The 72,089-nt window shown below is 38.4% G+C and overlaps 1 protein-coding gene across 1 annotated transcript; it reads right to left on the bottom strand.

Moving 5' to 3' along the window:
• Positions 1-32,323: 32,323 nt before the first annotated feature.
• Positions 32,324-71,475, bottom strand: LOC117290197 (inner centromere protein A-like). The gene is made up of 7 exons (XM_033771455.1): positions 71,321-71,475; positions 67,297-68,903; positions 52,009-52,128; positions 47,868-48,068; positions 44,877-45,014; positions 34,158-34,379; positions 32,324-32,551 (listed from the first exon to the last, which is right to left on the bottom strand). The coding sequence occupies exons 2-7, from the start codon at positions 68,479-68,481 to the stop codon at positions 32,324-32,326; spliced, it is 2,094 nt and encodes a 697-aa protein (XP_033627346.1). The 5' UTR covers positions 68,482-68,903; positions 71,321-71,475.
• Positions 71,476-72,089: the final 614 nt, after the last annotated feature.

Raw genomic sequence — 72,089 nt, 5'->3', positions numbered from 1 at the left:
AGTTATTGCACAATTTGTGACTGGTATCCTGCTCATTTCTGCTAAGCAAAAAGTTGTTAAGCAATATTTTTAGCCTAAGCAGCAAGACAGAGATTCTTTTTTCCGGTAGCACAAAATGTCTGTGTTTACCCAAACTCGACTGAAAAACACATTCAGAGTGTTTAGTGACAGTCTGAGGTACAGAAAATACCCGGCCGGCCGGAATGTCTCATTACTATTAAACCGCATCCTTCTGTACGCTCGGCGAGAAGTGAACGCTAATCACTCCGGTAATTATCCATAGACTTATGACTTGCATACATTACGAGACCCTCATTAAGAACACTTGTTTAATTTAAAGCACTGATTGGGTCACCTCATTATAGTTGGAATGTACAGTTTCGACCATTCATTACGTATCTTGAGATCAAAGCAAGCAACAATATTTGTTTTTTTTTAATTTTCCACCAGGCTTGTACTCCGGGAAGCCGAACACCTTGTGTTTGCTACATACAAACACCATGTCTCGTTATGTTATCCGTACACTTATGACTTGAATACATTACAAGACCCTCATTAAGACCACTTGTTTAATTTGAGGCTCTGATTAGATGGAATGTACAGAATATAATTACTGAGTAGAACCGTCTTACAATTTACAATGTTCTGAACATTGAAAAAAAAAAAATCAGAACCCACTTTCATAGAACTGCTTCGAACTGCTTAATTAAGCACCAAAAAGAAGCTAAGCATAAAACAATAAAGCTTACCAGATTAAGACTACCAGCCCAGCATAATTTTCTACTGCTTTTATAAAGAGCTGCTTAGGTATAGAATAATGCTTAAAACAATATTCTGCTAAGCATTGTACATGTACATGTAATGTGGTATTTTAGTTGGTAACCTTATTCTAGTAAGCATAATTTTGTTGTGCTCAGAAACCGTGTAAACAGCTCTATGAAATTGGGCCTAGGGTCAGTAGCATATCCGAAAAAAGACACTACGCATCACATAAGTTACTGATGTGGATAAAACAACCAGCCATGCTATCAGCAACACACAGCAAGCAGTCTTGAATCCTAGTCTCACTCCTTACAAGCATGAAGCCAGACATGAGGGGAGATAAACAACATCGGCTTAAATGTGTACCGCAGGACCCGACGAACATAATCTTCAAGTCTCATGGCCGTTTAATTGCAAGATGAGATGAAGTAGTAACTGAAGTCTGTGGTGTATGTTTGGAGCATAGAGAGGACACGGAGGTAAAATCATACAACGACGACGATGGACAGAGCTAGGAGAGCTGGGCAAGCAATGACTGTCTATCCAACGTGAATAATTGACTACAGCATAGACTGGTGCCACCTGCCCATTAATGATTGCAGTACTTCAAAGATGCTTTTTATATCGTGCTGTATTTGTTTCATTACCGCTCGCGTATATGCGCAGAGAAATACTTGCGATGCAATGAGGCGAATGTTTTGATTCAATACAGATATGAAGTGAACTTGAAGAATTGTTACACTCTTATTTAACAGATTTTAAAGAGGGTAGATCTTTGAGTAGAGCGTTTATACACCTACAGTTATCGTATGAGCATTCGTGTTCACATAAATCCAGAGGTGAATATTCTTCACAAATCTTTTTTTTTACATTGTCCTGACCTTGAAGAAATTATTTGTGGAATTTGTTTTTATATTTAAACTTCAGTTGCCATTATTATTGTTATCACATTTATATGGAGCCCCTAAATGGACACGGTTCATTTTAAAGTTTGTTCCCTCAGTTTTATCATGTCGCCTTGAAATATTTGTTTTCTTCCCCTTAATTTATTCCCTCAAAATATTAACGTGCTCCTTCAACAAAGATTTGTCTTATGGGTTAGTATTTTGATACTCAACTGAACTGTATGAATACCAGACTCAAAGTCAATATTTGAACATCATTTGTTTCTGTAAGGATATTACACGGTGACTATTATTCAATATGTGGAAATTTGCATCTGGGATAAAAAATATTAATTTTGGTTTTACCCATATACACCAATGTGTGTTAACATTTAACAAACATTTAACATTTATTTCATCGTTGACCATTCATCTTACAATACATAGATTAACATTACATTCAGTTACACAATAACATGTTTATGATAAAGTAGGCTATTACAATGGATATGCAATATAAATAATAGATTAATAGGTGTTAACACCTTATACTCAGTACTTTCCCAGAACTCCCAAAAATCACAGGCATATTACTCTGGTTGGATTCGAACCAACGACCTTTGCCATTCTAGAGTAGTGTCTTACCAACTAGACCACTGAGGTTGCCCGATAGCTGAAGGCATTTAGAATCCTATGTTTGAACAGCAGGTACTGCAACGATTTCATACACTATAATTCAATTGAAAAACACAAGACCACTGGACTTGTCAGGTCCTGAGTTGACTGGCCTGAAGGCTACAACAATCACTGGACTTGGGCAGGAGGTCCAGTGTCAAAGTCCAGCCCTGTTAAAGGCACTGGACACATTTGGTAATTGTCAAAGACCAGTATTCTCACTTGATGTATCTCAACATGTACATAAATTAACAAACCTGTGAAAATTTGGGCTCATTTGGTCATTGAGTTTGCAAGAGAATGGTGAAAGAAAAAACACCCTTGTTGCATTACTTTGTGTGCTTTCAGATGCATAATAAAAGTCTTTGATTACTTTAGTGAGAATTTACCCCTTTCTCCAAATCTATGCTACTTCAGAGGGAGTCGTTTCTCACAGTGTTTTATACTATCAACAGCTCTCCATTGATCGTTAACAAACAAGTTTTGATGCTAACAATTATTTTGAGTAATTACCAATAGTGTCCAGTGCCTTTCATAACAAATCACACATGGATACATCATTAAAACCGATGATTAACATCCTATGTCTGCTAATATTATGTATAGCTTCAATGAAGAGATTTAAAAATAAAGAAACACTATCTAAATATAGCATTTTCAATGCAAAATCAAAATGTCATCCAACCAATTAAATCTAGGTAGACGAGTTTGGCCTTTTTTCTCAATGCCTAGTTAATCAGTAACCGTGTATGATTATCCTTGTACAGTAGAGTAAAATGCTATGCAAAATATGTCAGTTGTTTTTCAAAAATCATTTGCTTCTCAATATTACCAATCTGGGTGCACAAAACTTGTTCAGTCAAAATATTTTGCTATGCAGAAGTGCTTGATGAAATCGTTCCCTGTTTATAAAGAAAATGACTTGCTGTATTTTGATAAACGTCCGACACTACAGCAGTCTTGTTCCATGATCAAGCTCATTTCCAAAATACACCTGCTGCACTATGGACACATCCTCTTTGCATAATATCACCAGTAATATGTACACACGGTACATGTTCATCAGATTGTACAGTGAGCACACATAGCCTACGGGTAAAAATCCATATATGTCTGTAGATCTGAGGGAGACGGAAGAGCTTTCTGGACTGTCATACAAGACGCTGCTTCCATATTCACAGATTATGTTCACGCCAATATTCAAACCCTAACTCTATGCAAAAAACTCTGTTCAGCAGCCGCTTTCACAAAAAGCTAGGAATAATCCTACATGAACAAATGTATCTCAAGTTAGAATAACTTAGGATGGGTTCAATGCATCCTTTAAGATTAATCCTAAATATGGAAGAGTTTGGTGAAATCGAAGGCTTGATTTCTCAAGTCTCTTTAAGGTTTAGAGACAAGTTGAGAATTGAAAGCTCAAATCATGAACCATGGTGATCTTCGGGCCCTATATCATTCCTCAGCCTGGCAATCTTATTATGCTAAAACTTAACTCTATCCCAAAAATATAAGCTAACAAATTTTGATCCTGCCAATATTCAAACCTAACTCTATGCCAAAAATATAAGCTCAAGATTGTCTGTTTATGGCTTGAAGACAGGTGAGAATCATAAGCCCAAATCATGGACCGTGATGATCTTCAGGCCCTATCATCCCATTGCCAGCTTGGCATTCCCCCTTGTGTGAGTTTGCCGAGTTCCCTCGACAGGAAAATCTTCTTAAGTTAAAGGAACAATACAGAATTGTTTTGTTGTTAACAAAACAGTTGCCGAAAGTGTAAGCATGTTTGCAATCCACCATAAACATAAACTGACAAACCAGTAGAAGTTTGAGATCAATTGGCCATCTTGGGTCATGAGAAAAACGTGAAAAACTGATGGTATACATATTGCATGACATTGATTCAAAACAAAATGAATGAAACGCTCACTGAGCGATTAACTCAAAATAGGAAATTAGTTTTAGTTATTTTTCATCAAATATGACAATTCAGACAGAAATATTTCAAGGGATGTTTTCTACTATCATTATCATTAGACCGTGTAAGTTTTATGTAACAATTAAAAATAATAACAAATTCTTATATAGCGCATTTCACAATAACCGTCTCAATGCGCTTTACATTAGTCTCTGATTTTAGATTTAAAAAATTCTTACCAATTATGTATTGTACAAACAAACAAAACAAACAATGTTTTGTGACAAAACTCTCAACTACGAATTAGTTCACAAATGAAGATGTCAGCTTTTAATGGCCTTGGAGCTTGTCGAGCAAATTCAATTAATTTACAAAAAAAGTACTCTCTCATTGAGTTTTATTGAAGGCAATTCCTCTACTGTCTCAAAGGTTCAAGGCCTATATCCCGAAGGCTGCTTTCATCTACACACAGTATCAAATGTGGACAATAACAAGACCGTTCTGAGTGGGTAACAATTCTGTCTATAAATAACAACAGTACAGGAAGCAGAGAATAAGCTAGAAGTAGAAAGGAGATGCTGTAAACATTTGATTTTCTTCAAAATTTGCTGAGCACGAAACGTTTGCCTCGATAAAAACAGGAATACCAACCAAATTTTCACGTGATTTTCAGGATAAGCAAATGACAGCTGAATACCAGACTAACAAGCAATATGCAACAAATGAAAATTTGGTTGGTAGTCCTGTTTTTATCAAGGAAGAAATGTCATGCTAAGCAAATTTTTTGTGCTTAGCAGCTCTATGAAATTGGGCCCTGTTCTGCACAGTATATCATCTTAAAATTTGTGTATTTATTGAGTATACTAGACCACAAACAAAACCTCTTTGCACTTGAGTAATTTTTCAAAACCGTGTCTTACGATCCACAAGAAAAATGTGTTAAAACATTCACTTGTGAACACCTTTATTTTGTGGAGATTGGAACTGGTTCCGTGTAACTTGCGCCATGTGACTTGGGCCTAACACATAACCACCTTGCCATTTGGATTTGTAAACAACGAAATAGCACCCCTCTGCTTAACTGCTGAGTAATTTATTTTGCAGGGCCTGGTTCCTTTTAAATCCGTCAACCAATTAACTTCTTGGGCAAGATTTCAATTGAACCCCAGCTTTCAACAATTCTGAGCCGTGTGTATTAAGTTGTCAGTATCAATATACATTGACATTGCACAGCATAAAAACAACTAACAATGTTAACAAAAATGTACTACTGTTTATTATTACAATTAAAAATAGGCTGTGTTATTCTGACAGATAAAACAAGGAAGGTAGTAGCAGCACTTCAAGACTAACTAATTACATTAAAAAAACTGCATAAGCCTTCGTAGCAACAATTACTTCATCAGATGCAATATATATGTATATTGACTTGTCCCCTTCAGTACATCTGATCTGATGAAGCACTACGAATGCAGTTTTTTAAGTAATTAATCAATCTTCAAGTGCTTCTATAAAAAGTAATGTATTTCAAAGTGGCAAACAGGACCCTTTAAAGGGTGTTGATACCTTTTGTAGATCAAGTTTTTGGCCATGACATGAATTCCTACTCACTGTGAATGTTAATGTATATACACAATGTAGTATAATTTACCTGTAGAAGTTTCAGCTTCATAAGTCGTCAAGTTTTCGAGAGAGAAAAAGGTGAAAGTCACAGAGCAATTTTTTCAGGAGACTCGTGTCAATGTTCATGCTAAATCATTTTCGTCTCACTGAGACGAAATTATTTTTGTGAAATTGTTTTACTCATTTCTCAAAAGCTACAGCACCTTAGCACGTAACAATTAAAGTGAAGCTTTCTACTATCATTATCTTTAAAATTATTGTAAATCTGTGGATAATTGTGTTTTGTGTCGCACAAAAAGTACCCAAACCCTTTAAAAAAGTATATTAAAATTAAAACAAGGTCCCCATTGATCCGTGACCAACTCCGGAGAGGAGAACGTCAAGGCAATAAATTTATAATTACAAGACTGTAAGAGGATACAATTTATATTAAAATGTGCAGACACGATGACAACAACACATTGAGTACTTTACATGATCAAGGAACCTTCCTCCATGCTTACATGCAGGGTACAAAATCCAAACGTTGATCCAACATTTTTGTGTTGACATTAATTGAATGTTTTTAAAGTTCACTCTTGGCATTTAGACTTTTAAATTAAAGACGCTGGACACTATTGGTAATTGTCAAAGACTAGCCTTCACAGTTGGTGTATCTCAACATATGCATAAAAAAACAAACCTGTGAAAATTTGAGCTCAACCGTTTGTCGAAGTTGCAAGAAAATAATGAAAACAAAAAACACCCTTGTCACACGAAAATGTGGGCTTTCAGATGCTTGATTTCGCGACCTCAAATTCTAAATCTGAGGTTTCAAAACCAAATTCGTGGAAAATTACTCTTTCTCAAAAACTACAGTACTTCAGAGGGAGCCGTTTCTCACAATGTTTTATATTATAACACCCCTTACAAGTATTCTGCCTGCTCATTGGTTTAGAGCGCATCACATGACATGTCTTAGTTTTGCTAGACGACGGCCGTGTGATAGTGCGTCGGTTTGCCGTGTGCTAGTCCGAAGACTAGCACACGGCGTGCAGCACCCAGACGTCCTTTGCGTATACAAGGATGATAAATTAATAGTCTTTAACCATTTTGAATTGCACGACACTACATGCAGCACAGTAAAAGTTTTTTGCAATCTGTATTCGCGTCGTCCGTTGATTGTAGCATTCAGGTCTGTAACTTAATAATAGTAGTACAGTATTTAGAAATGTTTGTGGTGTTATAAAACAAATATTGACTGCTTTTACTCGTGCAATGGTTAGAACTATGACTCCCTCGGTGATCCCCATAGCATTCTATTTTCCCTCGGCTTCGCCTCGGGAAAATAGAACGCTCCGGAATCTACTCGGGAGTCATAGTTTTAACCATAGCACTCGAAGCAGTCAATATTTGTATACTATCAACCTCTCCCCATTACCGGTACTCCTTACCAAGAAAGGTTTTATGCTAGTAATTATTTTGAGTAATTACCAATAGCGTACACTGCCTTTAACAACAATTGAATAGACCTTTCCATAGTTGATAAACAATGTGCGCCTATTTGCATGGCAAGCTGAATGTTACCAAAACAAATCAATCGTGTTTAAAATTATTGTGACCAAATTCAACATTTTCACGATTCATGTGCTGAAATATCTCCTATGAAAATTCAACATATTTCTGAACATTTGTGTAATAATTCTTACAAACTATGGCTATATGTTTTTGATTTGCTTTATTGCTTTCCATAATATTCCAACTTTGGTTTGCAAAAACTTGTGCTGTGACGTTGCAATAGAAAGGTCTATAAAAGCTTGCCTCTATAAACGAACAAAAAAGTCAGGTTCCTTATAACCAGTGAGTGTGCACATGACAACAACACATCAAGTACTTACATGTACATGTTGTAGTACAGATTCCAAACTCTGATCCAGAATTTTTATGTTCATATTTATTGATGTAAACTGAATGTTTTAATTGTTCACTCTTGGCATCAGACTTGTGATTTAACAAAAATTGAATACAAGCTTGCCTCTAAAGACAGACAAAAAAAGTCAGGTTCCTTAAAACATGTACATCTGAGTGTCTGACCCCTTCTTCAAAAAACATGCACGGTATAGACTCGTTGCAAGCTGAAATGTCATTATAAATGACACATAATATTGAAAAGATGTTGCCAATTCAATGTCACTTTGCAGATAAAATCCCTCCTCTTCGGACTAAAGAGTACTTGACTGTGATTAACGAATGTTAAAAAATAAAACAATCCGCTTTATAAGCAGTACACCACGAACAGATTAAATGGCGCAGTGGTACACCACAGTGTAATAAACAGAGAGAGTATAGCGTATACCCGGTCATCATGCTCTGGGAGCTCGACATACATAGATAATAACGGGAGTGTAATGACTATGATAAAAACAAATTAGCTTAATTTATGAATGATAACATGGGGCTAGGAACACAGCATCGCCTCCAGGGATTTCACTCCGTTATGTGATAGCACCAGTGGACGACGCTGCTTCATTATGGCTGTTGAGAAGCTTCAAAAGGATTTCGTTCAGATTGTGGTCGTGCCAGCCGGGGCATAAATCCTTTTTTGAGGATAATTAAAATGTGACTTTTGATTCATGATAACAGTTTTGTTTTTGACTCTGTTAATTAATCGTACCGTGTAAAAAAAAAAAGCACATCTTGTGTATATTCAGAAAAGAAACGGGCAAATTCAGAATTTGCTTTTTATGTTTAAAATAATAAACCAAGCTTTTTTTTGCTTTCTTTTTTTTGTAATAATATTTTTAATGAGATACAGACTAACATCACAAGGCAAGATTGCCACTTCAAGTTGAGGGCTGTTTTTAAATACATAATGTTAAAACACTTAACTGAATTGGGCTATCGACCGAAATAAACTGTCACCAGGGGCACGTTGCCACCTACTCCTGGGGCTGAAACAGGGTTACCCCCTTCACAGTCCGTAAGGATGTAGGCATGGGTATCATCCACTAGGAGCCACCTACTCCTGGGGCTGAAACAGGGTTACCCCCTTCACAGTCCGTAAGGATGCAGGCATGGGTATCATCCACTAGGAGCCACCTACTCCTGGGGCTGAAACAGGGTTACCCCCTTCAACAGTTCGTAAGGATGTAGGGATGGGGGTATCATCCACTAGGAGACTGGCTGGTAGAGCAGAATGTACTACCTTCCCAAATGTTACGTGTATGAACCAATAATGGTGAAGTGCCTTGCTCAAGAGCACAAGTGTTTCAACCGGGATTCAAACCCACACTCTGCCGCTGGCCACGACATGCCTGAAACAGGGTTACCCCCTTCACAGTTCGTAAGGATGTAGGGATGGGGGTATCATCCACTAGGAGACTGGCTGGTAGAGCAGAATGTACTACCTTCCCAAATGTTACGTGTATGAACCAATAATGGTGAAGTGCCTTGCTCAAGAGCACAAGTGTTATAACCGGGATTCAAACCCACACTCTGCCGCTGGCCACGACATGCCTGAAACAGGGTTACCCCCTTCACAGTCCGTAAGGATGTAGGGATGGGTATCACCCACTAGGAGACTGGCTGGTAGAGCAGAATGTACTACCTTCCCAAATGTTACGTGTATGAACCAATAATGGTGAAGTGCCTTGCTCAAGAGCACAAGTGTTATAACCGGGATTCAAACCCACACTCTGCCGCTGGCCACGACATGCCGGAAACAGGGTTACCCCCTTCACAGTCCGTAAGGATGTAGGGATGGGTATCATCCACTAAGGAGACTGGCTGGTAGAGCAGAATGTACTACCTTCCCAAATGTTACGTGTATGAACCAATAATGGTGAAGTGCCTTGCTCAAGAGCACAAGTGTTATAACCGGGATTCAAACCCACACTCTGCCGCTGGCCACGACATGCCTGAAACAGGGTTACCCCCTTCACAGTCCGTAAGGATGTAGGGATGGGTATCACCCACTAGGAGACTGGCTGGTAGAGCAGAATGTACTACCTTCCAAAATGTTTTGTGTATGAACCAATAATGGTGAAGTGCCTTGCTCAAGAGCACAAGTGTTATAACCGGGATTCAAACCCACACTCTGCCGCTGGCCACGACATGCCTATTTTCTGTAAAATAATTCTGGTGCTTACATGTATCATCCTTAATAAAAAGGTCAATTGGAGGGGGGGAAATGCAATTGAATAACTGATTTTTTTTTTTCAAGAACGCCAGCAAGACAATTTGAAAATTGCATGTTGCATACATTTGTTAAGTTAATTTTGAATCAGCGAATCATTGTTGCATGAGTATGAAAGGATTGTACAATCATAATTTACAATCACTTCCAGGTAAATATCTTACTCTTCCTACACTTCAACGGTGCAAATTCATTCGCAGAATATTATAAAAATTAATTTTCACCAAACCACTAAACCCAAAACTCAACAAGTTTATTTACATCGTAGAACTCAAACTCTGCCTATTTATGTAGGCATTATTGATGGATTTTGGGAGAGTGGAGAGCCGGACGAAAGATCCAAGGAGAGTCTCTATGAATAATAGTGTGTATAAGATTGTAAAGGGATTATGTAAATGACTCGACTGCAATGAGCGCCTTGATTGGATTCACAAGGACCAGTCAAGTGTCTAAATCAATAGGAACTCAATGCCTGACTGACGTCACCGTTCATTAAAGCTATAACGTTCAGTAATAATCCAATTCCTTAACACAAACTACTATTTAAAGCCACTGGACACTATTTTCAGATGTTAGTTTTGTTGTGTACAATTACCTTTATATAGAATTCTTCTTATATATATTTGGTTTGCGGTAACACCATGTGTGTATCTACCTGCCAGGTAGAGTTTGTTCTTAGAGAGCTGTCTTTCTTTATTCTACTACCGTGGAGTAGATTGTTCGAGTGTTCGGAAGACTTCTCAGTTCTGAAAAGAACTGTCCTGCTTATTATTAACTATTACCCAGGTGGATGGAATCATGTCCACGATTTAAACAGTTTTTTTAACAGTGTTTGTTGTTGTTTTTTAATGCAAGTCACCAGACACACAAGGCCTGAAGCCAACTTCAAGGTGTGGGCTACAATCTATTTTTTTTCCAGGGGCCATTGACACCTACTCCTAGGGCTGGAACAGGGTTACCCCATTTACAGTCCATAGGCTTGTGTATCATGGATCAGAAGCCTGGCTGGTAGAAGAGAAAGCACTACCTCCCCAAACCAAACCAAACTTCCAAAAACCAAAGGTAATACTTTGACTCTATTTAGGATGTTTCTTTGGTGTTGGTGGCTGTCTACAATTTACATGATTCTCACAACAATGGCATTGTTGTTTACTTTTAATTTGAAGTCTGATAAATTCTTCCTCAAGAGGGTTAACATATTAACATATTCTTTTATCCATCGATCAATCAATCAATCAAAATAAATTTATAAAGCGCCAAAATCAAAAGTTTGCTATAAGGCGATGATGTATGGGCACAAACAGGAGAAACACTATTGATGGTGCACCTCCTGAAACAGGTGAGCCTAAAGGCGCTCTGAACACCTTTGGTATTGTCAAAATCCAGTATCCTCAACAGCTCTCCATTGCTCATTCCCAAGTAAGTTTTTTTATGCTAAATACTTGTTTTGAGTAACCACCAATGGTGTCCAGTGCCTAAAACAAGCATGGCTTAAATTATCAACTATGCTTTATTTTGAGTAACCACCAATAGTGTACAGTGCCTTTCACGTTTGGTAATTACTCAAAATATATTAGCATAAAACCTTACTTGGTTATGAGCAACGGAGAACAGTTGAGAAAGATGCAATTTCTCACTAAAATAATAAAAGACTTCTGGCCAGAAGCCTTTAACTCCTATCTGGAAGCACACTATTTTGTACAACAAGGGTGTTTTTTTCTTTCATTATTTTCTCGCAACTTCAATGACCAATTGAGTCCAAATTTTCACAGGCTTGTTATTTTATGCATATGTTGGGATACACCAAGTGAGAACACTGGTCTTTGACAATTACCAAACGTGTCCAGTGCCTAAAACAAGCAAGGCTTAAATTATCAACTGTGCATTTTGGTACTATAGATCAGATGCCTTGTACTTGTGACATCAAGGTTTGTTTACTGCCTACTTGTGACGTCAAGGTTTGTTTACTGCATTACGTTTAGTTAACTGGTCACAGCATTTTTAACAGTTGAGCAGAGAAGGCACAATGGTTTTCCTTTCAGTCGCAAAGTAGTAAACAAATGTGACGTCATCATTCCTTAGGTCTTATCAGGGTGTATTTTCACAACAGTGCAAAATGCTGTGGATGACAGAACATAATCCAGGAAATGCTATCAGTGTTTGTTTTTTTTCTTTTCTCAAAATGACGTTATATAAAATTTAAAAAATGACTGTTTGACAAAGTGCAATTATTTTTAATTCCTTGACAGATGGATACGTTATTCTTTGAAAGGAAATATTCTCGACAGAAAGTTTCATTATTTGTATCAGGTCTGGGGTCAATTTCACAAAACCCTTCCTAACTTAGGACTAGTCCTAGGCAATGCTGAGAGATAGAACTAAGTTAAGAACAGTTACCATTTCTAACTTCAGATATTATTAAGACTAGTCTTATCTCTTTGTGAAATCCACCCCTGATACTTCACCGAGGTCATTGCCTTAGTGCCCTTGAAATGCTCCAGTGGAAATTTACAATTTCCTCATAGGGTGGGTTCCCTTTACCAAGGAGAAAATGCCTTGGTGCCCTTGCCCCTTCACAAACGAAGCATACAGGCCTGTGAAGGGATTATTTTAATTCCTTGACAATTGGAATGTTCCATTCAACCCTGGCCTCGTCTCGTTGAATGAAAACATTCTCACCAATGCACTCATAAAGGTTCGATATTTTTTATCCTAACTGACATTGTCTAAAATAAAGATGGAACTTGTGATTTTTACATGTACATGTAGGTGCAAAGCAAGTGAACTATGAAATAAGCATAAAAGCATTAACAACTTGCACTTTAATTCACAAAGCAAGTATGAGTAAAAGAGGGTGTCGTCTCCCACCCCCCCCCCCCCCCAATGTTCCAAAATCCCTATGTTTCATCACCCCTACAGTCAAAACGGGAAAAAACAGTCCAAACTTTGTCTGACGAGTTGTTTATAGTGCAGCAGGAATTGATTGTGCACAAAAGCATCAGTAGCCCATCTGACTAGCAACCTTGACACACAAGAATTTTTTTATATCCAAACAGTGAAATACTGAACGTGTTAATTGTTGGTGTGAAGTGCTCACATAGGAGGAGAGCACTTAAAGCATAATCTCAGTTCAAGAAAGGTATTGTTGAGGCTAACGGGGCATTAATGTCAGTCTGTCAGCTTGATTTTAATGTAGCCATGATCACAGCACGACTCTAATACCCTGTATAATAACACCCCTTACAAATATTCTGCCTTTTCATTGGTTTAGAGTGCGTCACATGATATGTCTTAGTTTTACTAGATGGCAGCCGTGTGACAGTGCATCGTTTGCCGTGTGATAGTCCGATAGTACCCAGACATCTTTTTACCCAACTCGAACCCAATCAGTTGTGCATCTGCATATCTGAAACGCGCGTACGAACGTTACGTGTACGAGGGTGATAAATAGTCTGTTGGGGTGTATAAAACAATTTTCCCGAGGCACATATGTGGAAGGCGCATCGCGCTCAAGTGCTGGTGTTTCTGTTCAGCAGAGTGTGGGTTTGAACCCGGTCGTGGCACTTGTGGTCCTTAAACAAGACACTTAACCATAATTGCTTTGTCCTACGCGATGTACTGGTCCCGTGTATTGTGTAATGCACATTAAAAAAAACAGTACAATATAAAGAGAAGGGGTTTCACCCTAGTACTTCTGGCAGTGGCTGCCAAGTGCTGTTGCACCTTGTGAACCCTTTTAAGGTGCTACATAAATGGGTCTTATCATTCACAAACTACGAAAACCTGCCTCAAAAACTGTATCACTTTGTACAAGTGCAATGACCTGATAATTCAGAGGCAACAAAGGCAATTGCGGCCGTACCCCTGGTCATTGCCTTTGTGCCCTTGCAATGATCAAGTAGAACTTAAAACTTCCTCATAATGTGATCTTAAAGGAGGCCTTGGTGCCCTTGCCCTTTCAAAAACGAGGCATACAGACCGGTAAGACTTCAATATTATTATTACTAATATTATATCATCATTATTAACCTCTCTCCTCATTCCTTTCATAACGCTCAATTCCATCCTTGCGAAAAACATCAACAGGCCTGGATTTACAGCTCGAATAAACACATCTTGTAAAATCGAGAAACTCAAAGTTCACCATGACAACATAATCACTTGTCGTTATCAATGAATATCCCATGAAATACGAGCGACAATTCCACGAAGCCCACAGAAAGACAAACACAATGAGGAAGACAGATTCTGATTTAAAGGCGCAGGAAATTGGTAATTGGTAATTGTCAAAGATAACTATTCTCACTTGGTGTCTCCCATGCATAACAAATCTGTGAAATTTGTCTTAAATATTTGGTCATCAAAGTTGCAAGAGAATAATGATCAATAGTTTATAGTGCCTTTGAAGGCACTCGACATGTTTGGTAATTACTCAAGATATATACTCAAGGTAACGAGCATTGGAGAGCTGTTGATAGTATAAAACAATGTGAGAAACGGCTCCCTCTGAAGTCACCTTTTTTTTTTTTTAAGAGGTAATTTCTCACTAAAATATTTGAATATGAGAAAGACTTTAGGCCTGAAGCTTTTCTCATACATCTGAAAGCACACAAATTTGTGCAACGAGGGTGTTTTTTCTTTCTTTTTCTTTCATTGTTTTCTTGCAACTTCGATGACCAATTGAGCCCAAAATGTTCACAGATTTTTTTTTGTATGCATATGTTGGGATACGCCAAGTGAGAACACTGGTCTTTGACACCAGTGCCTTTAATCAGATGTAGTATTTTACATACAGCGAAAGGGGCTATGTATTCATGAATGAGGTAAATATATAACCAGTATTTATGAAGCACTTAAATGTCAATTGGTAATTACTCCAAATAATTATTAGCATAAAACCTCACTTGGTAACAAGTAATGGGGAGAGGTTGATAGTATAAAACATTGTGAGAAACAGCTCCCTCTGAAGTGATGTAGTTTTCGAGAAAGAAGTAATTTTCCACGAATTTGATTTCCAGAGCTCAGATTTAGAATTTGAGGTCACGAAATCAAGCATCTGAAAGCACACAACTTCGTGTGACCAGGGTGTTTTTTCTTTTATTATTATCTCGCAACTTCAACGGCCAATTGAGCTCAAGTTTTCACAGGTTTGTTATTTTATGCAAATGTTGAGATACACCAAGTGAGAAGACTGGTCTTTGACAATTACTAATCGTGTCCAGTGTCTTTAAACATACAAAAGGTACTACCTGCTGATGGATCAATCTTGGATAGCAATTAGTAGTAATTAACCTAATGGTTAAGCCAGGATTTGGTCAAAGGATGAATGGGAAAGAAGAAGAAATGGTGTTTTTAGATGTGGGAGGAAAACCTCCAACATTGTCCAATGGGGAAAACCCACGCAATCAGGTAGGGACTGAAAACCCAATCCACATTAAGGCTCCGGTCTCAGGTGGGATTTGAATTGAGATAATAATAATAATAATAACAACATCAGTCTTATATAGCGCACGTATCTACCAAACAAGGTACTCAAGGCGCTGAGTATATACAAACTTTCAGAAAGATATGTTATTGCAGTGATGAATTCTGAGACCCAATTATGTAGCACCTTATAAGGGTTTACAAGGTGCTACAGCGCATGAAGCAGCCACAACCAGGAACACCGGGGCGAACCCCTTCTCTTGACGATAAGTGCACTGGGTTCTTTTACATGCGTCACACAACACATGGGACCAAGGGCTTTACGTCCCATCCGAAGATTATGATTGAACTTTGACCACTCCAGTAAAAACCAATTGTGATATAACTAAGAAATGATCATTGGCTAATAAGTCAAAATAATCAATATTAAAATAGTTAAGATCTCCTTATTGTCAATACTAGATATTGTATGAAGATATGTTGAGACAAATACACAGTTTATCTTGATATTAATGTTATCTCCAGTTACATGTTTACATGAATTTATTTATTTGACTATCCCCAAGAAGTTATTCTTACATACTTTCTACATATTTCAAAACACATGCAACTGATAAGCTGAGATGAAGCAGTTACCAATAAAATAATGTGACATAAAAGCTACGTTATACTTACAGTTTGGATAAAGCCCCTCAAGTAGTACGCTTCTTACAAATTTCCAAAAGGACAATTTCCTCCACGAAACATCACATGTGACCACTTTCACACTACCCTTGTATAAAAATAGTCAGGTACCCGACAACTCCACAGTACATTCCATATACCAGCAAGCACTATGAGATAAACAGACGAGATTGGGTTCTCCACAGCCGTATAGCATCCACCCCTAAAACGTTCCAACCCCCAAGTACAGAGCAACCCAGATCCAAGGTGTTCGTGTCTACTCGCTGAAATAAATTTCACCGCCTCTCTGTCCTCAGACTCCTGTCTCGATATCATCCATCTACCTATAAGATGATTTCCGGTGCGGCAATGACTCTGAAAAACCCAGCCGTGCTAGTCGCTTGTGTGTACAGATGTTGATGAGGTCATATTACATAGGTTGGATGGTAATAAACAGGCCATCGCTATTGTAGGGAAGAGTGCACTCTGCTTAGTCTACTGGGTTTATCAATAGACGTTACTATGTCTCTGTGTAGTATTCCTTTCCTAATACATAATGCCTTAATCAACTGCTATCTCAACAAGCCGTAACAAGAGAGGAGAAAGGGATTTCGTCCTGTCATAGGGAGAGTGGTGTGTGGTTAGAGTGACGGTTTATAATGCAGCAGCGGGAGGAGTGATGTTAGCAAGCCAGCTACCTTTCTGGCTCAGTGCTGCCAATACATGAGGCGATTAAGGTGAATCGCGGCTACGAGATGAGAATGAAGAAGGTTCAGGCTAGGCAATGAGCAGCTCATGCATAAACATGAGGGACACGACCATTTCCATGTCGAGGGGTGTTTTAGATCATACGATATGTGATGAAGTGTGATATTTTATCATGTTTGATGAAGACTATAATTAACGGTGTCAGTATGAGATGGGGTACGGACAAAAAATATAATCCCTCTGTGATATTTGATGCTTCCTAAAGATAATGGAGGACTCTGGACACCTTTAACCCCTTTTGAATAATGAGCTAGTCCCGTTTTAGTTTATTAGCCTACTTTTATGATCAGCATCAGCACCATTGGTTAATTTCTTACGAGGGCGACCGGACGGTCCGCCAGTAATTGCTTAAATTTATCAAGAAAAACCTTGGCAATGCAATAGCAATCTATTTGGTCATGTACCCCACTCAATGCGATTTCCCTTTAGGAAATTATCAATGGGTTTTTGGTTGATGGTTTTTGTTTTTTTACTTCTAAATTTTTTGTTTTTTCTTGAGGTGAACAGCCACAACTTGAAGGTAGAGTTTTCCACTTCAATACGATTTCCCTGCAGGAAATTATCAAAGGGGTTTTGGTGGGTGGTTTTTTATTGTTATTGTGGTGAACAGCCACAACTTGACGAGAGGGTTTTCACCTTATGTTAGTGCCTGCAAAGAATATCAAATTGGGATCCAGAACAAATCTGTTGCTTCAATTTTGCTGATTGATTTTTGCAGTTCTTCTCTTCCCAGGGAAAAGGGGTATCAGCACAATGGCCACCCTTGAGTGTATTGTTCCATTACTTTAAATTAGTATCGGCCCAGATCAATTCTAATTAAATATATTACAGGCAATTCTGTCTGAGTCTATTGCTGGGAAAAATCAATGCGCCGATAATCAATAGTTTATAAGATGTACTATAACTATGAATACAGGAGGCTAACTAAAGTAGGGTACACAATGTACATGTATGTGCAAACTTAAAGGCAGTGGACACTATTGGTAATTACTCAAAATAATTATAAGCATAAAACCTAACTTGGTAACGAGTAATGGGGAGAGGTTAATAGTATAAAACATTGTGCAAAAAACGACTCCCTCTGAAGTAACCTAGTTTTCGGGAAAGAAGTAATTTTCCACGAATTTGATTTCGAGACCTTAGAATTAGATTTTGAGGTCTCGAAATCAAGCATCTGAAAGCACACAACTTCATGTGACAAGGATATTTTTTCTTCCATTATTATCTCGCAGCTACGATGACCAATTGAGTTCAAATTTTTCAGGTTCTTGTTGTTTTGTGCATATGTTGAGATACACCAAGTGAGAAGACTGGCCTTTGACAACTACCAATAGTGTCTTTAACAGTCCTTTCCAGTCACCAGTAACGGGGTTATTAACCCTTTAGAGACCAAAGCGGCCAGAAACGGCTTGTACCAAAATGCTCATAGCGGCCGCAAACGGCAGCCAAATCTGAACTATTTCCACTCAACCCCCAAAAAGGTCAAACTAAAGGTCATGACCTGAATTGACATTTCCCAATGTTTCCCATGTTAACATGGTATCTATGTTTCTAAAACACACAAAATTTATGTTTTATATACATTATATTATATAAAATGAGTAGGATAGATGGCCTGTAGCTTTCGATCCAAACCAGAACTTCTTTAGAGGCATAAACAAGTCAAAACAAAAACAAATCGATTTATAGCAAAATGAAGAGCAAAGTAAAAGGAGAATGTATCCAGAAAAAGCAGGAAAATCATAGCCAATCAAAGTAAACTCATTTGTAAACAATTGGTGAATAAGAACCAATATTATTTTTAGAGGCCATTTTTAACTAGAAATGTTTTGTTTTTTAAATGTACGATAAAACTGTGTCTGGTTGTATAGTAATGATTATGCAGAAATTAATGGTCTCTAAGTGGCTACCAAACCTGCCACCATACAATTAAATAAAAACATCCAGATGGTCTTGTTTAATGGGAGAAAAAATATACATCATAATTATCCATTGACATGTTTTCACAAACACTCTAGTTACCGTGGTAACACTCATCGTTGTCGTCACACTCCAGCCATCTCAACTCAACCAGGCACAGCCACAGAAGCACTATCCCCTAAAACCTTATGCCACACCATAAATTAATTAAAGAACTCAAGGGCTTGTGTTCAGGGGAAAAAAGGCGACGGACAACGACAGCAGAGGATAGTTGAGCTGATCAATCTCCATCGGTTATTACATTTCTTTTAAAGGTTGTAATTCGGTAACAATTAAAGGTAGTTTACCAATGATCACTGTTAAATTATACTGGTGCATTCATGAATATTCATTAGACAGTTGCAACCCCTCAAGAGCATATTTCCTACTAATTAGCAACATGCAAATGTCTTGACTTGATCTAGCGCAGGGACTACATGTACCTTGTATTAATCATTAACAATGAGAGTAATAGAGAAGTATCGTGTTATGCTTGCAGGCCGTATGCTTCGTTTTTAAGAGGGGCAAGATCTGGAGCATTTCAAGGGCACCAAGGAATTTTCTCCTTGGTAAAGGGCACCCTATGAGGCAATTGTAAATTTCTACTTGAGCATTTCAAGGGCACCAAGGCAATGATCGGGGGGGGGGGGCATGGAGGCAATCACCTTTGTTGCCTCCGTGTAGTATCAGGCCTGCAGTTTCGGCCCCTCAAGAGAGAACTTCCAAAAAGTCTTGACTCCTTCTAGAGCATGGACTACACCTGTATCAATCCATTATAATGAGAGTAATGGAGAAGTATCTTGTTATGCTCACATATCAATTACTCATCACTCAAACTACTCAGCATTATTCACCCGTGGTCTAGTTGGTAAGACACTGCTAAAGAATTGCAAAGGTCATGGGTTTGAATCCCACCCAAGTAATATGCCTGTGATTATGTATGTACGCTTAGTATAAGTTACTGCTGTATTGTCAAGCATGCTAGACTACCATGTATAACACTGCCATCTTATGTGTAGGCTGCTAAATATTTAATGTATTATAAGTTCAATACCAGTGCACCATAGTACAACCCCAGAAATCGATAAGATTATGAACAATAGGCAGTGTCAATGCATCAAGTTCAAAATATTCCAGTCGTTTTTTTTTTTGTTTTTTTTTCTTCCTATCCATTCATAAACAGTTGCTTTTGAATGATGGCTACCTGTAACTTCTGCAATTTCAATTAAACATCCATCAGTCCTCACTCCTCAGAATACCTTATGAATGCCCAATACAATGACAAGTCCGCCGTGTTTCTGTACACACACATGCATGACGGCACAAAATAATTGGACTGAAACTAAGTCAGTGGAAATTATTTTCAGTCAGGCGTGGGGAGAAAAGGAGTCTGCTTATTATGGTTCCATTGATTACAGACCCTTCACTGAGTCTAATGAATCATTCACGCTATTGTCTGTGCATGTGTTGTAATGAAGCCTTAAGATAAGTAGCATGGTGAACATTTCTGTAAAAAAAAAAGTTAAAGACCTGATGGTATCGACCCTAGAAGGGTCTTTTTTCATAAAGCCAATGAGAAAATACTCTGCTGTAGGGTCGTAATATCAGGCTACTCTTTTGCTTTATACCATATGTCCTTCTGGTTGGTAAGCAAGCTTATATTCTGTAATTACATTTTTATAGTGTTTTGTTCCCCCCTTACAGGGGACGTGGGTGTCAGTTTTTATGATCTTTATGCACTTTTTTCTTTTGCTGTGTTTGTATGGACATTTGGTCTGCTTTTTATGTAATTTTTATGGTTTGTAATTTGCTGTAATTTTTATGGAATTTTTGTATCATTTGCGAAAATGGCACACACAAAAAAATGATAAATTATTATAACAGCAAATTAATTTTTTCATTTTAAGGTTGTTACATGCCTCTTTTTCTCCTTTTTTATAGAATTTATGGGTTAAGGTGGGTCAAAAGAAATGACTGAAAATTGTTTTAAAATTCAGTTATTATAGATGTGAGAAATGGGCAAGGATATAAGGAAACAAAATACCCAGCTGGCCAAGATCGTCAATTTCATTCCTGGTTAAACTACAAAGTTGTATATTTAACCCAGGGGAAAAGCCATTGAAAACAACTGATATTGAAGACCTTTGATCAAACAACTGGTTCATTTGAAGCATTACTTTGTTCCTCGAAACTTTTAAACATTGACTTTTCTGAATAGCCCCTACCCCTTTATTATCTGCTCAATAAAAACCCAGCGGCTCGTACATGTAATAATAATAACAATAATATAATGATAATAAAACCATTCTTATATAGCGCATATCACCGTGAAGTCCCTATGCGCTGTAAAGGGAAATCAACAATTATTGTACAAAGTAAACAGATGTGTTTTTAACCAGGTTTTGAATTGTTCTGATGTCTCAGCCTGTTTGACAACCTCTGGAAGACTGTTCCATTCCTGAACTGCTGCATATTGGAAAGAGCAGGAACTGTACGACTTGGTTTTGGTTAATATGGGAGTCAGCAGGGATTTATTTGAAGATCGCAGATTTCTGGTTGTTTTGTACTCCTGAACTAAGCTTTAAACAGCTACCTGAGCGGAATGTTTTCAACAGAAATGGTATTTTTACTTGTTTATAATGCACTTGTTCACCATTTTAATGTAATTTTGATATGTGTACACTTCTGAACTTTTCGTAATTATCGATGAAAAAATCAGGCCCCTACCTAAAGGTTTTTTGAAAAACTAAAAACACTTCTGCCGTTGAGAGCGGGCGTCAAAGGACATGCCGCTGATGTCATTTGTGGGAGTTTGCTTTGTTATCCATCCACGCTGCACAATTGAAACCTATTTATAATCATATGACTCAATTTCCTAATTCATCGAAAACATTTTAAGTGGAATTCAGCAAAGTTCACGACTTGACATTTTCGTTCAAGCAGGTCTTTAAAGACAAACAGGGGCAGTACCATGGATATATTGAAGTAAGAACCTAAACTTTTAAATCAATTCTAGCCCATAAACTTTAAGAAATTTCCAATGGGGCCCCTGAAAATAGCATTCCCCTCTCAAAGATGAATACCCCAGGCCTGACACAATGCCAGCCCTAACCTACCCCTTTAATATCTCCTCAATAAAAAACCAGACGCTGGTACATGTAGGTAATCTCAACCTCTCGAGTGGTTTTACTCTTCAAAAATCTCAAAAAGCAAACAACGTTTTCTACTTCCTACGTCCCACTCTATCAGATTAAGTGTGTTTTACTTACAATCCGGCAGGCATCAACCGCCTACCATTTTTTCTAGTGATATTGAGGTTATTTGTCAGTGTAAGAGGGCCAGGTTTTGACAGCTCAGCGATTGCAGGATACAACCATAAATCAGATCAACTCTAATTAGTCTTTGCTGATTGGTGTATGTCCACAAATCTAGAACTGCTGGAAAAGAATATGATGAAATATGCACAAACTGGGTTGAGGGAAGTCTGTATATAGCGGAGGGTTTTTCTGAAAGGGATATGGAGCCAGATCAATTGCAGAAATCAGAAACACGGCCATGGTGTGTGTGTGTGTGTGTGTGTGTGTGTGTGGAGGCTTTTAATGTATGTTGCCAGGAGGCAGGAAAAGATCAGTATGGTCAGACGATAGCTTAAGAAATGTTACACTTATGTCAGATCAGAAGAGTAAGAGATTAATGGTATAAGGTTAAAACCAAGATTATTATTCTTTATCCCTTGTCACACGAAGTTGTGTACTTTCAGATGCTTGATTTCAAGACCTCGCATTCAAAATCTGAGGTCTCGAAATCAAATTCGTTAAAAATTACTTCTTTCTCAAAAACAACATTACTTCAGAGGGAGCCGTTTCTCACAATGTTTTATACTATCAATCTCTCCCCATTACTTGTTAACAAGAAAGGTTTTATGCTAATAGTTATTTTGAGTAATTACCAATAGTGTCCACTGCCTTGAAGTCATCAATGAGAAAAATAGTCTTGTGTTTTAGGGAAAGATGGAATCAGCAAGAAGCCACACCTGAGGCTTTATTACAACCGTGCAGAGGGTAAACGTCAATAAAACAGGAGATGTTCAACAGCGATAAGACAAATGAATGAAACGAGATCATTATCGAGTAGAGAGTTTGGGGCCATCTGAAATTGCTGCTCATGTCAGACGAGTTTAGTCTCATACTTCAGGTTAAAGGCACTGGCAAATTTGGTAGTTGTCAAAGACCAGTAAGTAGCCTATTCTCACTTGGTGTATCCCAACTTATGCATAAAATCTGTAAAAAACTTGGACTTAATTGGTCATCGAAGTTGCAAGAGAATAATGAAAAAAAAAAAAAAACACCATTGTTGCACAAATTTATGTGCTTTCATCAAATAATAAAAGACTTCAGGCATGGAGCCTTTTATTTTTTAAGTGAGAAGTTACCTCTTTCTCTAAAACCATGTTGCAGTTACTTCAGATACAGCCATTTCTCACAATGTTTTATAATATCAACTGCTCTCCATTGCTCATTACCAAGTAAGTTTTTATGCTAACAATTATTTTGAGTAATAACCAATAGTGTCCAGACCTTTAAAGGACTGATGCAAGCTGTGGAGTTAAGGGCACAAGAAACCACCACAGCAGAGAAAAAAGTGAGCCATCATTTTGCCAAAGGCAAGTTAAAATTACAGAATTCAGTCTTTCTTCACTGGTTAAGTGAACACCCTTTTCATCAATAACACAATGGAGAGGAAGAAAAAATGAAGTAGTTATTCTGAAATTGCTGCTCATGACTGCATGACAGACCAGGGCCCAATTTCATAGAGCTGCTAAGCACAAAAACTTGCTAAGCATGGAATTTCTACCTTTGTAAAAACAGGATTACCAACCAAATTTCAATTTGCTGCATATTCCTTGTTACTGGTATTCAGCTGTTGTTTGCTCTTCCTGAAAATCACGTTGAAATTTGGTTGGTAATCCTGTTTTTATCATGGAAGAAATTTCATGCTGAGCAAATTTTTGTGCTCAGCAGCTCTATGAAATTGGGCCCAGTTTAGACTCATGGTTAAAGGACTGACGCATGCTGTGGTGCACATGAAGCCACCACAGTAGACAGGCAAGGACTTCAAACATTCCAACAACAACAAAAGTGAGCCATCATCTTGCTAAAGGCAACTTAAAATTACACTTGGTCAAAATTCAAATTAGTTTCTAGCCCAGAACAGCCTTTTAACCAATTGCAAAAATGGAGAAGAAGAAATCATAAACAACTGCCCATCACTTTTGACAGTTTTTATTGAGCTCCACTTGGGGGTCTCAGACCGCGCCCGAACCATAAGTTTACTTAACAACATTGGTAAGATTGAAAATATAAATGTTCACAGATTTGGACATGACTTAAATGGTATAAAGATGGTCATGGTGGAAACCTTCCTTGAAATAGTTTTGCTTGAAAGTGCTATACATGTACATGTAGTTTAATAATAGGAAATGAGTAAAATAATTTATCAGGCTCGTCTGGGCAACTCGATGTTTGAAAACAGTGAAAATTACTCTGATGACCGATTGAGCTTAAACTTTCCAGGTTTATTTCATGTGTATGTTAAGGCCTTTTCACATGAGAGCAATTTAGCAAGGGTCCCTTGCTAAATTGTACCATGGTTGTAAACTTTTACAAAAAATGTACCTCGTGTGAAAGGACAAAAAGTTATCTACTGTTCAAGGTCTCTTGTAAAAATGTGTCAAACAATTGCTACACTTTACAACTATGTATGCTAAAAAAAAAGCAAGGGACCCATGTTAAATTGCTGTCATGTGAATAGCGCTTTAGGTCCCATACAGAGCAGATACTGGGGTCGATTTCACAAAGAGATAACTTAGGACTAGTCCTAGGAGATATACAAATTGCATGGTTAGTCCTAAGTTAGGACGAGTAACTGGTCCTAACTCGAGATAAGACTGGTAGTCCTATCTCTTTGTGAAATCCACCCCAGGTCTTTGAAAATTACTAATGTTATGTGCTTTAAGGTGGCATGGGCTACAATCCCGGCCACATCTCGTTGGGCACCCCTGCCCCCTTTCAATGTTGGTTCTAACTGCATGGATTGCACAAACATCTGCGTTCCAGTCAACGTTGAGCGGGGGACAGGGGATGGGGGAGAGAATGTTTCTTGTCAGGGGGAAGTGGACATGGAATGGTTTTATGTAATGTTGTACATACTGTATGTCTTACATCAAAGACCATCTCCAATCATAGAGCTAGGACTCTCCACAAATCCCCAAGACATTCTCAATTATGGAGCAATTCCACTTGCAGAACACACTCTCTCTCTCTCTCTCTCTCTCTCCCCCCTACAATGATGCTCAAAGTGAATGGAAACAGATGGTTCGTGTTCGGATACGTTTCGCACTCAGCCAGTTCGGACACGATTTTTCTCGTGATTTCCCAACGGGATAGGACGGGGACCAGTTAGGCAGGGAGCCAGTTGGGAAGGTGTGGAATTAAACGGGAATGGATACATGTGGGAAGGGAAACGTGTTCTGAGGAAAAAAAAAATGCTCACCTGATGAAGTAATTTCAATTTATTTTTTTCAGCCATCTTAATCACGATGATCTAAACTGGCATCAATTTCATAATTTAAGCCTGTAAGCACAACAACTTGCTAATAAGCACAGAACAGTATTGCTTAACAAAAATAGGCTCCAGCCAAAATTACATGAAGTTTACATTATTGTGAATGAAGCCCCACTAAATCTTTGCTAAGCAAAGAAATTTGTGGAGCAGTATTTTGTGCTCAACAGTAAAAGTTAAAGGCAGTGGACACTATTGGTAATTACTCAAAATAATTATTAGCGTACAACCTAACTGGGTAACGAGTAATGGGGAGAGGCTGATAGTATAAAACATTGTGAGAAACGGCTCCCTCTGAAGTGATATAGTTTTTGAGAAAGAAATAATTTTCCACGAATTTGATTTCGAAACCTCAGATTTAGAACTTCGATGACCGATTGAGCTCAAATTTTCACAGGTTGGTTATTTTATGCATATGTTGAGATACACAAAGTAAGAAAACTGGTCTTTGACTTTTACCAATAGTTCCATTGTCTTTAAGCAGTCAAATTCTGTTGAGCAATTTTCCTTGGTAAGCAAGCAATTAGTGGGGTACCTTGTTGCAGCAATGGTAACTGTATGGTATTCTGGATGGTAAACTATTTTCGCTAAGTAAATTGTTTTAAGGCTTAGCAAGTTTTTTTTTTATCTCTCCTGACCTTAGCCAACTTTTTGAATGTGTGGCAGTACCCAAATATAATTTGTCTGACTAATGTTTACGTTTTCCCCGCATCAGAAAACAAAGATTTTATTTACTAGCAAACATCTGTCTGCCCTTCAGGATAAATATAACTCCACAAGATGTGTCTGCCCAATGAAACATTGCAATTGTCCAGTGACATTGGCAAATCCAGTTGCATTCATTACCCTATTTACATAAATCCGCATAATGCTTTCAGATTATCATTCACACCATTGTGAAATGGTGTGAAGTATTGACTTGGTGGTTTAAGGCGAAAATGCATTAAGGTGAATACGCAAAAATTATTTCTAAAGAAGCATATACAACGTGCCCTCTTCAGCCACATTGCGCGCCTGGATGATAACACCCCAGCCAAGAAGGCACTCAACATCGCTATAAATGCCTGGAAGGGTCGACCCCCAGCCACCGGCTGGACGAGGCCCAGAGGTCGCCCAAGAAGTCCCTGGATTGCTCAACTAGGTCGACTGAGCGAGGTAGAGGCTATCTGGAACCAAGCTGTTCAACATGGACATAGGAGGTCAGCACGACAGACCAATGCTGTCTTTGCGGCTGATTGATTGATTGATTGATTGATTGATTGATTGATTGATTGATTGATTGAACAATTTAGGCGTGCCGTGTTCGAGCGGATAAGAGCACCGGACTCAAGCTCTGTGATGTTACTGTTCAGCAGAGTGTAGGTTCGAGTCATGGTTGTGACACTTGTGTCCTTAAAGCAACTCACCCTCATTTTAAATAAAAACAAAAAATTTCAGATTTTCTACCATCAGCAGATACCAGTTTAGCTCAATTTGCCCTGTTATATGGTTATATTACTGGGTACACTGGCTACATTACAATCACAAATGCCTGAAATGCCTAGTGGTAGCACTCCATAAAAGAAAAGGCTGGTCATATACAAAAGTATTTTGATAACCATGACCCAATTTCATGGCTTCGCTTGCCGCCGAATTTGTGCTTACATGTACAATCACTATTCTTCACTAACTGTGCAAGCACCAAATTTCTGCGCTAGCTGTGTAAGCGAAAAATGCCTAGTAACGTGGGGTATGTACGGGCACAAGCAAAAATTCCCTGCTTACCCCTGAAATACGCTTAACATTAGCGCCCAATTCCCTGCTTCCATAAGCACAGATTGCTTACCGTATGCTGAGCCATGAAATCGGGCCCTGATTGGAAAAATGGGCAAGTTTGTTATAGCCCAAAGAAATATACCAACCTAAAACATTCTCTATTACACCACCCCTTACCAATATTCTGCCTTTTCATTGGTTTAGAGCGCGTCACATGATATGTCTTAGTTTTGCTAGACCACGACCGTGTGATAGTGCGTCGGTTTGCCATGCGCTAGTCCGAAAGACTAGCACACAGCGTGCAGTACCCAGACATCCGTTGCGTGTACGAGGATGATAAATTAATAGTTTGTAACCATTTCGGATTACATGACACTACATGCACCACAGTAAAAGTTTTTGCAATCTGTATTCGCGTCGTCTGTGGATTGTAGCATTCAGGTCTGTAACCGAATAGTACAGTATTTAGAAATGTTTGGGGTGTTATAACACAAATATTGGCTGCTTTTACTCGTGCAATGATTTAAATTCGCCTCGGGAAAGTAGAACGCTCCGGGAATCACCTCGGGAGTCATAGTAGCAGTCAAGGCAGTGGACACTATTGGTAATTACTTAAAATAATTATAAGCATAAATGAGTAATGGGGAGAGGTTGATGGTATAAAATATTGTGAGAAACGGCTCCCTCTGAAGGGCCATAGTTTTCGAGAAAGAAGTAATTTTCCACGAATTTGATTTAGAGACCTCAGATTTAGAACTTGAGGTCTCGAAATCAACCATCTAAACGCACACACCTTCGTGTGACAAGGATGTTTTTTCTTTCATTATTATCTCGCAAGTTCGATGACCGATTGAGCTCAAATTTTCACAGGTTTGTTATTTTATGCATATGTTGAGATACACCAACTGTGAAGGCTAGTCTTTGACAATTACCAATAGTGTCCACTGCCTTTAACCATAGCACTCGGAGCAGCCAATATTTGTATACTACAGCATCCCTGACTGTGTGCAATGAGAATTCATACAGATATACACAGCCACTGGTTACACCCCTAAGTTCTGACAATGACATCTCTAGGTTTTGATTCGACACATCTAGTGTATTTTCCTAACCCAAACACTATTCCTAACATAGCACCAACCCTAACACTAACACTAACCCTAACCTTAACCCTAACCCTATCTCTACCATGTAAATCATACCCGAGGGTTTTTTCGGAACAGGTTTTTTTTTCGGAACATAGGGGTGTTGGAACATACTGGAGGGGTGTCGGAATATAAAGCAGTCACCAAACCACTTAATGGTCCTACCTTGTGTACATGGCTGTAATGATTCACAAACATTTCCATTGTGTCTCCTTCCACTTCTTCAAATCACAATCAAATCCAGAGGTGAATGTCAAACAAAAATATTATCCCAAAAAATGTCTTCCAAAGAGAAATCCGCCTACTACCACTACACAGCGCTCTACCACCATTGCTCTCTACCAATTAAAGCCACTGACTCCAATGTATAGTTGTAACATTTGTTCAAAAAGAATCAATAAAATTCCACTGTGGTTGCATCAGACTGGTGACCCAAGATTTCCAATTGGAATCCTATAACCATTGACTGAACGCTTGCGTCATTAGTCAAATGAGAACCGGGGTGCTGATTGTTACCCATATTACATTCAATGAGGTCAGGGGCCCAATTTCATAGAGCTGCTTAAGCAAAAAACAATGGTCTGCTAAGCATGAATGAACAGGACACCAGTCACAAATTGTACATGTGACATGGTAGTTTAGCTGGTAACCTTATTCCGGTAAGCATAATTTTGCTATGCTCATCTATTTTGTATGCTTAAGCAGCTCTATGAAATTGAGCCCTGGTTGCTGATTGGATTGTATTATTACATTCAATGGGGTCAGATCTACATACGTGCATTTTACAAAACCTTTCCACCCCAATCCCTGGGGCTGATAAAGAACATTTTCTGGCCACTTAATAACTGATTTAATAACCCAAATTGATTTTAAAATATGCAATTATGCGGCCCTGGATTTTCTCTCTAGAAAGGGTGTTACTTTCTGGAAAAGGTGTTACTTTCTGAACTACGGTCATGGTAATTGCATTTGCGAGAACTGGGGTAATGTACAACAGTAAAAGTTAATTTGAAATGTGGGGATATTATTTTGTTTCTTCATGAGAATCTATCACATATTTGTATGAAGTGAAACATTAAAATTGAGAGGTTTTTATTGTATTTGTTGTAAAACTGAACGGGCTATAACTCACTGTAACTTTATGTGACTCCATTGTTACGTTTTACCATTCGTCTTCCTCCTGAAGACAATCAGGGCATACTGATCGAAACGTTGAGTTGTCAACCATGGTTCGTTTCAGAACCAACACTACTCAAAAGAGATTTTACACATAGTGCTACCGCAAACCTCGCCTGATTACACTCCTACCATGCAAAGTTTCAAATCCTACCCACTTTACCATCGTTATGTTTTACAATAGAGCAAAATATGTTCTAGACTTATTTCAAATCTCTGCATACATGTAGTTTTACTTGGCAACACTATAAAGACAGTGTCTAAATTAATACGTGACTGAACTATGGCCATTTGAAAGACCGACTAGTGAAAAACCAAAAGGACTAGTGAAATGACAAGCTAGCTGGTCCAGCTGGCAAGTTACTAAAAAGGTTACGTGCGAACCCTGAACTGTCGTCTAACCCCTATCAGGTCTGATACTTCATCAGAAAACAACGGTCATTGCCTTGGTGCCCTTGAATTGTTCCAGTAGATATTTACAATTTCCTCTTAGGATGCCCTTTTTTAGCAAGGAGAAATGCCTTGGTGCTCTTGCCCTTTCAAAAATGAAGGCATACAGGCCTGCAGTCGTTTTCACCAAACTCTTCCTAACCTAGCTAGGAATAATCTTAGGACTTACGACGAGTTCAGTTCTGTATCCGAAGACGTTAGGACTCATTGAACCCATCTGGTCCCTCCATATGCTAATACTTGAGCCTTCAACATCATCTGATCATGGGATTGCAAAGTCACTGCACTTCCGCTGATAAAAACTTCACTTCTGCGTACTTAACACATCACATTGAATTATTCAACTCAATCTCATTGCTTAATACCAAGTCAGGAATCTTATCAAGTATCAATGCTGATTGTATTTGGTGTGGATTGCAGACAGTGGATGCTGGAGCCCCCCCCCCCCCCCCCCCCCCCCCCCGGGATTAATTTAAGAGGGCCACCCCTGGGTCTTATGCTAATTTCACGCTCACAGAGTAGGGTTCTTGAGACTAAGGCCATGTCCGAAACGAAGACTTCGGCTACAGCTACGTCTAGATCAGCGCGTCTATCAGTGTTGAAGAATAGGCAGACGGGCGCGATCTAGCCGTAGCTGTAGCCGAAGTCGCCGTTTCGGACACGGCCTTAGGAGTATTATTAGCGAATGGTGTTAATTATACACAGAGGGTGGCGCATTAATAATGGTACATGTTTTGATGTGGCATAGGTTATCACTCTGTCAGTTTGATTAAAATTTGGATGCAAAAACGCGTGCCATAAAACTCAATATAGTTGGGACCAACTTTAATTAGTTAAAGTAATTTCTTGCAAAAAAAGTTATTTAATTTCTTAAAAGTTAATTTCTTGCAAAAAAAGTTATTTCTTGCAAAGTTTATTTCAAGAAATTTCATATGAGACATCTGAAATTCATAAAATGTCATTGACATCTACATTTACACTTGTGTTTTATGCTTTATAATTTGTGCGTGTATGTGTTGGATAAAAATAAATGTTTTCTGGATATACAGACAGAATGAAACAGGTGAAATTAAAGGAAACTGTCATCAAAATATACGAGCTGTCCAAAAACCACACTGATTTAATACATCTCAGTTCTGACAGACGAAACTGTCAGGAAATTAAAGATGACAGGTCCATGTATTCAGACAGTATAAAGAGAAATATGATTGGCCCCTGTTGGACAATAGAGGGCTCACTCTCTAGCTAAAAACAAAATTGTCAGAAAGTTGGGAAAAGGATTGTGCACATTGGACAGGCATGACCTTTCAAAGAAAGGCACTAAACCCAAGAAAACATTTTAAAGTGTTTCCACAGTGGATCCACACTTTGAAGAGATATAGTGTTTCCCTGGTTTTAATTAAACAGTTATCGCCGAAAGGCATGACCACAAGTAAAGACACAAACAGCTCTGTGTTGCAGTCACTGTGTGGACAGTTCTCTGCTCTATACACCTATACATAGGGCAATTTCTTTTCTTCAACACTGGTGAAAACCCTGTGTGGACGTGTGTATGTCCACATAGTGTTTCAAGTCCCTACATTATGTGGACCTCTTTTGTTCTCAGGTCCACACTTTATATGTAGCGTTAATACAATGTATTAAAATGTATGTAACATTTTTCAAAGGGAAACCCCCACACAGGTACATCACACTCGATGTTAAAAGCGCATGGATAGATTGTCTCAAAAGTTGAATAATTCTATAATAAGGACGGGATAGAATCACAAAATGATGCCTCTCACAATCAGACCATCCTGGGACACACATTGTTTCAACAATGGGAAAAGGCGAAGGAATCACATGAGAAAGCAAAATCAAAAGGTGTTTAGCATTCTGAAATAACTGGTGACACCGTCTCAAACCAAAGTTCCTAAGTCACACAATTGACGATTAAAGGGAAGGTACACGTTTGGTAATTACTCCAAACAAATATCCAAACTTAAAAACTTGGTAACGAGCATTGGAGAGCTGTTGATAGTATAAAACATTGTGGGAAACGACTCCCTCTGAAGTAACATAGTTTTTGAGAAAGAGGTAATTTCGCACTAAAATGTTAAAAGAGGCTTCTAGCTAGAAGTCTTTTATTCCTATCTGAAAGCACACAAATTCGCCCAACAAGGGTGTTTTTTCTTTCAACATTTTCTCGCAACTTCGATGACCAATTGAGCCCAAGTTTTCACAGGCTTGTTATTTTATGCTTATGATGGGATACACAAAGTGAGAACACTGGTATTTGACAATTTCCAAACGTGTACAGTGTCTTTCAACGTTGTCTAATTATTTAGGCATAGAAGACAAAAGATTCATTACACAGGTATTCAACTAATAACACTTGGACAAAGCAAATAACTCTGAATGGGGCAGGAGATAATGTTGGACAGCAAATGTTAGTTACACTCACCGATACACTGGAAGCCAGTTGTATTTGCCTTTGGAGAAGTAATTGCTCCTTAGCATTCCCCTTTATGATTGTCTTCAAGTGTGTGTTCTCATCACTGCCATTGCCGTTCTGCTTCCAGGGGGAGAAAGTAAAACTCATTAATACAAGAAGGATGCCAAGACCAAACAAACAAAGTAATCAAAATATTTAGTTGCTTCATTTTACTTCTAATCGATCACTTTAACACAAAAACATTCGATTTATTGTGGCGTTTCGTGGCCTAGCACTTAAGAGCACAGGACTAACACTCTGGTGTATCTGATCAGCAGAGTGTGGGTACGAGTCACAGTCGTGACACTTGTGTCCTTAAGCAAAACACTTTACCATTATTGCTTTGTCTTTCGGATGGGGCGAAAAGCCATACATCCTGTGTGTTTAGTGAATGCGTATTCATAAACACCCAAGACAGTTTTGCTATTCCTACTGGTGGAGAGTGCATCAGGTGGGGGTGTTTAAATGGTTGATAAAGACCAGCTAGAGCTGTTTAAGGCTGGCTGGTTTCCACGTGTCGGGTGTGCAAGCTCATGTACGCTAATATTATAACGCGTAACAGCATTCAAAGCTATTAGTAACAGAGCGTAATCTATTTATAAACTACTCATACTTCAATACGTAGCTCCACATAAACCTAAAATACTGACTGCGTATAGGTACCTCTTTTAAACATGTGTACTCAGTACTTCCCAAAGTTCTGTGGAAAAAAGAACTAAACCAGTTGGTATGACACTGCTCTATAATTGCAAAGGTCAGTGATTCAAATCCCTCCTGAGTAATATGCCTGTGATTTTTTTAACAGAGCTTGGGGATGTACTGAGTATACAGTGCTAACACACATCGGTGTAAGGGGAAAGTACTGAGTATACAGTGCTAACACACATCGGTGTAAGGGGAAAGTACTGAGTATACAGTGCTAACACACATCGGTGTAAGGGGAAAGTACTGAGTATACAGTGCTAACACACATCGGTGTAAGGGGAAAGTACTGAGTATACAGTGCTAACACACATCGGTGTAAGGGTAAAGTACTGAGTATACAGTGCTAACACACATCGGTGTAAGGGGAAAGTACTGAGTATACAGTGCTACCACACATCGGTGTAAGGGGAAAGTACTGAGTATACAGTGCTAACACACATCGGTGTAAGGGGAAAGTACTGAGTATACAGTGCTACCACACATCGGTGTAAGGGGAAAGTACTGAGTATACAGTGCTAACACACATCGGTGTAAGGGGAAAGTACTGAGTATACAGTGCTAACACACATCGGTGTAAGGGGAAAGTACTGAGTATACAGTGCTAACACACATCGGTGTAAGGGGAAAGTACTGAGTATACAGTGCTAACACACATCGCGGTAAGGGGAAAGTACTGAGTATACAGTGCTAACACACATCAGTGTAAGGGGAAAGTACTGAGTATACAGTGCTAACACACATCGGTGTAAGGGGAAAGTACTGAGTATACAGTGCTAACACACATCGGTGTAAGGGGAAAGTACTGAGTATACAGTGCTAACACACATCGGTGTAAGGGGAAAGTACTGAGTATACAGTGCTTACACACATCGGTGTAAGGGGAAAGTACTGAGTATACAGTGCTTACACACATCGGTGTAAGGGTAAAAACCAAAATGAATCTATAAGAATGGTTTTAATAATATTATTATTATCTAACCTGCACTTCAGGTTCCGGACTGAGAGCAACACGCTTGTCCAGTTCCTGCTTCAGTCCCTTAATCTCTTTCTCCTTAGTCAGAAGCTTCTGTGCACTCTCGGCTAGATCCCGCGCCCTCTGCCTGGCAAAGAGGCGCTTGTAGACCTCAACGTCGGTGGGTTTGGAAGTCTGGTGGTTTGTGGTGGCAGTGCCATTGGGAAGGCTCGGTGGAGTGTCTGCTCTCTAAACAAAATAATCAAAAACCAATTTGTCGCATTTAATAATAATAATAACTAGTTCTCATATAGCACATTTCACAATAACGCTCTCAGAGCGCTTTAGATTAGTGCCTAGCAGCCGATTTCACAAAGCTTTTTGCAACTGCGTAAGTCCACTTGCACAACATTTATGGCACACGTTGCGCAAGTGGACTTACGCAGTTGCGTAAAGTTTCATGAAATCGGCTGCTGGTCATTGTGGTCAATAACATTCCTTCTTTCTCAGCTCCCTGGGGAGTATACAACCCAGGCAACCATAGCATTCCAAAGGCTTATTATACACAATATCAACCTCTACCCTCACAGGTACCCCCTTTATACCCCTCAGTGAAGAGAAGCAATTATAGTCAAGGATCTTGCTCAAGTGTCTCGACCAGGATTCGAACCCACACTCCGATGACTAAACAACCAGAACTTGAATTTGATGCTCTAAACCACTCGGCCATGTCACCCAATAGTCTGCTACTGGGTAACTGTTACAATAATAAGAAATTTATACTGTTTAAGATGTATTGACTGCCTGGTGGCATGAACAGACGAGTTGCAGAAACATACAACCAAAACAATGAATTATTCATTAGAAACAGGTGATTTCATTTAAATTGTGAAATTTTGCGGTGGCATTGTCATTCACACACTTCCTGGAAACATAGTGTGGGAGGACACACATGTAAAAGAACAACTTCAATATCTGTTTCTCTCCAAAATCTATCTTCTGATATACCAAAACCATGGCCAAAGCTACATGTCCTTCCTTCCTTTTTCCCTCAAATTTTTCTATCTTCTGATAAACCTACTTAAAAAGCAGGACAGTTTTTTTCAGAACTGAGAAGTCTCCCGAAAAATCTGAAAAGTCTACTTCACCGTAGTAGAATACATAGAAAGACAGTTCTCTAAAGAACAAACTCTACCTGGTAAGTAGATCCACTTATGGTGTTACCACAAACCAAATATATATTAAACCTACTTCTTTCCCTTTTCTTAACCCTTAACATTTTCCGTTCCCCACCATCCATGCATTTTCTGTTCCCCACCCCATACTACACAAACATACAATTGCCAATTGAGGTGTGTGAACCACCTGCCACTACACACTTAATAATACAGTAGCCGGCCGATCTGCATGTAATTACCTGCATGATCAATACAGTCTGTACCCGCCCCACCATGGAGTGGTGCATGAAATGTAAGATGCTTATCATTAATGATAAATGTCTGGGAGTAGATGCATGTCCCTCATACTTCATTGCCTCCATTAATCCATGTTCTAAGAAAGCAAGTCAAGGCTTTCAATTGTGTTGGTGTGATCATCAGAGCGATGACACACTCTCAGAATTATTTCCAAACCCACCTTTCATTGCTTTAAAAAAAATATTTAAAAATATATATAAATGTATAATAAATAGGGTAGAAGGCCTTAGCTTTCGATCCAAACCAGACCTTCTTCAGAGGCAACAACAATATACATGTATATATACATGTATAATGAATAGGGTAGATGGCCTTAGCTTTCGATCCAAACCGGACCTTCTTCAGAGGCATAAAACAAGTACAAACAAATACATATCCATTTATAGAAAAAGAGAGGGGGAAAGGGATTAAGGAAAGGATCCAGAAAGAAGCGGGAAAATAACAGCCAATCAAAGTTTCTATTTCAGAAACAATATTGGTGGCTATGAACCAATAGGAGTGAAGTGGCGAGGACAAAGGATGTTTAGAATGAAAGGAATGTATATATACATGTATATATACGAGATGATCATCAGAGAAAAATTGCCAGCAGACGAAGCGTCTGAAAGCAACCTCGACTGCATTCTCCTGCAAATGATTCATATGAATTACAAGCAACACTTGAGGGTTTGATTGCATCACTTTAAAACAATCCAACAAAGGATAGTCCGTGGTCCTTTCTCTATGGTGTTATGGCGGTGTAAAATTCACCCCACAGAGGAGCATTGATTCATTTCTGAATACAGTAAGCCTCAAATTAACTGAATTAGGCACCCACATCAATTGCCGCAGTGTCCTGTGCTATTGCTGAAGTGCCCTAAGCATAACACAAAAAAACTGAAAATGTTTACTAGTTTCTCAAAAACTGTATCATTTTAGGCAAAAGTTTTTAAAGCCAGTGGACACTATTGGTAATTGTCAAAGACCAGTCTCCTCACTTGCTGTATCTCAACATCATAAGCATGAAATAACAAACCTGTGAAGATTTGAGCTTGATTGGTCGTCGGAGTTGCGAGATAACTATAAAAGAAAAAAACACCCTTGTCACACGAAGTTGTGTGCTTTCAGATGCTTGATTTCGGGACCTCAAATTCTAAACTTGAGGTCTCGAATTCAAATTCGTGGAAAATTACTTTTTTTCTCGAAAACTACTCCACTTCAGAGGGAGCCGTTTCTCACAATGTTTTATACTACCAACCTCTCCCCATTTTTCGTTACCAAGTAAGGCTTTATGCTATTAATTTTTTTGAGTAATTACCAATACTTTTAGTGTCCATTGCCTTTAAGGTGAAGTTTCTCACCACGAGCATCTTTACCCCAGGCCTTGAAATAAAACACGGCACCCACAGCAATTGCCGTGGTGCCCTCTTAAAAAGATCCAGTACAAATTTACATTTTTCTCATAAAAAGTGCCCCTTACCAGAGGCAAACTTCCGTGCCTCTTCAAGAGGGAAGTTCCAAGGACTGCAAGTTAAGAAACACTATTTCCAAATTCGGGAGACTTCACAGTTCTGGAAAGAACTATCCTGCTTTTTAACTACTACCTGGGCGGAAGGTATAGAAACCGTCCTGGACTACTACTTTAGCTTTTAGTGGATCGTTAAAAGTTCTTTCTCATTTTGATTCGGTCTGGTAAAATCAATTCTGGTCTTTTGAAATTTTAGCCCTAACTCAAGCCCTGGAATGAAGCAAAAGCGTTGGCTGCTCGTCAACTTATTGAGACAGCAAAGTTTGTTGTCTGCACACATTTTTTTCTTCTGCAACTGCAATGAATGAATCATGCGTCTCCAGAGGGATAAAAGCTATGAATGGTTGAACAGTACTGCTTGTGAATTACCCATGCCGCTAACACCGCTTGCGATACGCTAGTTTAATATTTTATACCAATTGTGTAAAGCGTGATTTACTTTGAATACTGATGTATGGAGTGAATGGACTGGACATAACTTGAATCTATTATGAAGTTTAAGAAAATTATTCATTTTCAAAATAGAATCTGGGAGCGGAAGGACAATTTTTGTAAAGTTTCTGTTGATGAAATGAAGAGATCTTCGAAAGTGCCTCACAATTAAGCCTGGGCGACTAGTGCAACTAGTGTTCGAAATTTCGACAATTGATTGCTGAGTCGAGTTGCGATTACTGTTTTTCAACTACTCGGTTAGTCGTGCAAAATGTGTAATCGGTTTTTCACTATTTTCTCGGGACCCAGATGACCAATCAATCTCAAACTTCTACATGTTTGTCAGTTTATATGTATGGTGGATTACATAAAGTGCTTACACTGCCAGCAACTGTTTTGGTAGCAAAAACCAATTCTGTTATGTTCCTTTAAAGACACTGGACACTATTGGTAAATGTATAGACCAGTATTCTCACTTGGTGTCTCTCAACATATGCATAAAATAACAAACCTGTGAAAATTTGAGCTCATTTGGTCGTCGAAGTTGCGAGATAATAGTGAAGGGAAAAAAACATCCTTGTCACACGAAGTTATGTGCTTTCAGATGCTTGATTTTGAGACATCAAAATCGAAATCTGAGGTCCCGAAATCAAATTCATGGAAAATTACTTCTTTCTCGAAAACTACGTTACTTCGGAGGGAGCCGTTTCTCACAATATTTTTGAATATCAACCTCTCCCCATTACTCAATACCAAGTAAGGTTTTATGCTAATAATTATTGAGTAATTACCAATAGTGTCCACTGCCTTTAAAAAGCGGATATTAAAAGGATTTTGTATTTATAATATTGTCTGGTTTGTTTATCATCAATGTTTCCTACCTCCCTGTCTCTGTAAATAGAGAGCAAAAGATCATGGAATTCGTTCTCTCGTTTTGTGGTTGAAGCTCGTGGTGTTGGCATGAACTGCGGACGAGGGACTGTGGCCAGTCGAGTCACTTTCTGCTGCTGAACTGTGCTTATCTGTGAAATATTACCAGACTTGGTGTTGTGGGTCGAGGCTTGAGACAATGCCATTGATACAGCATGCTGCTGTTGAGTTGACGGAACCTGCTGACTTGACTGCTGCAGGTGCCGATGTGGCGACTGCTGCTTTAAAGAAACTTGCTGGTGCTGAGCTGAGGAAACCGTTTGGTGCTGAGCAAAGGAAACCTGCTTCTTTAGCTGCTGCGGGTGCCGATGTGGCGACTGCTGCTGTAACAAAACTTGCTGGTCCTCAGCAGATGACACCTGCTCCTTTGACTGCAGCGGGTGCCAAAGTGGCGACTGCTTCTCTGATTGATGCTTGAGCTGCTGTAAAGAAACTTGCTGGTGCTGAGCAGACGTAACCTGCTGCTTTGACTGCTGCAGGTGCCGTTTTGGCGACTGCTGCTGTAAAGTATCTTGCTGGTGCTGAGAGGAGAAAACTTGCTGTTCCTTTGACTGCAGCGGGTGCCAAAGTGGCGACTGCTGCTCTGATTGATGCTTGAGCTGCTGTAAAGAAACTTGCTGCTGCTGAGCAAAGGAAACCTGCTTCTTTAACTGCTGCGGGTGCCGATTTGGCGACTGCTGCTCCAACTGAGGCTTGAACTGCTGCTGCACCTGCTGCATAGAGACTTGCTGGTGCTGTGTTTGTGCTGAAAACTGCTGCACAGACACCTCTTGAGTCTGGTAGCATTGAGGGTCTGTGTTTGGCGTCGCTTGTTGGTCGGATTCATGGGTTTGCTCCTTGTCCGTTGACGATGTTGAAGAAGTCGTTATAGTTTGAAAGAAAAGCTTGAACGGCATACTTATACTGAGCAGGGAACTTATTCCAAAATTGGGATTGGAATTAGGGTCGGCATTGGGGTTTGCCTCCTCCATGTTTGAGACGTTGTCCTCGGTCAAAATTCCTCAAATAGTGACAGGGCTTCTCTGCTAGCTTAGGAGTCCTGATTCCAATATCATACAATTTACAACTGGTTACCACTTGACATACCAATTATACTCATTGATATATACAACCAATTCAAAAAGCAGCTTCCCAAACTGACTCTATTTATCCATCAACAAGTCAAACTAATCAACCAACCATTGGTGTACATGTCGATACAGGTTAACATCAACTACAAATATCCGTCAAAAAGTAACCAGTTTTAACATGAGCAACAACTCCAAGTATTAGGACCGGTCCAAGTATTTAAAAGATCCACAAATTCAAACAGCAGCTTATCGAACTGACTTTATATTCATCAACAAGTCAATTTAATCAATCAACCATCAGCATAGATATGCAGGTTCACATCCGCTTAAAGTATCCATCATTAGGAAACCACTTCTCAAATGAGCAACAACTCCAAGTATTAGGACTAGTCCAAGTATTTGAAATATCCACAAATTCAAATAACAGCTTCCCGGACTGACTTTATATTCATCAACAAGTCAAACTGATAAACCAACCATCCGTGTTGATACAGGTTGACATCAGCTATAAGTATCCATCTTTAGGAAACCACTTCTCAGGTGAATAACTCCTAAGTATTAGGACCAGTCCAAGATCTCCTAATTCCAATGGATGGTGACTACAATGTATATAACTGTCAACTGAAACACTGTACTTGTTCAAAAAAAGTCAACGGCAGACAGTAATGATCATATGCAATGACAACACAAACTATCATGTTGCCACTGTATATTAATGAATTACCATCACAATTACATATTGATTCATTCTTGTTGTGCTATAGAAGGAGACTTTACTATAAGATCCCAATACCCAGCAAGAAATCCATTTGTCTTTTGTCTGTGTGATAGAAACATGCTTGTGTCCTCATGGAGGGTGATGGGGTCAAAGGGTAGGCCAGGGGTGGGGACTCAAGAGGGTATTGGGGTTAGAGGGTGAATATTGAAGAGAGGCTGGGTGGAGGGGGGAATCGGGCCAAATAAAAATGAAATTATGTTTAGTGCAGGCATGCAACTGCCCGTTGAAAAAAAAATGTTGAGGTTTATTATGCTCTTAGTTGAATTAATAGCATATACTAGGCTTATTTTACATGATTGTAGTTGTACACTAGTGTTGCCAGGCATATATTAGGCTTAAAAAAATATTTATTTTTTTTTTTTTACGCGGAATTCCGCGGAAACACGGAAGAGGTGCATGCCTGGTGTCAACATGGTCAAGCCTTGAATAGCACGGAGGCCATGGCCTGCAATGCCCTTAGTCTTGGCCGTAGTCCTGATGCCCCTTCAAGAGTGTCCCATAGACTTTCAGATTTTCCAATGAAAGTGCCCTGTGCAAAATGAACATTGCCTTGCCCTTCCAAAGATGAAACTCAAGGCCTGTATGCCGTTTTTAGAGGCCAACATCCTTTTTCTTCTTCTTTTTGAAAACCATTGGACAGTTTCTGAACAGAACAAAAATTAAAAGTTCACAGATTTACAAATAACTTACAGGGTTTACAGAAGGTAATGGTGAAAGACTTCTCTTGAAGTATTATTCCATGAAATGCTTTACTTTTTGAGAAAACATTAAAACAATATCAATTCTCGATATCGAGAATTACGGATTTATTTGAAACACATGTCATGACACGGCGAAATGTGCGGAAACAAGGGTGGGTTTTCCCGTTATTTTTTCCTGACTCCGATGACTGATTGAGCCTAAATTTTCACAGGTTTGTTATTTTATATAGAAGTTGTGATACACAAAGTGTGGGCCTTGGACAATAATGTTTACCGAAAGTGTATAATGGCTTTAAACCCCCCAAAAAGGATACATTTAGCAATCTCAGATGGGGAACAAAATAATAATAATAATAGCTCACAGCTAAATAATGTGTCAGGTAGCATCTTTGTGAGAGAAGAACATTTTTTCCTTGTTTTAAAAGGTAGGACGCTAAACATGTTTGGTTTATTGTGGGGGGTGCCTAATCTGAGTAAGGTAGCTGGGATCTAAGTGGATTAAAGCTTTGAAGTTCATAATTTATTGAGGTAGTCTGGAAGGTAACTCTGGTTCAAACAAATAAAGCTTTCCTTGTGATCTAATGGTATGAATTATTAGCACTTTTTCCCACAGGGCAGTAAACATTATCCGAGGCTATTAAACGTGCACTGCTAGTTTTATGTTTGTTTCTGCATCAGTACTATAACAGAACTGAGAAGTCTCCCGAACACTCGACTCCGCGGTAGTAGAATAAAAAAAGACAGTTTTCTAAGAACAAACTCTACCTGGTAAGTAGATACACACATGGTGTTACCGCAAACCAAATATATATATATCACAGGTTAGTTATATGGAACGATCCAAAACTATATAGGATTGAAACAAACAGTGTGTTCCAGTTACCAAATGTATCCTTTACAATCCCTTTAAGGCAGACAAGCAGGCAATATCAGCTTCATGTAAGAACTACTGAATCTCATGGCTCCTTAGCGCAATCAATATTTCAGGAGTTCTACTGAGTATGCACACTGCATAGAGCTATGTATAAGAACTAGAGGGCGCACTGGTGATGCTTCTTGCACAAACGCGATGGGACCACAAGGAAACACGCGCGCGCCATTCTGCACGCGCATTGAATATGAAGTACACCCTGGAATTTGTGTTTATTGAACGCTGACGCGATACTGTTTTGTCAACTTACAAAATGGCCGCACAAACCCACGCTGTGCGATGCCTGTTTTGTCAACTTAGAAAATGGCCGCCTGCGCGCATGCTGGGTGGCGTATATAGGCCCGTGCGCCCTCCAGTTCTTTTATATAACTCTATGGCACACTGATATATAGTCACTGATGTAGCATCAGGCATGGGGGAGACAGTGTACTGGGTGAATACTGCCCTCTCTTGGGGGTTTGCAGTCAGGTTTAAAGATTTTTATGGACTTTTCCAAATAGGATAATGAAGCATCATAGGGAAGTGAAAGATTTGCTGTCTTTATTAATTTTGAAGGGTAATGGGAAACTAGTATTGGAATCCATACAGGCAGGGAGGTCTGAAAAGAGGTCTTTCCAGGTCTCGAGTTTGGGGGAAAATCCACCAAACTGCAGGGCAAGTAGCTCAAAATATTTACTGGACCAGAGACCGGAATCTAAATGAGTAAAGACTTTCTACAAAGTTTCACATTTGAGCTGTTTTTGGAATAAGCACTACATGTATTGGCAGATTTATCACATTTTCACTGTGGGTAATACATTTCCTTAAAGCCATTATACACTTTCAGAACAGAACAAACAAAAAAGTTCACAGATTTACAAATAACTTACAGGGTTTACAGAAGGTAATGGTGAAAGACTTCCCTTGAAATATTATTCCATGAAATGCTTTACTTTTTGAGAAAACGTTAAAACAATATCAATTCTCGATATCGAGAATTACGGATTTATTTTAAACACATGTCATGACACGGCGAAACGTGCGGAAACAAGGGTGGGTTTTCCCGTTATTTTCTCCCGACTCCGATGACTGATTGAGCCTAAATTTTCACAGGTTTGTTATTTTATACATAAGTTGTGATACACGAAGTGTGGGCCTTGGGCAATACTGTTTATCGAAAGTGTCCAATGGTTTCAAAACTCAACGGAATTTAAAGATATTTGTATTAACTAATTTAAATTATAAAACGGTGTGGTGTTATTATTAAAAAAAACACAAGACCGCCGGACGTTCACAAGTTTACTGGCCAAATGCTTAAATCACTTGCCTCGAGCCTGCAGTCAAGCGTTAATTTCCAGCACAGCTTTCTGAGCTCAATTTGTACCTCAAATGTATCACTATTTTCCTCAAAGTCTGATGATTACGAATAAACAACCCTGAACCATTCACAGCTAGAAACTGTAACATTTTTTAGTGCTCTATCAAATTAATTAGTTTCAGATTCTCTTGAATATATTTATTAAGAATATCGTTGTCACACTTAAAAATCGACTTCATTAAGAAAAGAGAACAAACAAGTTTTCATAGCAATGCTGGGATTTCAATCTGTCTTCCAAGAAAATGTGCCTTTTTTCACCACAAATTTGACAAATGTTGGATGTAATCAGCCGTGCTTGTATCTCAGACCGCCCATGCGAACACAATGAGGGCAGCCGGATAATCTCTTGTAATCCTTGTTTAATCCAAGAAAAGAACGAAGGTTTAGAATTGGGATTTACAATAATCTCAGGAAAAAGAGAGATTCGGAGCGTAAAATTCAAGTGTCCTTCGTCTCTTTTGTCGCTCTTTGTTTACGGGGCAGACGAAACATAACTCGTCGAGTGCATAAACTGCACATTCTACACACTGGAATGTTACGCAACACAATGGAATGTACTAGCGTAAGTACACATCTGCAATAGGCATTCCTGGGCATGTGTGTATCAGGATTCCGGTTGTTGGTAGGCATTATGTACAAAGTGAGAACAAAAAAGGTCCACATAATGCAGGGTTTAGAAACACTCTGTCGACTACCACACATATGTTCTCAAAAATGCACCCTTGTGGATCATTATTTTGTTCTTTCCTTTGTCCCTCCACTTATCGGTTCCTCATAGACTTTGTACACAAATTTTCTTGTGGAGCACCCCAGTCTTTGGAATTCCCCGACGAAGTCCTTTTGTTTTCCCTTTTTTATTTTGGTCTTTGCTCTCCATAATGTACAGAAAATGAACACACGGTTTTTCACCAGTGTTAAAGTGTGGGATTTTCCTTAAACATATTGAACAAAGGAATGTCCACACAGTGTCAGCAACACAGAGCTGCGTGTTCGTGAAAGTATCACTTGCATACACCAATCATTGTATACACGACTATCGGCGACAACTGTTTCACCTGTAACACTGCCGACATCAGCTTGAGTTTAGAACGACGAGCTTAGCTTAGAAGTTCATTGCCTGGCGTGTCAAGGCCTTACGGTTAAGAGCACCGGATTCAAACTCTGGTGTTTCTGATCAGCAGAGTGTGGTTTTGAGTCCCGGTCGTGGCACCCGTGTACTTAAGCAAGACACTTAATAATGATGCTTTTGTTATTTGGGTGTGACATATAGCCGTTGGTCGCGTGTGTTGTGTAACACAGGTAAAAGAACCCAGTGCACTTCTCAAAAATTTGCTGCATATTGCACAGATATTGCACAGGAACACCTTCTAAACCATAATTACATGGTGCTATGTAAAAGGAGTAGGTCTCATACATTCAAACGTAGTCCCACATACCTTGCAGAAAAATACTCAACGTTGTAGCGCCTTGAGCGTCACTGAGTAACGGATATGAGCGCTTTTTAAGAAGCCACTATTATTATTATTATTATTATTATTATTATTATTGATAAAATATTTACAAACCTTTTGTATCTGTATCTGTCTAGCCTTCTCATCCAGCCGTTTAGTCATCAGAGACAGCTCCATGTTGCGCTTCTTCAGTTTCTCATAACGCTCTTCGTTGGGTCGGCGTTCCTGCTGCAACTCCTCCACTTGTTTGCGCTGAAATCAGGTCAGCCAAGAAAACATGTTAATCACAGGCAAACTCACCCAATGGGAGACATTGGAATGCTAGGTGGCAGCAGACTTACCAGGTAAACGTCCAGTGAACTGAACTCGCGTACATCACCCAGAACAATGGATTTATGTGGTTAGTCGGGTTAGAATGTGTATACCAATCATCCCACCTAAACACTGAACATTTTGTACTTTTCAAGCACAAACTGCTTGCAAGATGGTAAAAGAAGAAGTTCTACTTTTACAACTTTGCAAGCAGTCAGAAGGGCTAGCTTCCTGCAGTCGATTTTATGAATAACGCTAGGAGTAATCCTATCTCGAGTTAAGACGAGTAACTCGTCCTAACTTAGGATGGGTTCAATGCGACCCAACGTCTATGAATACAGAACTTAACTCGTCCTAATTCCTAATATTAGGAGGGGTTTGCTGAAATCCACGGCTAGTACCCCATTCCCCGCACTCTCTGAACTTTTGTTTGTTTTCAAGACAAAATTTTACTGTCAAAACTGGCAGAGAACTCCCAAGAAGGTTCCTTTTGTTCCCGCTTAAAATTAAGAAATATTTATGTAAGACTGCACAATACTTCATTGCATTTCCTATAGCTTCAAGCACAATACACTAAATTCAAGCTCATTAATATAATATTGTGTTTTTATGACTTCAGGGTTGTTTACGTGTAGCTGTTTTAGAGAAACAATCAATAATGCAAATATGCCCTTACTACTCCAACAGAACGATTAAGCTGTCAAACAGCCATAACTCTCTGATCCAAACAGACGTTGTCTGGAGGTGTAACCTTCCACCATTACTCGTTAATAACACTTGAGGTAAAGTTACAATGTGACCTAACCTCGTGATATTGTTGCAGTGAATATGAATTACACAGTACTACTTGTCTTGAGGTATTTTTACGGATTTGGCTAGGAATCATTCCGAATGAGTAATGGGGAGCTGTTGATAGTATAAAACATTGTGAGAAGCGGCTCCCTCTGAAGTAATGTAGTGTTCAAGAAAGAACTAATTTTCCACGAATTTGATTTTGATACCTCAGAATTAAATTTTGAGGTCTTGAAATCAAGCTTCTGAAAGCACACAACTTCGATTGAGTTCAAATTTTCACAGGTTTGTTATTTCATGTATATGTTGAGACACACCAATTGAGAAGACTGGTCTTTGACAATTGTCAAACGTGTCCAGTGTCTTAAAAAGTAGTAAAATTGTGGCCCTTGAAATTCTTCAGTAATTACCCCTTGCATGACGTGCAGCGCACTTACACGCAACTTTTTTTTGTCCCCCATTGACCCAAAAATGTTAGAAAATGTTCCAGGGTGCCAGTGGAAGCTTATTTTTTTGAGGTCATGTCATTGGCAAGAGGTCATTACAAATTTGAATTTCCCTCATAGATATGTCCTTTAAAGTGTGTTTTTGGTTTTTTGAACCATTTTATTGTTTTCATTTCTAAATTTCTACTTCATTTATTGAAAATTAACAGGCTTATTCTATAGAGCTGATTTGAGGAAGTGCATTCATTTCTTTTGAGCCATTTCTGACTTTTTATTGAGTTTTCAAATGGGTGTTTTTAATTAATTATTAACTAAATGCAACTTAACAGCTGTGGAACAATAAGAAATGTATCACCTGCCAAAAGTTTGAAGTACTTTTACATAAATCAGCAGGGACCAATTTCATGGCTCTGATACCGGCTATTCTGTGCCTAAAGTTGTGGCATAAAGAATCATGCACTTAACAGGGGGTCATAAGAGCAGAATTCTGCAGTAAGCTATGCCATGAACCTGATACTTAATAGAGGCAACAAAGGTGATTGCATCTATGCCCCTGGCCATTGCTTTTTGCCCTTCAAATGCTCCAGTAGAAATTTACAATTTCCTCATAAGGTGCCCTTTACCAAGTAGAAAATGCCTCGGTGCTCTACCCCTTCAAAAACAAAACATACAAGCCTGTGTAGTTATCCGTGTGTTCAGGGTTTTGATCATGCTACTTTTAGTGTTTATATTCATCAGGGCAGGGCAGGGCAGGAAATGCATGCCATTTTCTAAAGTGAAAAACTGAAAGGCAAAAAAATGCAACAGAAATACACTGAGCACATGAAGAAGGTGCAAAATTGAGTGTAAAAAACATGCAAAGCTTGCTAAATAAATCAACTACAAATTTATATGTGCATTGTAGTTCAATATTATTTATCTCAATATTGGTCACGATCAGAGATATGTTGTGCACACACCCTAGACCCTGAATTTGGTCGTAGCTACCTTGGACAATTGAGTACCCTGAAGTTGATTTGGGATAAAATCAGCAAGACTATAGAGCCTGTAACTCAAAATGTTTACTGGACCTGATTTTCTTTTACAATACCAGATTTGAATTCAGAAGAACAGTTCACCTACACCGTTCAATATCTTAACTAGCATTATTAAAACAAAAAAAAGATTTATCTCTTTTGTATCATGTGTAATAATTTTTCAATACTGAAAAAATTGATACTCAACAGAATTGAAAGATTTTTATCAGACAAAGTCAATATTTGCACCAAAACCACAAGTGCCAAACTTTTCCATTCATGAAATTACTGACCATTTACTGACCCCATGCTCAAATTTGGCCTTGGGTGTGGAGTCCAATGTACATTTTTGGCCCTGCATATTTTTGTTTGTGATTGACATACCAACAGATCTATCTTCAAAATGTGCACATCATGGAATTCTACGTGATGTTATCTTTTGGGGACAACTTTTAAAACTCTTGACTGTAGCTTTGAGTTTGTTCAGGTTCCCTGACCACAACTTAACTGAGACAAATAACACTGATCTCTTATAATACCATGCTTGGTTCCTCATGCGCCACCACCATCAAAGTTTCTTCATTCCTGGATTCCCTGTCTACAACACCAGGTTGGTCAATAGTCCCTGCAGTGGACTTGTCAGTTGTCCTTGACCGGTCAATAGTCTCTGTGACTGACTGGTCAGTAGTACCAGCGGCAGGCAATAGCGCACCATCTACTGCATCACAACCTTCACCAGGCTAAACAATGCATGTGCAAAAAAAAAAACACAGACAGGCTAGTTGTAACATTCATGCAAGCTTCTTCATGCAATAGCCTAGTCTTGGTGCAAAACGTTCTTGTTGAGTTGGTAAAACCCATAGGCCCCATACACGTCGCGACTATTCGACTGATAGAGGGCGTTTCTGCAAGCCACGTTCCCGCCAGCAAGAACTTGAGTGTGGTGTCGTGGGGGTTTCTAACAGTGCCCGCTATCGTTCGATAGTAATGTGCCCAGCGAGGAAAAGTGGACCGAGATTGCGATAGTAGTGTGATAGAATACAAATATTGAGTGGCTCAGAGTGGAATGGGAGGAATATTATCATAAGGTAAAATTTGGACTGTTCCATTTCACGAGGCGAAGCCGAGTGAAATGGAACAGTCCAAATTTTACCGAGCGATAATATTCCTTCCATTCCACGAATTAAAGCCAGAGTAATAGTGAATGTCAAGTGAAGTAAGTTCCACCAATCAAATGACAAGGATCTGTATGTCAGTTATATAATGAATAACAACGTACTGCACCAAGACTAGCACCACCCATAATATTTCATTCATAGTTGTGATAATCATTTAAGCCCATCCATACAGACAAGTAACACATACTGTACAAGAAGCACATGTACCATCTCTTACAGAGATAATCTTGACAACGCCCGAGGCCAAAGACCTAAAGTCCCCTTAAGCATGATATACAAATCTCATTTCCCAAGGCTGAAGGGCAAACTCAGTAATTTCTTTATTGCACATGTAATACACACAATATGTACAATACACAGACATGTAAAATCTAACTCAACCCATATTCAGATTCACATGTGCCAGATGTGACTATTAAAGGTTTCTGACGTTTAAGAGAATAATAATATCTGAGTGTTTGCAATATTGAGTCATTTCATTTTTTTTTTTTTGTAACCTAAGACACTGATTTTGCCAATAAGGGGGCATTAAAATTTTTAATTGGTCTGCTAAATAAATGGTCAACAAAAAATGAGTCTCTCCCATTCCTTTTTGTGATGTTTCAGCCTAAAATTGGATTTCCTCAGCTTACCAAAATGGAAACAGTAGCCCTGAAAATATATATATCGATATTGAGCCCCCCATATTGAAAACAAAATTTAAAAATTTGCTGAACTGCACCCACTTTGAGATGGCTAATGAATTTCTATTTGCTTAGACAAAATCGAATGTAAAGTACAATTTGTGTGTTGTTTAAACTGTGAATAATAATAAATAAAATAGCGTGCTATAAATTGAAACTTAAACACTTTGTCCGAGTTTTGAGTGGATTATGTCCAGTCCTTGGCAATTACACACACACATCGCTAACAGCAAACGCACACAATCAAAACAAACAATAGCAGAAAATGGAAATGATAAATGAGCAAACTGACACAGAGTGACACAAAAACATTCCCATGAACAAACGTATCAACAACAAAAGTAAACAAGCATATTTTATTTGCAAAAAACAAACAAGCAAATGACAGTCACACAAACTAATCACCAAAACAGCAAAACATAAAAAAACGTACAATGAGATATGAACAAACACAGAGGTTTTTTAACATAAGGGAGATACAGCATTGATATCTTTTTTAAATTGTCTCAGCAAACTATTTTTATTGCCCCCGCCCCCATCCCCAAACTTATTAAATAATACAAGCGTAAATTCTCCATTCGTTCATTGGTACTTGGGTTGAACAAACAAACAAAAATTGACTAGAGCGGGATTTGCCTCTGCAATCTATGGATAAACGAGTCGGTGGCTCCCAACTGAGCTATCTAGCCCTATTCTGTTAATATCTTTGTACGGGGGTGCTAGTAAGAAGCCACACAACCATGAATTTTATTCTGGTACACCGTTGCTGCAACTTTCAACTAAAATGAAAAACTGAAACAAACCAAGGATTGTTTGCTGCAATTTTGATTGTATATTACCACCAAAAAGTGCTGATATTTTGTTTGAAGGATAACACAAAATTGCAATTAATGATCCCAATGCTGTACCTCACTTGTTTTCAAACTGCAGTTGAGCATAAAGCCTGGCTACACTTCCTGCAAAAGCAAATGAGATACAAATTGTGACGTCACAAATTCGCAGCGAATAGTTTGCATCAGTTGACTTGTGCTGGACTCTTGTGAAAAATTCCAACGGAAAAAGCCCTGTGACGTCAAAATTTGCTTTGCAGTTGCAGTAAGTATGAACTGGGCTTTTTGCTAAGCATTAATTAACTCACCCTGACCTCTGAGTCACACACAGTGGGGGACACAGTGGGGGACACAGCGTCAACAAGGGGTGCAGACCCATGAGCAACAACACCCTCAATCTGATTATCACACAGCGTATCAGAAGCACCAAAATCATTAGCAATATTTTCTAGAAATGCATCAGTAGCATACGTCCCTTCACCATAATCAGAAATCCCAACATTCTCTGTGCTAGGCTGGGCATTAGGGATGTTAGACGGTGTGACAGACCCTGTGATGGGACCCACGCCAGAAACTGTGACAGAACTGTGAGGAATCACAGGTGCAGGTGGTTTGGTTTCCAGTGAGGTTGTTATTATTGCATCTGGGGATAGCAGCGTTGGTGATGCTTCTTGTACACCACCGGCAACAGTTGCTTCAGTATCATCACTGTCAGATGCTGTTACAGACCTTGTGACGAACCCAACATCAGATGGTGTGACGAAACCGTGGAGAATCACAGGTGCAGGTGGTTTGGTTTCCTCCGAAGATGTTATCATCATTGCATCTGGCGATGGCAGTGATGCTTCTCTTTCAGCACTGGCAACAGTTGCTTCAGTATCACCACCGTTAGACCCATTGATGGACCCTGTGACAGAACCCACATCAGACGGTGGCATACAGGGTGGGGTGAACGCCAAGTATTGCTCAAAGTCAAAGTCGAGCGATTCTGGCAGTAGTATACCGAGGTCTATTGATAAGTCTCTGACATCGTTTACATCAGCGAAACCTTGATGATCAACAACTTCGCCCGCATACCCCGAAATGGAACCCTCAGTGAATTCGGGAGGTGGGGTAACACATGCAATACCAATGTCTTGTGTGGGTGGGGGTGACGACATGCCTCTTGGGGTACCCATAGGGGTGATACTTGGTGAAGGTGTGATGGGTGCAATTTGCTCGGCAGTTTCCAGCTACATTCAGGCAAAATTATACAAAAGTGCATGCAGGTAGAAAGTTAATGATTCTCATACAAAGCAAACACACCAGGCAAAACAAAACCAAATTGAGTTTCAATTACAGCTAAATGGCACTACAAAGCTTAATGTAGGCATTTAAAGGAACTGGACACCTTTGGTAATTGTCAAACACCAGTATTCTTATTTGGGTGTATCCCAATGTGCATACAATAACAAATCTGTGAAAGTTTTGACTCAGTTGGTCAGCAAAGTTGCAAGAGAATAATGAAAGAAAAATCACCATTGTTGCACACATCTGTGTGCTTTCCGATATCTGAACAAGGCTTCATGCCAGAAGTCTTTCTCAGATTCAAATATTTTAGTGAGCAATAACCTCGTCCTCAAAAACCATGTCAACTCAGAAGGAGCCATTTCCCAAGAGGTTTTGTACAATATACAGCCCCTTGTTTGCTCGTTACCAAGCACGTTTTTAAGCTAATATTTTGAGTAATTACCAAACGTGTCCAGTGCCTTTAAGGAAGCCACCTTTATCAAAGCAAACACCACCAGTTTAGAGCAAAACAGAAATTTTTTTTAACTGTCAGTGTCAGTATCTGTTATGGTGAACAAAGTTCAAAACAGCAGACAAATTTGCGTTGGGTTGCAGGGGCAGTAGCAAAATAAATGCGTAATTAGCAGAGTCTAAAAGGTCAAATCGTTAAATTAGAACAATACAATTGAATTAAAAGAGATACCATTTCATCATCATTACCAAGTTTGCATTCTCAACCTTTAGGGTAAGGATCAACTGTTTTTGACTGGCGAGCATGTTCTCCAAATTCTCCTTTGCTTCTTCATCTTGATCATCTTCTTCTTGTTGGACATGCCCCTCCTGAATAAAAAAAAAACAGACAACTTATTTAAGTAATAATATCCACTCTATGAAATAAGTCTTAGGATACTTTTAATGGGGCACCAAGGCAATCAAAGTTTACCTTCTGTTTGAAACGAGGTATTTTTCAGGCCTGGAAGTTCATCTTTGAGAGGGCAAGACCATGTTCATTTGCAAAGGGCACTAACATTATAACACTTTAAAGTCTCTTGAAATTTTTAAATGGCACCAAGGCAATCAAAGTTTACTTTCTGTTTAAAAAGAGGTATTTTTCAGGCCTGTAAGTTCATCTTTGAGGGGCCAACGCCATTTTTATTTTGCAAAGAGCCCTTCCATTAGAGCATCTTAAGTCTATGGAAACTTTTAATGGGGCCCCCAAGGCAACCAGAGCAAAAATCACTGGCCGCAGGCCTGTGATCCAGTGTAAAATTTGAGCCCTATACACCTCTTATGTAAATACAACACTGAACCCAATTCAAATAACCAATTTGATCTTGTTTACAAATTCACCAGCGACAAGCTAAAGCTGGAGGGAAGGTGTCACAGTCAATACTAGACAAACTGTAACAGCAATCTCGTTTGCTAAGCAATATTTTACTGTTTCATATTTTGTGCATTTTGCCTGAGTACAACACCATTTTAGCTCCACATCTACAGTACAAATAACAGTATACAAACATGGTATACATTCAGCTACGTTGCAATGACCCAATATGTTGGGTTTTTTTATTTGGTCGAGTTCCCGGTAGTTGTAATATGCGGCTATTTTTAGTACGATCCAAATATCCCAAATTAATTGCTTCAAGAATGACTAACAATGGGCATAACAAAATGTACATTGAACGTATGTATACGTAATGTACATTTAACATGTGTGTGCCATGTACAGGAATGTATCCCATTATTATTATTACAGTTTATTAATTAACTGCACTGGCGGCCAAGCAGGCCGAAAAAATACATTTACAAGTAAAAATATAATACATGTAGATGTTAAATCTGCATCGGGTATAAAGAATATTAATTTTTGGTTTTTACCCATACACTCATGTGTATTAGCACTGTATACTCAGTACTTTCCCGAGTCCTGTGAAAAAATATCACAGGCATGTTATTCGGGTGGGATTCGAACCCACGACCCTTGCAATTCTAGAGCAGTGTCTTACCAACTAGACTACCGAGGTTGCCCGGTAGCTAGAGGCAGTTCGAATCCTATGTAAAAATAGTTTGTTATGTTAGGCCTTATCCTAATATGTGTCTGCAGCTAAATTAAAAGGCTATGGTCTATAAATGCAGAAATCTAGCTGTAGCCGCCAATTGTACATTTGAATTTATAGAAATTGAAATGGCAGGATTCTGACCAAGTGTGTTTGATGGTAGACTGTCTCAAGATCATATGGAAGAGAACAGAAGGAAAGTTTTGTGGCAGGATTTGTTATCGTTGATTGTTGTTATCTTTAAAAGTTATTTATATTTAATTTGACACATTTCATTTTGTATTCCATCTAAAAACAAAACAATAACAAAACAAATATAGTACCAAAAATAAATGCGGATACACAAGGATGATTTTTACATAAATGGTGCCTTGGTTGTTTCTGATCAATTTTGTATGAGTTTTGTTTAATAATTTCTTGTCTACAATATCCACCAAATTGGCACCAATCTCTCAAGGCAAAAACTGTAATTTGACATAATGCGCCTGTACATCTGTTTACTGTAATGCAAATTGTGTTAAACAGTACGTACACCTGGTACACTGTATTTCAATGGTATAACCAATCTCTATGATATGACCAGGGAACCAAGGCCATGTACACGTGTATTGTACCTTTCCAAATTATGTACACTAAACTACCCGCATTTATCTGTTATTTTCAACTGGAATCAAAAGTCTGGAGGCTGATATGCATTGCACGTACGGTACATTCAACCTGTACTAGAATGTCTCCGTCATGTTCAAGCGTATAGAACAAGCTCAATGAGTACCTTTACAGGTAGATTCTTGTCTGGACTATCGATGTGATCTGTGACATCAAATGTTCACAAAAAAGCCAAAGAACCTGGACTTCCTACAGGCGCGATTTGTACACAGCTCAATGGAAGAAAACATAACATCTTCGATTTTATGGAGATTGCAATGTCTAGTTCATATCAATTTTTGATATGATGAAAGGGGGCACATCTCAAAACCTGTCCAGCTTTTACTTTCATAACTCTTGAATTTAAGTGGAAATTATGACACAAAATGTCAACTTTCCTATAGGACCAGTGCAGTATCTTGCCTGCCAGAATACCCAAAGAATGCACAAGGTCACACGTATTGTAAACAAAGTTCACATGGTCTTATAAGGCCGTGTCCGAAACGACGACTTCGGCTACAGCTACGGATAGATCGCGCGCGTCTGCCTATTCTTCAACACTGGTAGACGCGCTGATCTAGCCGTAGCTGTAGCCGAAGTCGTCGTTTCGGACACGGCCTAAGACTATTTATCGTGTTTATAAAACCCACTTGCTATGTACAATTGTACATTTGTTTACGTATGCACATCTCATGGATTTATGTCAAGTGTAAACAGAGGCAACTTAGCAGGGGAAAACTTTACCCTTTGGTTTGTTTTTTAAAACAGCACAAATATATTTGGAAAAAAACAGCAGTGAAAGTACCCATTGTGATACTCGTTTGCTGAGACACAAACTAGAATAGCTGATGTATATGGGAAAAGGGAGTAACTACTAAACTTTGAAAACAAGACTATGCGATTTATGAAGAAGACCTTTGTATAAACACAGTGTAATTCACAGTGTCAAAGCATCTGCAGGGTGACTACCAAGATTAACTTTTCGATACACACCTGGACAATTTTGAACAAAAGTCACCTACTAGGCACATGCAAAAAGGATGCATCTTGGGCTTACAATGTAAATCACGAGTTATGTATAATTTGTGGTGTGGCGTGGCTTAGTGGTTCAGAACCGTTGAAGAGAGCATTGAACCCAAGCTCATGTGTTTCTGATCAATAGAGTGTGGGTTTGAATTCCAGTCATGACACTTGTACCCTACAATACACCATACCATATAAATTGTGTTGTCCTTGTCCTTCAGAAGGGACATTAAGTTATTAAGTCATAAAGATGCAATGTAGGTCCCGGCGGTCAGTACGGTCCCATGTACTAGGATTATGATAGAGCACTTCAAGAACCGGGGCACCCACAACATTTATATAATGGAAGAGTATGAGTTTTTCTGGTTCACATAGCAAGTATCCTTGTTTTCCTCAGGTTTCCTCAGGCTTGCCAGCTACAGTGATTAGGTTCACTTTTGAGGCATTCTTGGTTTCATTACCAGAACTGTATAATAATAATAACAACACCCATCAGTATCCACAGTGTTTAATAGCCAGGTGGGGTTTCAGGGTGTTTTAAAATGTGGACACTCTGTTTTATCTGTCATTTTACATGTAGGCCTAAATGGACTGCAAGTGAGCAATTTGGTACACAGTTTTAACAATTCCAGCAATTGTTGACACCCTTTGACAAAATCCCGGCTAAAACCTTGCCCAGTAGCCGACTAAAATCCTAATCCTAGTGCAATAAGCCAATATTGATTACACTTCCTTTTACAGCCATTGCAATGTACATGTACATTCATGGCTAAATTATTTTAAAACAAAATCAAAGCCCATTGGATGTTGATATCCATTACTAAACAAATATCTCCCAATTAAAAGGTTGAATACACCACCATAAAATAATCAATCACAAAGCATGGATCTACGCCACAGTTCAACCCAAAAATAACATTCCATAGAAAATCTATATTATCAAAACCCAGGGGGGAACATTGAAGTCAAACTCTAACACACAATTTCATATTGATTTGTTATTCTGCAGTTGATCCCACTTCCTTTTACAGCCATTCCAATGTACATTCACTATGAACAACTTTTACAAACAAGTCAAAGCCTGCAGCATGTATTGTAAAAATAAGCATTACTAAAAAAAATAAACCTCCCAATTAAAAGGTCCAACCCAGTACCATGAAAATAATCAATCAAGAATAATGGATCTACCAAAATTTGTTAACATTCCATAGAAAATCTATATTTATAACCAAAACCCAGGGGGGAACATTGAAGTCAAACTTTTACACACAATTTCATATTGATTTGTTATTCTACAGTTGAGCACAGGTGACTTTCTGGGTGAAAGATTCTGAATAGAGCCCTAACAACAATCTCCTGGATTAGGGATATATAATAGGGTTATTGTTGGTATCATTGCACCCACTTTGGAAGGGAGGTCCAATATAACTTCTGTCATTGTACACCCAGTATTGACATACTAGCCATGCCGTAAATACTACCGACTGAAAATGAACCCACTTCCAACACTCTTCCGCTCCTGGTGTATTGTGATTGTGGATGGTTGCTATAGCTACTGACAACAAATTTTCCTGTCGGCTGGACTAGAAGCCATATCAATGCTCAAGGTTTTAGACACTGTGGTTTGAGTTATCTGCGGTTTTAAGAGATACTGACTTTTTGTACAGTAAAACCAAACGTTGTTGCGGTTTCATTCTGAGCTCGTAGGCATCCAGGGCTCAATAAACACACCAGACCACAGGGCTTGTGTGGCTCAGCTTTATGAGTAGGCCTAATTTTAACTGGACAATAATTCTTTTTACAAGGACCTGGGCCCAATTTCATAGAGCTGCTAAGCACAACGATTTGCTTAGCATGAAATTTCTTACTTGATAAAAGCAGGATTACAAACCAAATTTCCACGAGATTTTCAGGATAAGCAAACATCAGCTGAATACTAGTAACAAGCAATATGTAACATATGGAAATTTGGTTGGTAATCCTGTTTTTATCAGGGAAGAAATTTCATGCTAAGCAAATTTGTGAGCTTAGCAGCTCTATGAAATTGGGCCCAGACCACAGGGCTTGTGTGGCTCAGCTTTTTTACTAGGCCTAATTTTAACTTGACAATTCATTTTACAAGGTTCAGACTCAAAACAAAACTATACTAAAACTGCTTTTATTTGAACAAGCACTGTGAGAAGATTTAGTCTTTTAAAATGAAAGATATTGATCAGACCCAGTGTCAACATTTAAACAATTGTATGATTAATTACACAGTGTGGTATTATTAATCAATTGTAAAACACAAGACCATCAGACTAATTCAGTCTTGAGTCTTCAGTGTAAATTTTGAGTCAAATAATACCAAGGTATAAATGCAAGAATAATACTGAACCCAATTCAACTTACCAATTTAATCTTGTTTAAGAATTCACCAGCTAAGTTAAGGCTGTACTGTAGGGAAGGTGTCAAAAACAACCATGACAGCCTGGTTCAGCTAGGTACAGCAACATTTCACTGTTTCATATTTTGTAGTAGTAGTAGTAGTAGTATCAAAGTCTTATATAGCGCACGTATCTACCAAACAAGGTACTCAAGGCGCTTAGTATTACAAGCTTTCAGAAAGATAGGTTAATGAAGTGATGAATTCTGAGACCCAATTATGTAGCACCTTATAAGGTTTTACAAGGTGTTACGGCACATACAGCAGCCACAGCCACAGCCACAACACCGGGGCAAACCCCCTTCTCTTTTTGATAAGTGCACTGGGTTATTTTACATGCGTTACACAACATGTGTAAAGTGTCTTGCTTAAGGGCACAAGTGTCACGGCTGGGGATTCGAACCCACACTCTGCTGATCAGTAATACCAGAGTTTGAATTCGGTGCTCATAACTGCTCGGCCACGACACTTGTGCATGTTGCCTGTTCCATTTGTTTTTTACCAAAGCATTTGTATGAGGCCCACCCTACTAAGTACATAATATCTCAGTACTTTGCAACTTGTTACTTAAAAAACAGATTTTTTTTGCTACTGTAGTAAAGTGGGCAGGGTTCTTGGAACAAGTAAGATTCACTATGTACTGCATTTCTCTCTTCTCAACAGGCTGTAAACAATTATGTTATAGACGATGACTAGAATGCATTTAAGATGTTTTACATTTAAAATGTATGAGACTAGCAGACAGCCAACCTTTTTTTGTTCAAAGGAAATGTTTTTTCCCTCCCCATATTTCCATAATATTACCAAAGGTACCATCTTGTCCCACTCTCCATCTATTCTACTCAATGAACTCAATGAACAGCAGATATTGCAAAGTTCACAAAACCCCTAAATACACTGGGTTAGTTTTAAGGCTGATTAAAAATCATGCTGTTTTAAAGACAGTGGACACTATTGGTAATTGTCAAAGACCAGACTTCTTACTTGGTGTATCTCAACATGTGCATAAAATAACAAACCTGTAAAAATTTGAGCTCAATCGGTCATCAAAGTTGCGAGATAATAATGAAAGAAGAAAACACCCTTGTCACAAGAAGTTGTGTGCTTTCTATTGCTTGATTTCGAGACCTCAAATTCTAAACTTGAGGTCTCAAAATCAAATTCGTGGAAAAATACTTCTTTCTCGAAAACTACGTCACTTCAGAGGGAGCTGTTTCTCACAATGTTTTATACCATCAACCTCTCCACATTACTCGTAATCAAGAAAGGTTTTATGATGATAATTATTTTGAGTAATTACCAATAGTGTCGACTGCCTTTAAAGCAAACAAAGCTAAGTTACTTTTTGTGCTTTTTACGCATCTCTATGAAATTGGGCCAGAACGTAAACAAAATTCAATGTTTTTTTAAATGGCTTGCCTTCTCAATAAGTCACAGTATTCACTAATGAACAATGTCCCTTGCAAATCCTACTTCCATAACATAGCTAAAAATACTGTTGCTACCCAAATTGTATCTTTTGCTACTCATAATTTCGCTCCTCAATACTATCATTCAGTGTGCACAAAATCTGATCAGTCAAAATATTTTGCTGTGAAAATGGCAATAGTCCTGGATGAAATCCTCCCTTGTTCATCATGGAACAACACCAACCATTGTTTATAAATGCTTACTGCTGTATGATTCAATCAAAAACCTAGTCTTGGTGCAAGACGTTTCTCATTTTCCTTTAACGCACAGCGCGGCCAACTCACTAACAGTGCCTGCACCGACTCACCCGACTTAGTCCACTCACCACCACGCGAGAAAGTGAGTGGACTAAGTCAGGTGAGTCGGTGCGGTCTTGCACCAAGACTATCAAAAACCTTGTTCACAAGCATAACATCTTGTTGTGATATGCATCATCAGGGTCAATCAATGTCAAAGGTCAGTAATTCAATAACTCAATCAGGAAACTATGAATCATCACAAATCCCTGCTCCTTAAATGAATGATACAAGGAGCTAATGTACTCTACTCCATACTACAAGACCACAGTCAGCGATCTATTAAAGTACAAACCAGCTATAAATACCCACACAAATTACAGACTGCATAATACATGTATTACTGTGTAGGCCTACTACACTGTAGATGTCTTTTCTAATTCAAGCACAGACTTCCTATTTAAGTACAAGAGTTCTGAATAATTTATGAGTACAGCCGTCGATTTCACCAAACTCTTCCTAACTTGGGACTAAACTTCATAGAACTTATGACGGGTTAAGTTCCGTATCCATAGACATTGGGGCACATTGAATCCATTCTAAATGGGATTAATCCTAGCATTTCGTGAAATATGTATATCATTCACTCCATACAATATTTTGTATTAATTCCATACAAAATATGTTTTGACGTTTTTCAAATTTAAAAAGATCACTGCCAACTACTATCTGTTTTTAAATTTAACGAACCATTTGTATGTTTTATCATTTAGGTTTTTTTTCTATAGCCGTTCCCCTATTGGGCTTTTTTCAAAATCAAACCGGAAATTATGAATCATCACAAATCCTGCTCCTTCTCAATGATTCAAGGAGCTACAATTGTACGCTCTACAAATCTAGTATAATGTGACTACAGTGGGCAATCTATCAAAAGTACATTTGAGTTATAAATACCTACACAAATTACAGACTGTGTATGCTACATGTAACAATAATAATGTAGTGTGTATGCACTACACTGGATGTCATTTCTAATTCAAGCACTAGATTTCCTATAGTACAAGAGTTTATGATTGATTTATGAGTATAGGGCACTTGAGTACATCACTCACACCATACAAAATATGTTTGTTAGGCATCTCCTCCCGCATCTAAAACTGAACTTTTCTTCCCGATTCCAGTCTACCAATCAAATAAATCATATTAAATTATATTTGGGGGGAAATTGTTAATTTAATACTACAAAAAAAAAAGTTAATAAATACCACAGCTGCAGCAAACTGACTTTTTAATATCCTTCAATTATTATTGCCTGTGTGCCAACTTACATTAGAAAAACCCCTTGGTATTGACTGGACACTAAATGTGATATGCTTGGATTCATCCGACTGATTCTGGCTTCATATTAAACTGAATGGCAAGAATGTTTATTTAGAGCACTCTTCCATCACCACTCTCTCTATATATATTTTTGTGATCTAATTATATGGCCCTTTTAGAATCCACGGCTTCGGCTTTGGATTCGTCTTCAGGCTTCGTTCTCTTTGTCTGAAGCCCTGAGCACGTGTACACAAAGCACGCATAATATTGTCAACCACGGGGCCAAGCTAGCCTGAGCCGAATCTGGAGCCTAAGCCATGGTTTTGAAAAGGGGCCTATGACTTGCAATTGGCTGTAATTTGCAATAAATTCTTTTTAAAAAGAAGTGTACACAGGGATGAAAGTCAGAGCTAACAAAAATATCTGAAACTAGGATCCAAATTTCAGGAGGTATCTTAAAATGTTGACATTTCAACCTTTTAGTTTCGGTAAACCCTGGAATTATAGATTGCAAGGAGCTTCTAGGAACAGTAGCTTTAGCACTAGAGAAGTACAGTAGGATCAAAGAGCATCATCTCAAGAAAATAACAGCTCTACACTTCCCCCAAGCAGACATAAAAATTCTGATTTCAGAAAAAAAGTCTGAAATTTCTCATGCCTGTGTAGAGTTGTGAGAACTTCTACCTTAAAATAGTGATTTCACTACCTTCCCTATTCTCTCCCTGAATGAAAAAAGCCTAGTACAGTGTATGTCAGTCAGTGCATAGAGCAAGGACAGAAAGACACCCAAAAATAGCACTACATTGTTACATTTTACTCAATTGTATCCCGAAATGGATACATTGTATTACAATAGTTTCTTTTTCTTGTTTACAAATACTGAAAGTAGGTCATGCATACATTGTACAGGAAGTGTCAAATTACTTCAAATTATGATTAAAAACCTAGTGTTCTCAAGCATTTATGATAATAATAATAGTAATAGTGGCTTCTTGTATAGCACGCATGTCCGTCATTAGTGACACTCCTGGTGCTGTTACATACAGTATTTCCTGCAAGATGTGAGACTACGTTTGAATTATGAGACCCAATCCTTAGTAGCATCATGTAATGGTTTACGATGTGCTGTGGCGCAATTTGCTGCCGAATAGACCAGGAACATCGGGGTTGAACCCCTTATCTTTACGATCACTTGTAAGTATTGCAGTTGCATAATGTACAGCTATTAAATAATAATTTGTTCTATTAAAAGGGATGATTACTAGGACTAATGATTACTATTGAAATGCTTTATTTCCAATGAAATTTTCCACAATTTAATAAGCATTAGGCCTAAAACTTTAAAAAGCTCTTCTGTCCCCAACCATAAACTCTCATAGGTTTATCAAAATGCTTTGCAATTTGTTTTTAATGGCCTCACGTTCCAACCTCTTTTTCAAAGACTAATCTACAACAAAACACACAGAATAACTTTGTATGGTCGAAACAAACTTGTTCATTTATCTAGGTCATTCTTGGTTGTAAGAGGTTTGCAATGAACATCTCCATCATGAACATACGATTCTTTTTTCTTCATTTTTTCCCCAGTATTTTGTTGTTCCAAAACAGGTCAGATATTGCGTGTTCTCTTTTTAAAATTAATTGCTCATCACCCCTCTACACAACAGGAGTGCGTTTTGGCAGTCCTAACCAAAAACTGTTTCAGTCAATGGCTAGTGGTTTACCAATATGACAAACTCAACCGAAAAACAGTTGTATATCAACGGTTACCACCAAAACGCACCCATCAATAGTACATGTAACCTTGCCACAAACTCCTCCCAACCAAGCACCACCCTGTCATTGAATTATAAGCATGGTAAAGTATGTACAATGAGCGTAAACACCACATCAACTATGTGCATTATGTAAACAAGGACACAATGTGTAATACCACCAACTTTACCAGAGGCTCTTGACTACACACAAAAGCTCCTCAAATCACAGAAGTTCAAACAAAACACTGTCATACCATATGAATAGATGGCTTAGACCATTGACTGGTGTACAAAAGTAACACAGATAAACTGTTATCTGTAGCTACTGTGTGGAGCCAACAGACCTTACTGCACAACATCAATGTGGACAACTTAATAGGCTATCCAAGTGTTTTAAAACTTAAAATTCAGATTTAGTTTCTGATGTAAGATTCAGAAAACAAGTTCAGACTCAATACGTAAAGGGTCTGTGCTGTGTGACTTCAACAAATGTTGAATGCACATCAATTTCTCTAAAATGTTTTTTTAACATTGACTCAAATTTACATACATCCGCTTTCCAGACCTGAAATTTCATCTTAAATAGGGCACAGTCACTTTCATTTTGGAAAGGGTATTTTTAATGGACATTTATGTTTTAGTCTATGAGAAACTTTAGAAGGGGCACCAAGGCCAAGACCATAGAAACGAAGGCCATTTGTCTTTGTGTAAGTCAACGCTTGGTATTCAAGTGACCACCATATTATCAATGGTTCTGGAGAACTGAGATGGAGAAATAAAATACATCTGTTGGTATCCATCATCTTTTTCATCCATGCTAGGCCCAATCTGCCTCCTTCAACTTGCTCCATGGTGCTTGATGCTTACCCACATCAATACAAAGGAATGTATACTGTCATGTCCAATATGGTTCTTTCATTTGATTTGCTTGTAAACATCAACGTGATGCTCCACAAAGATAATTTATCCCGAAAATAGGGTGTGTCACTTCATAGGTTATTCATCTTTTAAAATTTATCACCTGTGATTCATTTTTCTATTTAAATTTCTAATTATGTTTGAGGGTGTTTTTTACATTATGATATTTTTAGAAAATGCTCATGCTGTGCCCCTCAGGTGGAATAAAACTTGTTTCCTGCAGATTTAGTTGGTCTGGAGTAGTGCCCCGTTGATAAGAAATCAATAAAAAAAACTTTGAGTCGCTAAATATTACCGTGAGGCGATTTTTTGGGAGATTGAAATTAACCTGTCTGTGTGTGTATGATTGATATTGGGACCCACTGTCACCTTGGTAAACTGGGCAGAGGAAAACTTTCCGTATCCTGCCACCACTTTTTCATTCATTATGAAATGAAATATTGTATTTAAATTACTTGAATGAGATATAAATGTCATTTTTTTTAAAGGAATATCTCTTTTGAGTTAATTAAATAGGCCTATTATTTTATTTCATAGCACATGACAAAATGCACTATACACGTTGATGTACCATAAAATGTGTTTTCAATTAATTAAAGACAATCATTGTCTCCTGGTACATGTTAAATACCACTCCAGCAGTTGTACTTGTACTGTGTACAATGTACTGTACAGTGTAACGAGCTGATTATAAATGAACAATATTCAATCTTCCTGCGGTGTCTTCTCACACAAAAGAACTGTGTACATTCTGCTAAAGTAACACAGGTTGTACACCGTTAAGAGATTGAAATTGAATTAAACACAGCGTTGGGGTCTGATTACAACACACACTTAATACAAAGCTCTTTAATTACATTTTAGATTGAGCTTTTCTGATTGGGAAAGTGGCCTTGGGAATAAACAGCTGTTGCGATCACTTAAGAATTGTAAATTTTACTTTAATTTTGTTTTTTATGATTTGTAGATAGGTTGTTTCCTTATACTAGTCATATCAAACTTGGCAGTTTGTTCAGCCGTAAAATGTGCATTTAGTATTCAAAATAATCTAACAGAAAGTTAAGATTTTAAAGGCGTTGACACATTTGGTAATAGTCAAAGACCAGTATTTTCACTTGGTGTATAAACCCGAAATTCCTACAATTTGTAACAAAGCTGTACAAATTTGGGCTATATTGGTCACCAGAATCACCAAAAACTAAAAAATAAGAAAAATAGAAAATGAAAAAGTTGAACACTATCAATTGCTTTCCATTGCTGGTTACCAAGTAAATTGTAATGCTAACATATTTACAGTATTTTTTACCAAATGTGTCCAGTGCCTTTAAAATAAAAAAGTCCATATTTCTTTTCATTGTGATTTTTTGTTATATACATGTATATTATTAAGAATTTTGCATTTATTATTCATCTTGAAATCTCCTGCTTTAACACGAATGTCTTCACTCTTGACTGACTAAAATAAAAAATCACACAAAAAACACCTGTGTGGGGTTACAGTACGACCTTCTCAACAAATTTATACCCTAAAAATGACGTCTGGATGATTTGTTTATGAATAATTGACTACTTTGACTGTATTGACAGGTCACAAGTAACTTTGTGCTGATGTGGTCTCATCACTAAGATGAGGTTTTTACCTTGCAAGGTATACAGGGAACGATTTCATCCTGCACTTTTGCATAGCCAAATATTTTGACTTTAACAAACTTTGAGCATACTGAATGGTAATATTGAGTAACAAATTTTGGAATTTTGGAATTCAGCAACGCAAACATTTTGCATAGCATTTTGCTCTGCTCTACAAGGAAAATCGTTCACTGGTATACAAATGAGCCTGAATGCCCAGACCCCAGGAGGAAAAGTTTCACATACTGTAGCATAATGTTCTCATGAAAGTGCCTTTTTTAATATAACCTTTTTTTTATTTAAAAAAAAAGTAATGCATTTTTTTTTTTTTTGAAAACAAGCGTATTTTTTTATGAAATAAGAAAAGTTTTTATTGTACACTCACTGTATGTGTAAAACATACCGTATCCCAAACATCAAAAACCTGCAAAACTTTTATTCAACCCCCCCCCCCCCCGACAGCAACTGTCTAGAGCATGATTTTGATGGATTTACTTATTTAAACAGCACAATCGAAATTGCCTTCCAGCGGATGCCAACACACATTGGTCATAGAATTTGACAGATGTCGCAATCACTGTACATTTCATACTATAATTTATCAATCCAATTGAAATAACAGGCCTACAAACCCAAACAATTATAATAAAATAATTGTACCTAGTTTTGTACCAAGTCTGGTGCTGTTTTATGAACATTTGCTTACAGTCTAAAAACTTTACATCTAAAAACTTTACAGTTGGCAGAAATTGGCAAAGCTCCAAACAAATGGCAGGCCTGGAATTTCATCTTTGAGAGGGCAAAGCCATTTTCATTTTGCAAAGGGCACTTCCATTGGAAAATCTTGAAGTCAATGGGAAACTTTTGAAGGGGCGCCAAGGCCAAGACCTTGGGGCAACGGAGGGCATGGCCTCCATGGCTTTCGTGTAATGCCAGGCCTGATGTGATGTACATGTGTGATACATGTATAGATTTGTGAAAAAGCTGTAAAATGCTAGATTGCCAAAAGTTTAAGTTTGTCTATGTATGTGTAGAAATGGGTAAAAAATTCATTTGCCTACCAGTACATTTTTTCCGTTGAGTATTTACTCCCAGGACAAGAATCCAATAAAAATTAACTACATTGTTGTGATGTTCACGTAGGATACGATTATTTAAATGTGCGCACAATACGATGTACTTTGTAAACAACTTGTTCAAACTAAACAAACAAAAACATGAGGGCCTTAGTACCGACTTAACCCAAAAAACAACCTTCATTTTAATTTGCAATTATATACATAACCAACCATTGCCAAAAGACAGTATAAACTGGCGCTGGTATGATTTTGCACAGTGCACAGTTTTTGGATAATTATTACCAATTAGTAAAGGTATTCAAAAGAATTCAAACATTTCTTTAAGACTAATAGTAATACCAAATGCTACGACTGTAAAAACAATACATGTATTAATGTAGCACAATAATGTGTGTTGTACTCCCAGAATAAATTGTGACTACATGTACCGGGTATGCACACAAGTGTTGACAAGCCAGTGTTGAGATTATTATTTTTTTAAATGACTGTACAGTATTGATCAACTGAAACAGGTGTTGTTAGCTTTTCATGTTTATTCAATTGTTAAATATTTGTATGGTTGTTATGGTTTTTATTTGCTTTGATCTTTTTGCTAAAAAGCAGGTATATTTTCAAAGCAGATAATTTAATTATTATCTACTTAAAATAATATAACAATATTGGAAGTCTTATAGCGCAAGTATCTACTGTACCAAACAAGGTACTCAAGGCGCAATATACAAATTTTCAGAAAGGTAGATTATTGCAGTGATGAATTCTGAGCACCTTGTAAGGATTTACAAGGTGCAACGACGAATACAACAGCCACTTGTACTTGTTATTGTTTTTCTTTCAAAGACTTTAGTGTGTAAATATATCATACTTTTAAAATATTCATCAACCAAGGTTAAATCTTTGGGGAACAAAACTGCAGACTGCAGATAACTGTTTCTTTCGATGACACAAAATGGAGGCCCGATGCTCTGTTTTTGAAAGGGCAACGGCACCAAGGCAATTTCTCTATGGGCACCATAACATTTCACAGGACACCAAGGCAATGACCAGGGCAGGCGCATTCATCAATTGCCTCCGTGAAGCATCAGGCTGCCTGTATAACTTCATAATATATGAAAAATCCTTTTGAAAAATCATCCAATCATCCCTACTGATTTTGGTTGCGAGATTGAGCAAAAAAAATAAACACAACCCCATGCCTGATATTTAGGCAACGAAAGCGATTGCCTACATCCCCCACCGGTCAATGCCTTCGTTCGTAGCCTTTTAATGCTCCGGTAGACACTTACAATTTCCTCATAGGGTGCCGGTGCCCTTTAGGCTTATCAAGGAGAAAATGCCTTGGTGTCCCTTGCCCTTTCAAAAACGAAGCATACAGGCTGCAACCAAGTCAATTAGTAATTATCAGTTAAGGAGATAATTTTAGTTTTCAATTTCAAATGTTATCAAACTTACCCGAGTGGTTAATTTCTCGCCAGTTCCCTCCATGGAGCTCATATTATCAGATGCAGTAACCCGTCTTGCTGGTGCATGCATCTCTGCCGATAAATCCTCATTTTGTAGTAACTCCTCCCCATCATAAATATCTAAATCCTTTTTTAATGTCGACCTTGCCACCACATTGGGTTCCTTTATGATTACGCCATCATACTGACTCTCTATTTCCCGAGGTAATCCATTTTCATTTCCATCTATAGTGGTCTTCTTTCTTGTCTGGGCCAACTTATCCAGTTCATCTTTCGGGAAATCCTCTTGACTTCCCTGTTCCGAATTTTGATCATCATCAGTCAGATCAGTTATAGATAACTGGTTCATTTTAGGAATACTTCTATCGACACTTTCTTTACTGCTACATGTATCTGAAGGCGGGTTAACTCTATTAGAAATATCAGAGGATACGTTCATTGGAATGCATTGTTTTGATGGTTCATCCTCCACATCTGTTTTTGTGATTTCGGCTTTCGGTGATCCACGGATCGTTGGGATCCTCGTTGATACGTTGGACTGTGACTTCTTTACGATAAATGTTTCTTTCCGTTTAAGACCGGTGGATGATGAAGAAGAAGTTGACAGCATGTCTGGTTTGGAGTTGGATTTCTTCAGAAGATCTGGCTTAGAGTTGATTCTAGCAACCACTCTCGGGTTCGGTCTTGATGAATTTACATCTCCGCTACCACCAGACCTCCAAGCTGGAAGCGGTTTTGTTTTGGTGTCAGGTCCCAGTGACCTCCTCGCTGAGTTAGATTTGGTTGAGCTATTCGGTGGAGTTCTGATTTTAGACGAGTCTTTACTTTCGGAGGATGAATTATTTTTAGCAGTGGGATTTGAAGTTGCACGATTGGTGAGTGATTTGCCGTCGCCTGAGCCTCTTTTTGGTTTTGTTTTCTTGGTGTCTAATTCCAGTTTTAATCGTTCGATCTTCCGTCTGAGAGTAGCCTCTGTTTCACTGGTGACCGAAGACGAGCGTTTGGAGGTTTGGCCTTGCCCCGATAGCCGGGCATTGTTCCCTGTGCGTCCGGTTGTTGTAGACTGTCTTGGTGTGGATGTCGTAGACCGTGGAGTTGTGGATGGCGTCCTATTGCGACTACCTGGCGTCCCGCTCGGGGGCTTGCCCGTCACGGCACTGTCGCTGGTAGACATTGCTCACTCAATATCACCGATAATACATCAAGATAATCCAGGCACTAGCAAACTGGACACCTTATCCTCTGAAATCATTTTTGTTGAATTGCTTTGCAAATGGAAGACAGCGAATTAATCAATACAAATTTTTTGAATAGTTTTAAAACGAATACCATTCAAGAATTATAGAAAATTCTAGTATCACACAGTCCAATATTGGCTCCTTTAAGATGAAAGTGTGTGAACAAAATTCCTCATCAGTTGTTCAAAGTGAGATTTTATGTGCAGGCTTCCGTTGAATAATAGGCCTACCTAGCGGATTTGCAATCCTTGGGTATATTTTGTCATGTCAGTAGGTTCAGTTAATACTGCAAATTGGAATGCAATTATATCCAGCTTGTTGACTGTGTGGCAAATACTGTCCATATGGTCATTGAAATCTGCATGAGAAAAGAGAAAACAGATGGCAATTTATAAATTGGCTTATTCATCCAGTTCAAATATAAATATTTTCAGTTTTCAATTATTAACATTCAACAAACATTATAATGTCAATTTAAACTTGGAAATAATTTGCATAATTTAGGACTATTTTCTTCATTTCCCAGAAAGTTACAAGGGTTAAAAATGGGCACTGTTTTTTGTCGTTTTGCATTTTTTTTCTTTTGTTTTAATAAGTATGGAAGTGTTTGAAAATCTTAAAGAGAAAACATCAACAAATTAACTTGAGGCGCTTTGTTACGTATCGCTTAGGTCTAGGAGTGTGACCAAGAGCTACAAATTGTTGAAGATAATGAGAACGTTAGCACTTTTTGAGCCATTATTAGAAGGCCTGCCGTCGGTTTTACCAAACTCTTACTAACTTCAAATTAATCTCAGGACTAAGGACGAGTTAAGTTCCGTATCCAAAAGGGTAGGACGCATTGAACCCAGCGCCCCACGAAAAACGAAGCGCTTAACAAAGAAGAGGAACAAAAGAACAGTGAATCCGGAAACAAATGAGTTTTCAATTTTCGCTTGAATACAGACAAAGACGGCGCTTCACGAAGACTGATCGGAAGTTCATTCCAAAGACGAGCCGCGGTAGATGTGAAAGTCATGTCACCAGCTTTCTTGTACGATCTTTGGACAACAAGCCGTGTCCGATCAGTGGAGGAGCACAGTCTTGGTCTGTGTTCAGCGGGACAAGTGTTCTGGAGTTGAGTCATGGCAGAACGATAACTAGGGGCAAGGTTGTTGATAGCCTTGTAGATTTTAGAAAGTGGTAAAAATGGGGCAAATCTGGTGACTAGCTGTCAAAATTATAAGTGTTGGACCAGATTGTCAATTGCCGCTTGAAAGAATTTGTAACCCTCCGGTCTGGCGGATGTCGGGAGGAGGGTTATGTAATCGCAACTAGCGTAGCATTAGCCCCACTTTTGTGGCCAAGCAAAGACTACGAGATATGGCCACAAGAATTTATAGAGGAAAGCACAAAAGTGGGGTTGGTGCAGCCAAGTCACTGTACAGTACCCAAGTTACTTCTTACCCAAGTCACGTCATGCAAATGATTTGGGTACGGTTGTTGAAACATTGAAACCAACCTTTGGGTTGTTGTTTTTTTTTAACCAAAAGTTTTAAGAATTGGTTTTTTTCCAGAAAACATTCCCTTTTTAGAAGAGATTTTAAAGCAGCAAACGTAGTAACTTACGGAGGAAACGCTTGTGTAAAATCTGCCCTCAATAGTCAATGCGTGCCATTCTCTGCCGGACCAGTCAAAATCAGAGCCCATGAGAAAATTGCATTACAGGACTGAAGAACATTAATTCAGCAATACAACTGGACAATTTTTATTATTTTACAACGGTTAAAGGCAGTGGACACAAATGGTAATTGTCAAAGACTAGCCTTCACAGTTGGTGTATCTCAACATATGCATAAAATAACAAACCTGTGAAAATTTAAACTCAATCGGTCATCAAAGTTGCGAGATAATAATGAAAGAAGAAAACACCCTTGTCACACGAAGTTGTTTGCGTTTAGATGGTTGATTTCGAGACCTCAAGTTCTAAACTTGAGGTCTCAAAATCAAATTCGTGGAAAATTACTTCTTTCTCCAAAACTATGGCACTTCAGAGGGAGCTGTTTCTCACAATGTTTTATACCACCAACCTCTCCCCATTACTTGTCACCAAGAAAGGTTTCATGCGAATAATTATTTTGAGTAATTACCAATAGTGTCCACTGCCTTTAATGAGGAACTTTATTCTGATCTTCCTGCACGTCGTTTTTAATTATCGTGAAATAAAATGGCACGCCCACATGAAAGATAAGGACAAATTTCCGTATGGCGCCACCAGTTTTTCATTCGATATGAAATAATATAGTGTCTAATTTACCTCAATGAGAGATTTCCCTTTTTGTAAAAATTAGTGGAAAAGTGGAGGCGCCATAGTACATACGGAAAGTTATCCGACATCGATTTTGGGGACTTCAAAATTCAAAATTTATTTTTACTGTTACATTTACAATTGTCAGTGTGAATGGTCCTGCTCGTTGTGACTTCAAATTTGGAGAGGGCAGCAAAAAAGAAGGTTGTGAAATGCGTTTGGTGGGAGTAAAGTTTTTACTGTGTTTTGATAACCTCAGTGACCTGGCATGTTACGTTTAGCGTAGTTTGTACATTGTATGCAGTTCATGACATTAATCATTTTTGTGTACACTCCATGCACAGAGAACATGCAGAATTTACACACGATTCGTACACGGGTGCACACAAACATCAGAATTCAGACAGATGCAATTCTTCCCGTTTACGCGCAAAACCATTCGTTGACAATTTACTTACAAACTCAGAAACTGAACGTCTTCTACTCACCCAATTCTTACAACAATATGTCATGTCGTATCCAATAAGAATGCCAAATGATATTCCAGCACTACATGTTAAAATTCCAACACATGTTTATGTCCACGTACAAAATCACACAGTAGTAAAACTACAAAAAGTACAACTCACATATCATACAACACATGCATTTTAGCCATTTCAGTTTGTGTTTTGGAGAGGGACGTCACATGACCTTTAACCTCGATGATTGATTGGCTTGGGAAGAAAGTCACAAAAGGTGGCGGTATTCATGTTTACAAAAATTATCGTCTGCTCCTTAAAGTTTGTCGCTTTTGTATTGTAGACCGTTTTATCACGTCACAGGCAATTTTTTGCCAATTTGGAAAACTATGGCATAAATGCAAAACAAAAACAGGTAGATACTGTTTTATTATGACAACGTTACACAATATTGAAACATTTTGCGGCGATTCATCTTTCCCGCCAACTTAACCGGCAGACTGTCGTCTGCTCCTTCAAGTTTGTAACTTTTGTATACAAATAGTGGGTCACCTATATAGACCAAGTCCAGCCTAATTATCCAAATTTGAGCCAAATTTAAGAAAAACACAAAGGGTTAGTCCAACATTTTTGTTAAATTTGGGCAAAATTTTAAAACAACCTAAAAGGTAAGGTCGGCATTTTTATCAAATGTTGACAAACATTTTAGAAAAACACAAAGGGTAGGCCTTAGTTACCATTTATGTCCAGGTTAGGCCGAATCACCTTGTGGGAGTTTGCCCAGATCCCTTGATGT

The sequence above is a fragment of the Asterias rubens genome, chromosome 5 (genome assembly GCF_902459465.1).
Source record: "Asterias rubens chromosome 5, eAstRub1.3, whole genome shotgun sequence".
Taxonomy (NCBI): Eukaryota; Metazoa; Echinodermata; class Asteroidea; order Forcipulatida; family Asteriidae; genus Asterias; species Asterias rubens.
This window is presented reverse-complemented; position numbering and strand designations above follow the sequence as displayed.

What these genes read in the sequence shown, in the direction of transcription:
- LOC117290197 (XM_033771455.1), bottom strand. Translation starts at nt 68,481, where the DNA reads ATGTCTACCAGCGACAGTGCCGTGACGGGCAAGCCCCCGAGCGGGACG. An exon ending in GCGAGAAATTAACCACTCGG is followed by an intron (nt 52,129 to 67,296) that starts GTAAGTTTGATA and finishes TTTTTTATTCAG; the next exon opens with GAGGGGCATGTCCAACAAGA. An exon ending in CGCATGAGGAACCAAGCATG is followed by an intron (nt 45,015 to 47,867) that starts GTATTATAAGAG and finishes ACCTGATTTCAG; the next exon opens with CGCAAACAAGTGGAGGAGTT.